This window comes from Acinonyx jubatus, chromosome D2 (assembly GCF_027475565.1).
Source record: "Acinonyx jubatus isolate Ajub_Pintada_27869175 chromosome D2, VMU_Ajub_asm_v1.0, whole genome shotgun sequence".
In the NCBI taxonomy this organism is placed as follows: domain Eukaryota; kingdom Metazoa; phylum Chordata; class Mammalia; order Carnivora; family Felidae; genus Acinonyx; species Acinonyx jubatus.
The window spans coordinates 17,665,109-17,737,197 of NC_069393.1; the positions used below are offsets into that span (position 1 = coordinate 17,665,109).

The window sequence follows — 72,089 nt, forward strand, 5'->3', positions numbered from 1 at the left end:
ATCCTGTTTGGAAATTATTTACCTATGTTAAGGTCAAGGAACTTTTTAGATTTTTCACATATTTAGAGCTAGGGATGCCTGGGTGGTTCAGTCGATGGAGCATCTGACTCTTGATTTCAGCTCAGGTCATGATCTCACAGTTCCTGAGATCAAGCCGCTTAGCAGGCTCTGTGCTGACAGCGGGAGCTGCTTGAGATACTCTCGCTCTCTCTCTCTCTCTCTCTGCCTCTCTCCTGCTCACTCATGTTCTCTTCCTCTCTCTCAGAACAAATAAATAAACTCAATGAAATGTAGGTGTAAAAACTACATAGAATTGATTTTGTTTATCAAATGAGTAAGGGGCCAATGTTTAATATTTTATACAGGCTGTTGATGGAACTGTCCTCTTCTGTGTTCTTCAGAATCACCATCATAACAAATTACACGTCCACCTGTGTACGTCATTATTTCTGAACTCTATTATGCTCTATTGGTCTATGTTTCTATCCTTGTGTTTCTGTCTACAGCACTTTTATAACCATAGGTTTATAATAAAACTTCATATGGGAATTTTAAGTGCTACAAATTTTTTTCTTCTTCAAAATTACCTTAACCATTATTTCTATATTTTATATAAATGTAAGAATTAGCCTTTCAACTTTCTTGGGCAAACGGCCCCCTCCCCCAAGATTTTGCTGGCGATTCCATCTAGGTAACAGGTCAACTCCAGGGAAAGCAAACATGTTTTGGTGATACTAAATCTCCCACTCTCGTAACATTATATTTCCCACAATTTATTTACCTTTCTCTGATAAGTGTTTCGTAACAGTGGCCTGACCCCTCTTTTCGTGAAATTATTCCTGACACTTAATGGGGATTTCTATGATCCCCTGCAAGGGCTGAATTGTTGCTGAGGCAGAAAGCAGGAGAGTCAGTGAGTTGGGGGGAGCCATGGGTGGTGAGAACGAGTCTGGGGTACCATGGGAGGTAGGGAGGGGTCTGGGGGACAATGGGTGGTGGGAAGGGGTCTGGGGGTACAGACTTCAGCCACTGGTGGGGCTTGAAGGGATGTGAGGCAAATTCAGAAACCGGAAGTGTTTTAGCGTGACTCAAAAGTGCTTCAGTGTGATGTACTAACTTACGTTATTTGGGTGTAATTATTCAGATTTTCATGATGATTGCTTAACATGAAACTGTTACAGTAGAGAGCAGACTAAGAATCTCTGTATTCTTCTCAATGTTCAAGTTCTTCTGTGAAGATATTTGTTGCTAAGGGATACATTTAGGCATTTTCTCCTTTTCTAAAAAAAGAATGCATTGCCATTTTGCTGAGTTAAATAGAAACGTCATGAGCCCTGATATACTTAATGTACTTTTCTAAATATTTAATTCGCTAAGAGTGACATTTTGGGCCTCATGATTACAGACTCTCTAGCTTCATATCATGTCATTTGTATCTACATAGCGTTGGCAAAAATAAAATACGTATAAAGAAAAGCTGCATTATTTGACACAAAGTTTTACGTCTTCGTAGCCATAGATCATAAAATATCATCGGGAATATATTTAAAAATACACAGAACATACTAAGAAGTTTGAATTGGGATGAGGAATTGGATGAATTGTAATGATGAGGAAAATGCTAACTCGCTCTGAGTGAAGCTCTGCCCTCCTGTCGCGTAACTGCTCGCGTCTTCGTTCCTTTGAAGGCGAACAAACGATGGTTTCCTGCAGGATGAGAGCTGCCGCTGAAGAAAGTAGACGTGGGTCCAGTAGGATGAGGGTGATGCTCCGAGGGATTGGACTTCCTGGTAAGTTAACAGCAAACCACACCAAGCTGAACCCTGCCTGTGGCCTCGGTGTGCGCCCAGACCGTTGCAGGAACTGAAATCACATCAAGAAGAAGGGGGGTAGAGAGCAGGCCCGGGTCCTTCGTGGTGATGGACGATAACAAGGGATGCGAGGTGGAGAGTCTGGGGAGACATTTTGGGTTAAAAACAGCTTTCAAAAGGTGACAAGCCGTAAAAAATGCTTTGCCGTATGTGTTCAGAACGGAATAGAGGATGTCCTGGCGATGTTGATGGCATGCGGGCTGCTGCTATTAGAAAGGCAACCCGCCGTCTTGGCTAAGCGTTCGGTATGGTGACAGCAGGGTTCCAGGATGCCTGGCACAGGGTGCAGGTTTGGATCCGCACAGGCCGACAGTCCTCGAAAGGCATTCTGGCTGCTCCAGAACTTGTGAATTGCCGTAGCAGCTGATATTCTGTTTGCATCCAAGACCCTAAGCAGGTGGCGGTATTGTTCGATGGACAAAACGGACTTGGGGTCAGGAGATAGTTCCAGGGCCAGCCCTGCCCCAGATCGGCCGTTTGGCCTCAGGCAAGCCACGTGGATTGTCTGGACCTTTCTTAACCGTGAAACGAGGGACTTTCTAGTCCATATTTAAGTGCATAACTAAAACGCTGGATTGCAAATTGCATTTATTCGTCCCAGTAAGGCAAGTGCAAAGTGGCAGGGCCAAGACTTAGTTACAGCCTCAGGCTACCCTCTTCACAGCGTGTCTTCAGGCCCTTTCTCCAGTGAGGGGGTCGTGGAGGGAGGAACAATGAGAAAACCGCACATTCTGGAACAAGTCTCCTCGCTGAGAACGATTTAATTGTTGCCTGTGCTACCTGGCAGATCCTAGTGGGAGATTGATGAGGCCCTTCTGGTTTCAAAATCCTGTCTCCTCATCAGAAAGCTGGTGTTTTCAGTCACTTGAGCCCAGCTCGCATTTATAATTCAAAGACGCTGCAGACGGATGGTCCATGCAGGACCCCTTTCTCTGTGCACAGGAGGCATGCACATGGGGTATAGACAAGACTCCAGCCCCTGGAGCCTGAAGCCCTTCCCAGGAGACGAAGTGCGGCCATCGTCAGTCTGCCCGCCTATCTTCCACTGCAGACACCTGCCGATTGATGGTTATCCCCATTTCACGTGTAATCCTTCCCCACCCTGCTGGTTGGATTTCCCAGTCAAACCGACTTCCCTGTCTGGAAAGTGGTATTAATATATGTTTTTTTACGTTTATTTATTTTTGAGAGACAGAGAGAGAAGAGCACAAGCCGGGGAGGGGCAGAGAGAGGAGGAGACACAGAATCCAAAGCAGGCTCCAGGCTCTGAGCTGTCAGCACAGAGCCCAATGCAGGGCTCAAAATCATGTACCACCAGATCATGGCCTGAGTTGAACTTGGATGCCCAGCACAGAGCCCGACGCGGGGCTCGAACTCATGAACCGTGATCATGACCCGAGCCGAACTCGGATGCCCAACCGAGCCACCCAGGCACCCCTGGAAAGTGTTATTAAAGACCAACTACAAAAATGAGGTCATCCAGGGTGCCTGGGGGGCTCAGTGGGTTAAGTATCCAGCACTTGGTTTCTGCTCAGGTCATGATCTCACAGTTCCTGAATTTGAGCCCCACATGGGGCTCTGTACTGACAGCCTGGAACCTGCTTGGGATTCTCTCTCTCTCCCTCTCTCTCTGCCCTTCCCTCTCCTTCTTTCTCAAAATAAATAAATAAACTTTAAACTAAACTAAGCTAAAATAAAATAAAATAAAACGAGGTCTTCCAGAGTGACTTCCGTCCGTGGGCCGGGACGTGCGAACTAGTATAGAGCAGGCGACTTCCCTTACCATCAAGTCACCTATTCAACAGTGATTTCCTAGTCAGATCTGCACTGAAACGGTTTGGAAACATCTTCAGAAATCAAAGGAAATAAAAATAGTATTTACATGAATGAAGGAAAAGTCGTGAAAAGATACCTCACATCATTCCCAGTCTGGTAGACAGCTGGTCGTGATCGCTTACGTCAGAAGTGGGAAATTCAACGTTGTCTACTAGACATTGAGAAATTGTTTGCATTTCTATACAAAAGCTCTGTATCGATTATTTTCAATTCAAATACACCTGAAACTAGCATTGGCCAACCGTCAGCCATTGTCAACCAAGCATTCAACGGATTTCTGAAAATGCCTGCAGGTGCGCAAACAGCCAGGAGGGGAAGGCAGCAGGCAGGAATGCGGGTTACCGGCTCTCCTTACGCAGCCCTAACATTCCTCCTCACTAAGCCCAGCCTTGCTGAGGTCGTGTCTCTTCGGTCTGCTCCTCTCCAGAGGACAGGTCCAGGATGCTACTAGATGTGCTTGAATAACTCCCTGCACAGCCTGCCCCTTCCTGCTGACCTTCCACGTTGTCAGGGCAGAGCCACACGTGCGATGGTGTTGCCAGCGGGGCACAAAGCTTCTCTGCTGCCGTGTAATTCTTGAACCATCTACTCCAGGAAATGAGGAAAGAAGTGTACTAACGCCGAGGGGCAGAAGTATTTATCACAGTCCTTCTCATAACTATAAAAAGTTTAAATGACGGGATAAATAGTACTCATCACACAAATCCTACATTATGGAAAAAATGCCACCATTGCATTCTATTTTTAAAGAATTTTTAAGGGTACTAGAAAATGTTATTATAGCTGAAAGTAATAGCATAATATATGAGCTTATTTTCATAATACCGCATAGAATACAGTAAAACCTTGGTTTGCGAGCATAATTTGTTCTGGAAACATGCTTGTAATCCAAAGCACTTGTATATCAAAGCGAATTTCAAGAACCATTAGCTCAGAACCAGTTCCAGAACCATTGGGCAACCCATACTACTCGCATTGCAAGACATTGCTCACTTATCAAGTTAAAATTTATTAGAAATGTTTGCTTGGCTTGTGGAACATTCACAGAACAAGTTACTCACCATCCCAGGTTTGACTGTATATTCTTTATTAATAGGGCATGTATTAGAAATAAGAAAACATCAATAAAAATGTTGATAGTAGTTATGTTATACTTTGATGTTATAGATGATTTGGGATTTTTTTCTTATATTTTCCAAGTTTTCTACATTTCTATAATTTTATGTATTAATTTTAGAATTATATATGTATATCTATTCTAAAAAGGGTCTCTGAGGCATAGGATAGATCATTCATTTCAGGCCTTTGCCAAGTTCATTGGGTTTTTTTTTTTTAATCTGTGTTGGCTTCTGGCGAGGTTTAAAAAAAAATTCAGATCCCAAGGTTCCACTACAGACCCATTTTTTGTAATGGGTCCCGGCAACTAATACTTTAGCACACACATCGTAGAGATTCTGGGGGTACGCCAGACCTGGAGCTGAGTCTAGGCGACCAAGGCAGATGCCTAGGCCCCCAGCCCCTGCACAGCATTGCTGGCAGGGCTCAGACGTGATCGCTCAGAGATGCCTTATTTTGTAAGAGGGGCTGATGCCCATGAACGGCAGCCTGGCAGCCCGACTCTGGTCCCCCACCTCTCTGCTGCCAGACCAGAAGACCTCAGTGCTCACGGCCTCTCACAGATCCTGTAACATTTGGCTTCTTTTCTTGCCAAAGTCCGCATCTGCTCCCTGGCAGGGGAGGGATAAAGTCATCAACTCAGGGCGTTTTAAGCAGCCACCAGCCATCAGACAATGACGGCTCTTAGACGGCTCTGCCTGCTTGAGTCACATCCATTCACCCAGAAGTGCAAAGACTCTGGAGCCTTTTTCTTTGAGTTAAAGACCTGTGTTATTCACAGGCGTTGAGACCCTGTTTAAAGTAGAATGTAAAACGATGGAAAATTCACTTGAGTTTGGTGTGTTATTTATGCACGAGAATGCATACTTCGAGAGGTGAATTGAAAGCCTGAGTAATTAAATATGCAAGTCTCTGTTGAATTTTTGAAGTAAGGCTTTCCACCTGTAGGCACTCTTACACAGGGCAGCACGAATACGACGCATCGACTGGCTGCAGCACGGACAACAGTTTTTAAGGAGGCTACGCCTACAATGGCTTTTCATCTAAATTTCTTTTAACAAACCCAATTTCTGTTTTGTAGCTTCAGTTTGAACTTTGACTGGTCGTGACAGCAAGGCATGCCCTGTGTTCTGTGCATAAGCAGGGGGCTCTGATTGGATGTGCCTTTTCCTTAGGCTGGGGTCGGGGGCCCCGTTACGCACGGTCTGCTCCAGTTCTCTGGCTTTAGGCAAACACATATTTTACTCGTTTTGCACACGAGAACACTGGAATTTAGAAAAGGTAGGCAATCTCTCAAGTAAATTAAAGAGTGCATTGAAGGGACCTTCCTTCCTGGCTCCCCCCACATTATGACGGTAGATACAGCTTTAAAAACCAAAAACAAAGCCAGAAAAGTAGAGGCTGACAGCACTGGGTACGTTTTGCCAGGAAATGGAATACAGACATAAAATCCTAAATGATTCAAACCCCCTTCTCCCAACACCACACCTTTGTACAGGCGGTGCATTGCACATTGCTGCCCTAGGCTCCAACGTGACGGGGGGCCCTGTGGGCCCTTTCCCGCACGGAGATAACAGGTGAGGACTTCAGGGCAAAACACGAGAGGGGCAGTCAGCAAGTGCAAGACTTACACCACCATAAGTACTGGAGAATACACGCGAATCTCTGTGCCACGGTGTCGATGAAGGCTGTTTTACTGGTTCTAACATTAGGCAAACTTCCTGCTCCAGGACTCCCCTCCCTGACGAGGGTTTTCCCACGCTAGGCGCTGAGGGCTTGAGGCAAAGGGGTCATGGCTGACCGGAAATTGGCCATGTGTCATCACAGGAGTGACATTTTTAAATTTCTAATACATTAAAAAGATACCAGGCCCATACAAAAAAGGGGAGGAAGCATGCTACCAGAGATATTAAACATGAATATATGTGTGTATGTGCATTTGCACAACATATCTCTTCATGATCCATTTATGGAATATTTATCGAATATTCTACGTATTCCATTTACGATACCCTACACCGAGTAACCATGAAAAACAAAACAGTCAAAATCCTTCTGTTCACGGAAATTACAGTGTCGTAGCAATGACAGATACACAGCCAAGAACTCACAGTAATGGTGAAATACAATTAGCGCAACAAAAGCAAAGCACATTGTGAGAACGTTCATAAGGAGATGAAATTTAGGTTAAGAGTTGAAGACATTGCCCAATGATGGGTGGGGGTTGTTTTTAAAAAATCCTGTGGGAGTGTGTGTGTGTGTGTGTGTGTGTGAGTGTCAGTGTGTGTGGGTGCATGAGAGTGTGTGTGTGTGCATATGTGAGTTTGAGAGTGTGCGAGTATGTGTTTGCGTGAGTATGAGAGTGTGTGAGTGTGTGTATGTGTGTGTGTTGGGGGTGTGTTAGGGAGGATAAATCAGAGCATTTCAGCCAGAGAAAACCGTATTGTCAGAAAACCCTGATGTGACAGTTTGACCACTTGGAGGGTCCCAATGCAGACACAATAAACAAAACAACAAAGTTGTAGCATAGTCAGCAAGGGATCAGAAAAAAAAGAATGACATTATAGGCAGTTGGTATATTCTGTACAATCTTACCGGTTATTAAATATGCTATTCTGAATGTGATAAGAAGTCACTGACAGTTTTTACACACGGATAATTTAATTTATATTTTAGTTGCTTAAACTGGCACATAGACAGAACTCATTAAGTAAGAAATTATTTAATGACTCATGCAGACCAATGAAAATTTAATAAACTGTACAACTACCTGGGAAACACCACTCTTCCCAGTGAGAGCATTGACCGTAATCCGGGGAGCAAAGTTTCAGCAATAGTTATGGTCGTTGGTCCCATCTCGGTCTGGAAGGCTTCTTGGCTTTGACTTAACCAACCACGTCTGTAAATTGCATTCTTGTTGTGCTCTCTATCACTGACCGCTTGCCCTGGGAGGTTTCTGCAGAAACACATGCTGTTAGTAGACATTCTACCAATCCAGCCTTTTCGTAAAGCCTTTTTATAATAACTATTCATCAGGAAAGCCGGCTGGGTTATCGTTTCCTCCAATCCCCACCCCACCCATGGAGGGGGACCGTGACGTCATGTCTCTCAGAAAGTCCTGGGAAGACTCCTGACCACGTCAGGAACACGCTGAAGAGCTCTGCAGAGAGCAAGGTAGATGACTGTCCCAGCCACTGGTTCTTCCAGTGACTTTTCTCAGTGGAAAAAAACTTATTCCACATTTTTTAAGCCTTGGCAAAGTAAGAGTTCTGAATAGCTGTCCCCCGGGTCACCCAAGGAGCACAGGGAGAACAGTTGTAAAACACGGTTTGTACCCGTTTGTGGCTGAATACCTGCTTTGCTCCAATGGCAGCTTGAGGGTCGAACGGGTCCCGCCATTTTGTGCTCTGTCATTTATTTTCGGGTTAATGTGGCAGTTGCTCTGCTAAAACAGTTCTCTCAAGAACTTTGGGGGTCTGCACTGGATTTCAGCTTTCCCTCTCTTGTACAAAGGCCACAACCACACTTTTTGTGTCTTCATGATAATCCTTTCTCCATCCTTGGGTCCTTTCGAGATGACCCAGGGGCAACACCCTCAAGATCCCCAGACACCATGCAGCTTGAGGGAGAGGCCTTGAAAGGGCCTCAGAATGACCCTTCACCCTTCCCGAGGTTTTGTTAAGGGGTCTCACTGGCACATCCCTTTTCTCAATGTCACATTTTCAGAAGCCATTTCTTGATTTTTAACAGTTTTTTTCCATATGAAGAAACAGAATTTTCTAAACCATCAAGCCCTGTTTTTATTTGTTTGTCTAATGGGTTTTCCCTCAATTAATCTCTCTCCTTTCATGTTTTGTTACAAACAGCAGGAAATCAGGGTGGAACTCTCCCACTTTGCTTCCACATCTCCTACGCCGGGAAGAGACCGTTTTACAGGCTTAGCTGTCGCTGTACAAGAAGGGCCTCCCTTCCTCCGGTTTCCAACACGGTGTTCCCTCCTCCTGAGCCCTCGTGGGCAGCGACTTCCAAGTCCGTATTTGCACTGACAGTTGTTCAAGGTAATTTGGGCTTCGTCCATCACATGCCTCAGAACTAATTCAGCCTCTGCCTACTTCCAGATTCCAAAGCTGCACTCATACTTTTCAGTATTTGCAGGCATCAGCCTCTGTATTAGTTTTGTATTTTTGCAGAAAAATGACCACAAACTTAACAGCTTAAAACAGAAATACGTGTATTGCAGTGTCTGTGGGTTTGGAGTCTGAGAACAGCCCGACGGCTCTCCTGCTTCAGGCCCTCACCAGGCGGCCATCGAGGTGTCAGAAGACAAGGTTTCATTCAAGGCTGCACGCACATTCTTGTCCCGGCTTATGTGGCTGTTGGCTGAACTATGGTCCTTGTAGTTGTAAGACCGAGGGTCTCGGCTTCCAGGGCCGGCCCTCAGTTCTTTGTCAGGCGGCCCTCCCCTAATGTGGCTGCCTCCTGCATCAGGCCAGCCAGGAAGGCCAGGCTCTGAGGCGACTGAGGCCCTGAGGTCTGTCCACACCGATGGGTGACGGCTCCAGGCAGGTGCAGCCTTGGACAACATCTTTTATTTTTTAATTTTTTTAACGTTTATTTAGTTTTGAAAGACAGAGAGAGAATGAGTAGAGGAGGGGCAGAGAGAGAGGGAGACACAGAATCTGAAGCAGGCTCCAGGCTCTGAGCTGTCAGCACAGAGGGGCTCCAACGTGGAGCTCCAGCCCACGGACTGTGAGATCATGACCTGAGCCCAAGTCGGACATTTAACCGACTGAGCCACCCAGTCGCCCCTCAGACGACATCTTGCTTTCAACTTTGTGAGAGGCCGGGCACAAGGGGAACAGCTGAGCCGGGATTCCTGGTCCAATGGTGCTAAAATACACGCTCGTGGCTTTAATCCCCTAAGTTTTTGTTTTGGTTATGGTTTTTAATCCACTAAGTTTTGAGGTGATTTTTTTTTCACATCACAATGGAAGACTCCCGCAGATATCACGATGTGGACTGTTTGGGCAGATCGACTTGAGACTGGCTCTCACCTGATACAGATACGGTGGAGTGATGTCTCCTTCACCTGTGGGTGTAGACCTCAATGGAAAATTCAAGAGGATTCTAAATAAAGGAGGGAACAAACATTGGCAGTGAGGTTACATGCCACATCCAAACTGGAATTTGTTAGCTGAGAGCCAAACCACAGTGTAAAAGAAGGCTATTCCCCCCATAATTTGTAAATAGAATAAACTATATTAATAGTTCAATGATGAATTAGCTTTTGTTTTTTAAAGTTTGTTTATTTATTTATTTATTTATTTATTTATTTATTTATTTATTTTGACAGAGAGAGAGAGAGAGAGAGAGAGAGAGAGAGAGAGAATCCCAAGCAGGTTCTGTGCTGACAGCAGAGAGCCTGACGTGGGGCTTGATCTCATGAACCGTGAGATCATGACCTGAGCCGAAATTGGACGCTTAACCTACTACACTTTCCTTTCCTCAGATCAAGACTATTTTGTTTTTGTCTACCTTTGAATAATCTGTCAAAATAAACTGGCAAAAAAAAAATCCCCAAAACAATAACAGCACAATTTATTAAAAATAATAATAAATCATTAAAAAAGAGACGTAGTCTCCCTATTTTTAAACAGTCATTTTTAATAAAAAAATTATTAGTACAATTTTAAATTTACATGCAGTTATAAAAATGATACAGGGAGAGTCTGTATGTTTTTTACTTAGTTTCCTGTAAATGTACCATCTTACAAAACCATAGTATAATATTACAGCCAAGATGATGCCATGAATTCAGACTATGGATCTTATCAAGATTTGCCCAGTTTTACTTGTATTCAGTATGTGCGTGTGTGTTTAGCTCTACATACTCTCGTCATGTGTCTACACGGGTTAGCGTATGAAGCACGGTATAGTCAAGCCCAGGACCCTTCCTTCATGACAAGGGGCTACAAGTCCCAGATCAAGGAGTTGGCAGGTATGAATCTTCTGGAAGCCTCTGTTGGCTCACTCTGACCTCGTGTGAACTCTGAGGGTCTCCTTGTGTGTCCACATTTCCCATAAGGACCCACATCTGATTAGGGCCTGACCCAGTGGCCTCATGTTAACTCACCTCTTTTAAAAAAATTTCTTTTAATGTTTACTTACTTTTGAGAGCGAGACAGAGCGTGAGCAGGGGAGGGGCAGAGAGAGAGGGAGACACAGAATCTGAAGGAGGCTCCAGGCTCTGAGCTGTCAGCATAGAGCCCGACGCAGGGCTTGAACTCATGAACAATAAGATCATGACCTGAAGTCAGACGCTTAACTGACTGAGCCACCCAGGTGCCCTTACGTCATCTCTTTAAAGGTCTTGTCTCCAAATACAGTCACGTCCTGGAGGCACTCAGGGTTAGGGCTTCAGCATAGGAATTTGGGGGTGAGGCAATTCAGCCCAAAACAGAATCGTCACAACAATGTCATATAAACAGAATCACGTATGAGGTAACTTTTGGGATTGTGTCTTTCTTTTTCTGTTTTATTTTTTTTTCCATTTAGCATAATTTTCAGGAGTTTCAGCCAGGTTTTCGTGTGTGTCAATAATTAGTTTCTTTTCATTGCTGAGAAGTATTTCAAGGGATGGGTGGGCCACAGGTTATTTAAACATCTTCCTTTGTGGGTTGTTTTCATGTTTCAGGTTATTATGAATAAAGCTGCTATTGACATTTGCGCACAGGGTTTTATGTGATCACATGGTTTTATTTCTCTGAGGTGAACGCCCAGGAGGGCCACTGTTGGACCATGTGGTGGATTCACATTTTGGGTTATAAGGAACCACCTAACCATCTTCCTGAGTGACGCACTGTTAGGTTCCCACCAGCAGCGTGGGAGTGATTCAGTTCGTCTGCATCCTCACCTGAATTCTATGCTGTCACAATCGCTTAGAATAGTCATTGTGGTGAGTATGCAGTGATAGAGCCTTGTGACTTCAATCTGCACTGCCCTGGCAGCTAATTACGCTTTCAATCCTTTCCCGGGCTCATTTTCCATCTATATACGCTTCTACGTGAAAGACTCATTCATGCCCATTGCTCATTTTCTGACAGAGATTGGTGTCTGGTGTTTTTACTACTGAGTTTGGAAAGTTCTTTATATATTCTAGATACTAGTCCTATGTTGGATATGTGGTTCCAAATATTCGTCCAAGTCTGAAGTTTATCTTTTCATACTCTTCACATGGTCCTTCCTGGTGTGATCAGAAGGACACCTTGGAGTTGTTATCGGGATTCTGAACCAGATTGGAACCTTTGAAGTGCTATTTGGGTTCAGAAGTATGACCAATGATCAAGGTCTACAAAGACCCAGTCAAATAGTACAAGGCAACAGGTGCACAGTGGATTTATACGTTACAGATTTTAAAAATAATCTTTCTATTTTCTGAACACGTTCATAGAAAAGCATAACCTGTTCTTTTGTAATAATGGCAGTTAATATTTATAGTGAATATAGCAGGTTCTAAGTAGTGTCCTGAGCACAGCTCTACGTTCATTTATTCATATTATCCTCCTAACCATATTATGTAGTTGTTCATCATCCTTTTTGCTGCTGTTGGACCTAAAAGTTCATTTTTAACTGACAAGATGAAAATTCAGTGTCTGACAAATTGGAATTTTAAAAGTTAATGAGGGGCCCCTGGGTGGCTCAGTGGGTTAAGCATTTGACTTCAGCTCAGGTCATGATCTCGTGGTCCGTGAGTTCGAGCTCCACTTTGGGCTCTGTGCTGACTGCTCAGAGCCTGGAGCCTGCTTCAGATTCTGTGTCTCCCTCTCTCTCTGCCCCTCCCTTGCTCATGCTCTGGTCTCTTTCTCTCTGTCAAAAATAAATGAACATTAAACATTTTTTTAAATTAATGAGACACTTAGCAGATGCTGGGTTATTTTACTTGTTCACATGGATTACCTTTGTCATGTAACTAAACTATTTTCTTGGTTTTCTTTCTCATGTCACATATGTTTTCAGAAGGATTCTCTCTGCATTCATTCTTCCTCTACGTCATTGGCTACCTAACTGTCAGAATGGCCCTTAAACATTCGTTGATGACAGACACCTTTAAAAATGTGCATAGATATATGGACGCTTTTGATGTAACTCACGTGTAAACCCAATCCCAATCTTGCATGTGCTATTAAAATTTCAGATGGTCTGCTGGTTCCCTCACGCTACCTCCAGGTTTAATAACTCCACTTTCTTTTCTAGCGGCTAATTTGTATCGACAAACTGAGGAAGCTGATGCCACCAAAGTTGTACATTCCCGGCTAAACACCTAAGGATGATCCCTCCGCGTCTAATTTGTTATCTCTCTGATGGTGGATGAAGCGATGAAAATTCCTAATTCCTTCTTTGGTCATCTTAGCTGCTAATCTACAATGACTTCAGTAGTTAAGGGTTGAGAGTCATCGTTTCATTAAAAGATAATATTATTCTCTTTATTTTGTAGACTTTCATACTTGTATCTTCTGCAATATTGACATGAACGCCTGTGTGATAATATTTATGAGCAAACCCTTTCAGTGCTGTCTTCAGACAAAAAGTGAGTTTTTCTACCAAAAAGGTTCTGAAACAAGACTTTCATGGCCGCAGTGTGAAGAATGCTGATGAGGGCAGAGGAGATCCCGGCCGGGGGAGACCAGAGAGAACAGACATGGCTCAAGGTCCGGGAACTAAAGCTTCTTGCAGACATCCTGAGATCCGTAGGGAAGCAGGCTGCCAGTGTGTTGGAAAGTCCGTAGAAGGAAGAAAACTCTTGCTTGGAAATCAATTTCAAAAGACACTGTCCTAAACCTCTCATATTTTCCTTCTGAAGTATGACAAATCATCAGTGTCTGTGAATACCCAGCCAAATTCTGCAGTGCAACAGTCACATCCTGCCTCCAAGCACAGCCCAGAAAAGACAATCAGATGCCCAGGATGGTATAGAATACAACAAGGGAGGGTACCAAGAGGAGGACGATGATACCAGATCAGATCGGGACTGTTTCCTCAGTCAACAGGTTGAGGGTCATCACGACATTCTTGGACAGGAGGGATGGGACACTGATGCCAAAATTTGCTCCATATCCTTTGTGGGTCAGTGTAAACCAGGTTATGATTTTTTTTATTGTTGTTTATTTATTTATTTTTGAGAGACAGAGAGAGCACGAGTGGGGAAGGGGCAGAGAGAGAGAGAGGGTGAGAGAGAATCCCAAACGGGTTCCACGCTGTCAGCACAGACCCCAACTTGGGGCTCCAGCTCACAAAGTGGGCAATCATGACCTGAGCGGAAACCAAGTGTGGGATGCTTAACCGACCGAGCCACCCCGGTGCCCTGACTAGGTTATGCTCTTAATGATATATTATCGTCAGCACAATCTCCAGAAATTATTTTCACGTATTCTCAAAATCCCAAATTGAGGAATCATTTCAAGAACTGTCATGCGTAGATGACAGCACCATGTCACCATGTCATCATGAAGGCTAGTGTCCAAATACAGCAAAATTAGGTAAGCAAGCCTCTCCGTGAGTCGTTCAACAAGATTTGAGTCTCCTTGCTCTGCTGTATCTGAAAGCCTGTCTGGGCTGAGTGTTCAGTGTTATCCTATATGGGGATACTTGCCTTTGTTCGTGCTACGCTTATACCACACAAAGTTGCTGGGTATTAAGACGTACAAAAACATTTTTAATTTTTCTATGAGTGTACGTGATGTAGAAACACACACACAAACACGAATGCAATTGTCATGTGTTTGACGGTCCTTGATTTACAAAGACGTACACTAATTTTCTCCTGACAATTAAAAGTATCCTATTATTTACTATAATTATGACAACTGGCCTTCAAACATACCACTAAACCAATTTTTTGGAATGTAAACCCTCCATCCAAACCCTTGGATGGAAAAACAACAACAAAAATGAAGAATTAACAAGGACAAAAACAAAGCAGGTGAGATATTCCACGTAACGAATGGATGTCTCTAAAGGATCTAGACAGAAATGTTTTCATTTTTAAGAGAAATACATTTTATATAAAGTCAAGGTGATTTTAATGGTCTTATATTTAAAGTAACGTCCCTCAGGGACGCCTGGGTGGCTCAGTCGGTTAAGCATCTGACTCCTGGTTTCGGCTCAGGTCACCATCTCATGATTCGTGGTTTTGAGCCCCACATTGGGCTTTGCATTGACGGCATGGAGCCTGCTTGGGATTCTCTCTCTCCCTCTCGCTGCCTCTCCCCTACCTGCTCTCCCTCTTTCTCAAAATAAATAAACTTTGAAGTAAAATAAAATGGAAAATAAAATAAGATAGTGTCCCTCAGAATTTATCTCTATCTTTAAAAAATTACTCCCCCCCATCTCAGAAAAAAATCCCTTCTATTTGTATTATGGCATATTATAGCTGGGTTAATGTGTTTCGTAGCCGTAGGATCTCAGCTCTCTCCATCAAGAAGGGCCCACCAGTGAAAATCCAATCAAGCTCCAGTGAGGTTATCATGCTTTCCTGCTGTCGTGGTTTTAGTACATTCCCAGGTGCACTGTTATTCGCACTGACTTAATAGGCTGAAGAAATCCTCACATTTTGTAGCAGTGCATTGGCGGATAATCAAAAGCGGAGGCATCATTTTGTACGTCCCTTAAAATTCAAGTTATAGTTATTTCCTGGTTAAGCTTCTTACTATTGAAGATGACACAATACCTTCAGTTAGCGAAAGTCACTTCTCCTATTTTTGCAATGTTTATTCTTTCAAATTTAAAATAAAAAAGGTGCCCTGGTGTACAACGGCTGACCAATGCACTCTGTTACGTACTTTACCACAAGATGGGTTAAATAGTCCAACCAGCTCCCTTCTGAGGTTAAACATCTGCTTATTCTGTTTCCATCTAAATGGGCTCTTTGCATATTGAATTTTAACAACAGCCTAACAATAATGAGAATGATAATAATTACAGTTACAACAACATATAGAATGCTTAATACATATTCATACTTATTACATGCTGGGCGCTATTCTAAGCACTGCACCAATCCAGTTCATTACTAATTTAATTCTCAAAACAATTCTGTAACATAATTATAGCAGTATCATTTTACAGATGAAAAAGTTGAGACACGAACGGAAAAATAATTTGCCCAACAGAAAACAGCTCATGAAAAGCAGAAGCATGAATTAAATTAGGCATTCGAATCCTACATTGGAATAAGATGTATATGTTCAGGTCCTTCGTCCAATTGGAATTAGTTCCATATTACTCTGGGAAAACAATGCTACCTACTAGAATTTGAGATATTACGTCCATAAGAAATTTTCAAGAAGAAATAATCAGAGAAATAAGCTAGCAAATCTCCTTTGACATCAACTGTATTTGAGAGATTTTTAAGTATTTTTAAAACGGCGACTGGAAAGGCAGGGTTGTTTTTATGCGTCATGCCCCTGAGTAGGAAAAGGTGACAGAAAGCGTGTTCTGCTTGCTATTTGAGGAAGACTGAGCTTCTTTGCGCGTACTGTAGAGGGCAGTTTCGAGGCCGGAGGAGGAAGAGAACACTGAAAGAAGGAAGCTGTCCATCAGCAGGGGCTCTCTGTTCTGGGTTGGGCTACTGGGGCAGACGGAGCTGGACAGCAGGACAGGACATCACACCGTACATTTCAGCTCAGAAACACGCACTGGAGCGCTAACGCCATCTGGGGCTGTGTGGTGACAAATGGAAAGCTGCAATAAAGGCAAAGCCCTTGGATATACTCTTAGTACAAGCACATGAAGTATTTGGTTTCTGTATTTTATTTTAGTGTCTGTAAGATCTTCTCTTAAAAATAAAATGAAGCCAATATTTTTCTGCAAATCCTGTCGGCTTTGTAGTATACCACCCTTGAGAACAAAGTTTGTGCTGAGGAATCCTCCTTTCTAGATCTAAGCCTACTGCAAAGGCACATTCTTCGTTTGGACAACTCGTACTCAGAATATGTGCCGTGCACATTGGTGGATTTGCTACCCTCGGCATCTTATTTTCTCCTTCTGTTAGGAGCCACTCCAGCATCAACCCTTCGTCAGTATGTGTGCGCATGTGCATGCGTGCAAACACACGCGCTCACACACACACACACACACACACACACACACACACACTTCAGGGGAACCATGTCTCCTTAATCCATTCCACATCATTCTTGCAGAGCTTCGAATCATGGCGTCACGCTGACGAGCCATGGTGGATGGTCCCAAGGATTGGGCTTCTGACACAAGCTTGGACGAGCAGAGCCCTGTTCTCTGTTTCCATACACCTACTTGGGAAAGAAGATTTTCTCTTCCTGAGACTGGGACACTGGGACAATGCAAACTTCAAGTTGACTGTAGCCATTTTTCCCCTCCTTCCCTTCATATACAGTTCAGGAGATGGGGAGAAACAGCACATTATTTGTTTTCCCTAATCCTGGTTGTTCTGAGTTACATGTGTTAATAAATTCCCCTTTTGTCTCAACTGGGTTTCTTCCACTTTTAAATAAAAAAGAGAAAAAGGAGAAGGAGGAGGTCTGAATTCCAATTACAGGTGTTTCTGACTCCCCTGGACAATGGTGGCATTTTAATGACTCTGCACAATGGTTTCCTGCCTACAAATAACCATAACAGTAATAATGTTTGGGAAATATATTAGATCCAAATTTAGAACCACAACAACAGCAAACTCCATGAATTAACTCTCAACATAACAAAATAGAAGAGCTAATTACCACTCATTTATCTGCACCATTTTGGGTATTTCATCCCCACAAAGCCAATATTCCATAAATCCCGAGGAATCTCGGAAAGCCGCTACCAGTCTGCAAAGAGTGGGAATGAAAGAGGGTGAAATTCTTAGTGTTGCACCTTCACCTCTGTCTGCATCGCGCCTTCAAGGAGTATGTGTTTGAGTGGAGGACCCACTGCTTACTCACTATGTGGAGTTGGAAAGGGCCCGATGGATCTTGGAGCTGCTCTGGCTGGAGCACCTTTGAAAAAATATCCAGACTTAATGAGGCACGTCTTCCAAAAGTCACTACAAAGAAAGCTAGAAAGCTGAACTACTCAAGACTCACTCCAGACCTCCTCCGTTTGGGGGCACCACATCCGGGCATGTGCGTTTTTATAAAGCTCCCCGTACAACTGTGATATTCACCCCTGATTAAGAACATCTGCCGTTGTGAATTCATTTTCTCTGATTATCATCTGAGACTAGGGACCCTTTGCAATTAGCTATAGAAAATATGGGTCTGGCATAAGGGAGACACTCAATAAATTGTTGTATCATAAATAAATCAAGCTGGTTTGAACTCCTTAATAATTTCTCCAGCAGAAAAAAAAATCTGCATGCCCGATGGCATGATTTTCTGTAAAATGAAGCACTGTTCCCAAGAAAATGCATCTTCTTTTCAATCTCTTCTTAAGAGAGCATACTAAGATCTAAGAATAGATCTGCACTGTTCACCAGTCTTGTGATGCTGCCTAGATGCCTACGGGAGGTGCAGGGTGAGACCAAGACGAGAAGTGCTGGTGTTTAGTAAACCTGAAACCTTGAATTGCCATCATTCCTGGTGTCCTACAGAAGCAGACACATGAACCTGGTCAAGACGTACCTCAGAAGGCAAAGTGGAAAGGAGTGTCTCTTAAGCACAGCCTCAGTGCTTGGAGGCAGAGAGTGCTGGGGGAATCATGTCCAAACATAGAATGTCAAGTGTGTCCAAGCTGGAGAGACACGTGCCAGGTATTTAGGACAGGTAGGACAGAAATATTAGAGCCCTAAGTCTGGAAAAACATGGAAATACCCATTTTTCTCCCTAAAATATAACTGACTATGATGGGTGCTAGCTTGTTTCATTGTGGAAAAATAACACTCTTTCGATTACACAAACTCCACCCCACTTCCCACATGCATATTTTTTAACTTGAGCAAAGAAGCAGATCATGCGTGACCAGGGTTTAATTTTCCACCACCCGCCCCCCTTCACCATTCGTATTTCTTTTTTTTTTTTTAATTTTTAAATGTTTATTTATTATTGAGAGACAGAGAGACACAGAGCATGAGCAGGGGAGGGGTAGAGAGACGGGGAGACACAGAATCCGAAGCAGGCTCCAGGCTCTGAGCCGTCAGCACAGTGCCCGACGTGGGGCTCGAACTCACAAGCAGTGAGATCATAAGCTGAGCTGAAGTCGGTTGCTCAACCAACTGAGCCACCCAGGCTCCCCCACCATTCGTATTTCTTCAGGGAAGCACCGTTCTCCCACCCTCCACGTCGTCAGGTTCGAAATAATGTCAGTTTATAGATCCAAGGCTGAGCACATGATGATAAGCCTAGCAAATTAGAATGTTCTCTACTCCTGACCCCAAAGTTTGGTTCAGAAATGAGTATGGGACCCAAATCATCCCCGTAAGAATCGGCCCCAGAGCATTTACTGGTACTATTGGTAAAGAGAGGCATAATTTGTGCAAAGTAAGCCTGGAGTTGCCTGTGACCTGTTGGTCACTACACTAAATGAGACTGCTTGAGACTAATAATGAAGGCCATACAGAAAAAAGAGCAGGAAAATAATGGAGAGAGAGAAGGAGAGAGAGAGAGAGAGAGAGAGAGGGAAAACGAACTAATGACCTTGTTGGAAGCTCCGGTTTCTAAGTGGCCCCACCAGACCACTTCCTTTGAGCTTCTCAGTCATGTGATGTTAAATTCCTCTGTTGGTTTAAGTGAGTCCAGTTTTGTGATTTACAAACATACAAATTCTACCTGAAACATATGGGCCGGGTGCTTGAAGACTGAGATCAAGCATAATGGAGAGGGTTTGGGGCTTAGGTGGTGTCTAGGAGGGCTTGGGGTGTCTCCATCACTCTTCGGGTTGTGAGGCCATGGAAACACTCACCAACTCTCGAGGAAGGAAAATGCGTGTGTGCCCACATACACAGTGACGTCTGAATTTCCTCTACAGAAAGAAAATGTTCCATCCAATCAGAGAAGCGTCAGACCAACACCTGGTGGGCACCAGGATGGGAGATAATGGCTTAGGCTTGGTTTTCCAGAGGCACCGAGGAAGGCTAACTTTATCCTTATGAGACGTGTTGAGAGTCAAAGAGCCCATTCATCACAACGATTCCAGGACAATAAACTTCAATCAGGGCTCTCCCAGGAGAATCCAGTCACATTTATTTTACATAAAAGGAGCGAATTTGGAAACTGAAAACAACAATTTTTTTTTAGATCAAAAATATCCCGTTCAAATCTTCTCTCTGTCTTTGTATGATATTTAGCAAGTTATTTTCACACTCTCACGTTTTAGCTTAAAAATGGGTTAAATTGTTTTTATTACAAATGGTTGTTTTGAAATTCAGGTGATATAATGGATATATATATCTATCTGTACACACACACACACACACACACACACACACACACACATACATACCATGGTATTTAAAAACTACTCAGTTTTCTTTTTGTTTCATTGAAATCCAATTTTCATAGAAGAAAAGGACCAGAAAGGCCTTATAAAGCTGAAGGGAGACAGGAAAGTCAAAAGGGTGAGAGGTGGCCAGGAATGGGTGTGCCCACCTCCCATTGAATCTCCATTTATTGGCTGGCGTCAGCTGAGGGCTTTTTGGAAAGCTGAGGGCACCACCTGGAGGTAACAAGGGTGCATTAGCACATACTGGCACAGTTTCTGAGAGACTGCAATAAAAGCAATTTTGTAAACATTTCCATCAAGAGAATTGATCATCAAGGATCTGGCTGCCTGCCCAGCTTATTATCCAGAGTAAACTCTGGCCCTACTCTGATCCATTTAAACATTATGTCACCTTCCAAAAAATTCTTGCAAGTAAACCATCAAGGCTCCTCACTTCTACATTACTCGTTAGAAACAGCCTGGTGTGGGCAGGGATTCAGGAGGCTTAGGCACCGGTCTTGGGTCAATGGCCCCAGAACTGTGTGATCATGGGTAAATCAACTTATGCCTGGAATGTGTCTCCCTGAACGAGGGACCAGGATGGTGTAGAGGGTGGTTAAGGGCAAGTACTCTGTAGCCAGATATGAGTTCAAAATGTGCATCCCCCATATACCTATGAAAAATTATCTATCTTAGGAAATATTTTCTAATCTGAAAAATGGAGAAGACGTTAGTGAGCTATCTCATCATAAAGTTTGGGAAGATAGTATAAGATGCTGCACTTCAGATATGTATCACATCAGCTGATGTTTGCTAATAGATCGGTAACTTTAGAAAAAATTTCCACAAACCCTTTAACCAGAACACTGCCGTGTTCTGTAAAAATAAGCTACTTGAAGCTGACGCGAATGGGCGTGACCAAAGATTATTGCACCAATATACACCCCATACTCAATGTTCTTGAAACATGACATTAACATTCCTCGCCTCAGAGTGGGAGGGCTAAGGTGTCTCTCCTCGGGCAAATCCTCATGACCATGGGGACCAGGGCAGCACAGCAGGACTAATGTCACCTGACTTTCACAGCTATGTTTCCAAAAGCAATATGGCGTCCATGTGGCTCTCTCAGACAAGGTTGGTGGGATCGCCGAGCCACCAGGTCAGAATGCTAGCTCTCTGAAGCTTCCGTGCCGGAGAGACCACATGGAGACCACGCAGGGATGGCGCCATCCAAGAAGCCCCAGCTTTCCCCCGGCCCACCTCTCTCGGCTGTCCCAGCATCAACTGTCAAGAGATGCAGTGAGGAAGTGCTCAGATGACTGTGTCCTCTGCTTGTGAGCCACTCCACCAGGCTCTCTGCAGAGAATATCCAAATGGGCATGTATCTTCAGTTTCACCCTACGTCACACTGTAGGCAAATGTTATTTAATTAAAGTTCTTATTTAAACTTATTTGTTTTTAAATGCAGCTATTGTTCATGTTTGCTGAAGTAAATGAAATTTTCCTGGTATGGTAAGACAAATTCATCCCGGCTGTCATCTCTAATACACACATGTCATAGATACTATTTGGATTAATATAAGTCTTTTATGAACACTGGAAACTATTTGAATCCGGGGCATAACTTATAAACCCGGGTTGAGGAGTGAAAATCCAGATTCAAGAACTGGGAACGTTTGTTGGTGTGGTTCCCACCCACCAGCATCCCCGGGTACACTGATTGTGAACATGTCACACGCACAGTCCTCGAGCTGTGCGATCACGACCCACTATCATATTGGCCTCCTTTCAGAGGGGAGAACACATAACATATATCAATACAAAACATGCATTTTTTTTCTTTGCTGTCAAACTCTCTCACTGAGTACATCTAGCGATCACAATTTAATAAATTATTTGAAGAATCGAACTTTAAAGTTGGAAGGAAAAATGCTAGTGCTTTGCAACAACTTAAAAAAAAATCGACGTAGAACGAGCCGCTTGGAAGAGAAGAGGAGAGGCCACACCAGTCTTCCATTCTATTCCCTCCCAACCCCTTCCCAGAAGTCGTGTTTTAAGGAAGTAGAGAGACAAGTTCTGGGAGGTTGAAATCTGTGTAATATCAGGAAAGCTTCCCCACTTCCCCACCCTTAGTTTGGTTCTTCTTACATTTTCAATTAGTTTTTACTATTTCTTCTAAAAAATATTTCTAAATGCATGATGCAAATTGCCGAAAGTGGACTTCATTTGCCTCTGTCCGCGTGTGTGTTCTTGGATGCCTAGCCCAATCGCTCATGGACCCAGGACAACGGAGCTATGGTCCTCAGAGCAGCCGTGGACAAAAGGGACAAATACTGGAGAACAGTTTCCTTCCAAGGCTGTGAAGCCATATCCGTATCCATGTAAGTGCAATCCTGTTGGCCGCGTGGCCCCATGAGGACGGAGGAGTCAGCAAGGTAATGCTGGGACTTACTGTTGACGGCTTTCTGCAGACTTACATCTCAAAGGGGCAGAGAAAGAAGAGACAAAAACGAGGTTTCTAAAGTAAAGGCTGTAAGGAAAGGGAGGTCAGAGAACAAAGAAGCCAGATCCCAATCGAGCTGAGGGATGTTATGGATTCCGCATCATTGTCAGGCCCAGAGATGCGCCCCTCCCCTTCCACCTGTCGGCCCTTCCATCGAGGGTCCCGGCTGCCCTGGGGGGGGGGGGAGGGGGGGCATTGGAAGGTCCCTGTCCAGCTTATACTGCACAGACAGTGAAGAACACTCAGAGTATTTTGTTTGCACAGAAGCTGCTATGATATTTATATTCTGGCACTTAGAGTCGGTTTTATTTTTGTCTAACACCTCACGTTAGACTCTTCTTCAGATATTTATGTGAGTTTTTCGCCACGGCACAGCTTTGATTATTTTCATGTTCATTTGAACTTCGTGCATTAGAGTAGCCTAACTGGTTATCATCTCAGTATGTCTGATCCTTCACAGAAGGGCATCCCTTTCCTCACATCTTGCACAGGGCACCTCTAGGTATATGTATCTTGTTCTGATCTATTCTTTCAACAAAATGCTCAGGAGGGTCCCCGGCCACCTTGGAGATCACCCTTTCCTTGCGAGCACTGCTTCTGGGGCTTCCTCACTCCCCAGCTCACCAGTTTCCCACATCGTTCACACTGTGCCAGAAGCAATCGGGAAACACGTTCTCTTGCCAGTGACCTTGGTGCAGAAGTAACCCCTTGACGGTGAATCTCTACATTAGTGACAGTTAAGAAGGTCACTGATTCCATTTCAACAATTAAAGGGACCGTGTAACAGGCCACATTTTCTCCCAGATGTGCTGAGACATTCAGCAAGAGAAAAAGCATAAAATATGAAGGGGGTAAATGAAGAGTTCTTCACTGTCCTGCTCCTCAGATTGTTTTCTGTTAAATGTTTATTTTTTAAATTTATTTATTTTGAGAGAGAGAGAGACAGAGAGAGAGAGAAAGAGAGAGAGAGAGAGAGAGAGAGAGAGAGAGAGAGAGAGAATATTCTAAGCAGGCTCTGCACTGTCAGCACGGAGCCCGATGTGGAGCTGGATCCCAGGAACCATGGGAATATGACCTGAGCTGAAACCAAAAGTCTGTCACTCAACCAACCGAGCCCCCAGGCCCGAGGCACCCCCTTCATGTGGTTTGGCTGTCACTTCCAAGCAAAGGAAGAGGGTCTCCTTGTTGGATTTCTAGCTCTCACAGTACGGTGTATAGAACCTTCTGGAAGCGGTGGGGCCCTGAAACAAGGCTGGACAGGGACAAGCAGGTGGAAGTGATGGGGATGGGCTCCTGGAGTGAAAACTCTATGAGGAGGAAGGGACGGGCTGGGGCAGAAAGAGGTACTGGATGTGGGGACGGTCTACACTGGACTGGCCTTCTCACATGTCCTGGTGGAGCTGGGTGCTGGGCTTCGTGCCCCACCCTGAGCAACGCTCACGGTCACGGGCAAGGGGTCACTTTGATGGGGCGGCTCCTATTTTCACACGAGGGCCACGGTGTGACGGGGTGGCCTACAGGTCCCTCTGCAGTGAGGACGGCCCCGCAGCACCGCAGGCATCCGTGACCCTGCACAGCAGACCGTTTGTGTAGCTTTGGTGGACACGCTTCATGGAACACATTCGCCCAAACGGGGACGAGTTTGCTGAGACTGCTCCATCCTTGTCCTGGGACAACGTGTGAGGGTCCCCTCACCCTCAGGCGGCCATGCTCCTTGCGTACCGCTTGCCCCACGGTCCCCAGTGGGTCTAGACTCCCCCTCCCAGACCTGCTGTGTATCTTCCCCAGCAGCCAGCGGCCAGCCAAAGGCACCCCAGACGACCGGAGTGCCACATGTCCTCATCGCCCCATCTCCGCTGCCTGTGCCCGAGCTCATGCCCTCCTCATGTGCTCCTGGGTGTGGAGTCCACTGTGGGTCGGGGCACCAGCTCTGTCCCGGGTCTGATGATTTTCCTTCTGGAGCTGGGGCCCCGGACAAAGTCGTGAGTAAGAGAGGGGCCGTGGTGCCAAGTGCAGAGCTAAGAGAGGTGACAGACCTTCCCCTTCGTCACGGGACTCAGGTATTCTGTCTGCTCAAAGCAGCACCAGTGCCGTCATCCTCAGGGGGCCTATGTGCTGGGGGTGGCAATTCATCCTCGTAGGTTATCATTTCGAATCTGGGGCTCCAATAAATAAATAAATATGTTTATTAAAAATATATTTTTTAAGTTTATTTTGAGAGAAACAGAGATAGCACAAGTGGGGGGAAGGACAGAGAGAGGGAGAGAGAGAATCCCAAGCAGGATCCATGCTGTCAGTGAAGAGCTTGAGGTAGGGCTTGAACTCACCAGCCCTGAGATCATGACCTGAGCCGACATCAAGAGTCAGAAGAGACGCTTAACTGACTGAGCCCCCCAGGTGCCCCTCCAGGGGGGCATTTAAACAGTGGCTCTGTCTGTCAGGGTGACAGCTCCTGGGTCATGCAGTCTGTCACAGGACAGGTGGCCTCTGCAATTGTGAGCCTTCATTTCTACCTATTTTGCTGGAAAATGGAAACCTTGGTCTGATACAACATTCTATAGAATTTAGGGTTTTTGCAGCAAATGCTCTACAGATGCCCAGATAGGAGTATTTACAGACGGTCTGCAACAGGCAAATCTCTACTCAGAGCAGGTCAATGTCGGTCAAGGTGGGCTTCCTGCACCTTCTACCCGATGCGTAATTGGTCCCCACAAGAGATAGTGTCATGTCATGGTGTCGTGTCGTAGTCTGGGTGACAGTCACTGGCAAAGCACTAACCGGATAAGCCTTGGTGAGTGGGAGCCCATGCTGTTGCCTTCATACGCAGCTTCCTCCCTGACACCGTGATCGTTCCACTCAAGACCCCCTTGTTCCAGGCCTGGGTGTGGGCAGGCATCACCTGACTGTTCGTGCCTCTTCCATGTTGGAGCTCACTGAACACGAACAAGCAGAACACTGATTTGCACCCTTTTTGCAGGTCCATCCACCTGCCCTTTCCCCAGCCTTCTTTATCCCCGATTTTCCAACTTCTAATTTACTTTGAACATCTGTTGGTGGCTGCAGAAGAGCAGACGAGAACAGTTTTATCTTCCAATCCTGCAAGTGTGACTTCTTTACATGTTCGCCAAGTTTTGCTTACAAAGTGAATCATTTTCTTCTTCCTGTATATTAGCAATGTATATTGCTGTATATTAGCAATTAGCAATTAGTAAGTGGAAACAAAACAAACAAAAACCTATATTATTTCTATAACCTAAGATTTCTATGGAAATATTAGATCCATCATTTCTTAGGCACATTTGCAAATGATCAAGTTACTCGCCAGGATCTTGCCATTTGCTTAGCCATACATGAGCACGGGTCCCTTTTCTCCAGCGTCATATAACTGGTACCTCACGGCTTTTGGCCTCCAACAGTACCAATAATAGGCTTTTTCTTATCGTCCTTCTAATCTCCACCCGCTGCCCTGTCCCAAAGCCAATGCCACGTGTGTTAGTACTATTGGTAGACGTTGATATGTTTTCTATAGCTTTTTAGCAAGTGATCCCCAAACTTAGCATAAGTGCCAATGAGACGTTACTTCCCTTGATTCTACTGGCAGTCGGGTACTTCGTCCGCTGCTCTCGTCTGGGTGAGCTCTTGTGGCGACTTTCAGCTGGCAGGGAGGTCTCTCCGTGACATCTTTCGTCCCGGCTTCTTTACAACGCACTCTTAGTGTGGTGCCCCAAGCGGTGTGGCAGAAGTCACAAGGCATGTGTGTTCTAGAGGTGCCAGAACACCACTTCAGCCGTGTTCTTCACAAAGCCCGTCACGAGGTCACGTGTCCAGTGGGACATAAAGAGATGCCAGCTCTTGGCGATGAGGGGGTAGCGAAGCCATATGGTGAGGGAACAGCCTCCTTTCAGAGGACATGTCACACTCACCCATCCAGATGACTCATATGGACGTGAAGTGAGGACCTCAGTGCCTCAGAACCCGGTGTTGGACATCAGCAGCTCACGGTGGGACACAACCTCGGCAGAAGGGATTTCTGCAGGGACACTCAGATTTGAGTCCTCGGAAGCCAGAGGTCCTGGGAGCTGAGGACGAAGCGTGTCAGTGCTGAGTGGAGATCTGGGAACCCCCGGATCACCACACAGAAAACATGACACACCTGTTTTGTCCACTGCACACGGACTGTCCACGCTCATGTGTAGTTGCCACGCTGGTGACAGCAGGGCTGAACTCCACTGTTCCAGGGCACAACGCTTCACCGCCTCACCTGTCTTGACATCTCTCCACTCACGCCTTCAATGTGATGCCCGGCTCGTCTGTGAGCAGACCTCCAGGTCCAGTGCAGGCATTGCCTTCCCTGAAAGCCCATCAGGACCTCCACGTTCCCTCGTGTTTCCAGCCAGAAAGGAGCCACTCCTTCACGTCCCTTCCATCACGGTGTCAGTTCCCCTCGTGCACTAGAGGGCATGCTTACTTGTGTCTCCAGCTTTTAGATTATATACTCTTGGGGGGGACGAGTGCATCATCTTACTCATATTTCCTAATCGTAGGGGTTAGCACAGTGCTTGTTACAGAGCTGGTGTGGTGGAAATACCCTAAAGAGGCCCCTGTGATTTCTCCCTCGGTTCTCACCTCTCTTTCCCTGGAGTGTGGGCCACACACGCAATCTGTATCTAGCAAATAAAATATGGCAAGATTGGCATGATATATGATAAAACCCCCAGGACTGTGTCCTGGTATATGGCAAAGGGGAAGAGATTTTGCACCTGCAATTCAGGCTGATTCGTAATCAACTGACTGAGTTACTCAAAAGAGAATTTCTTGGGTGGGCCTGATGCAATCAGGTGTGCCCATAAAGGAGGCCCCGGGCCTTCTGTCAAGGCAGAGATTTGAAGAAGCAGAGACTTTGCCCCTCCACTGTGGGCTCTGAGGGAAGCAGGCTGTCCTGAATTCTACAGCCACAAGGAGACACATTTGCCAGCAACTTGAGGAGCTCAGAAACAGACCCTTCCCTAGTTGGGTGTCCAGACAAGAACACAGCCCAGCAAATACCTTGATTTCAGCCTCGTGAGACCTTGAGCAGAGAGCCCAACTGAGTGGGGCCCAGACTCCCGATTGTGAGGTCATAGATGTGTGTTGTGTTATGCCACGAAGGTTCTAGCGATTTGCTAAGCAGCGGCTGGGAACAAACATGGCTGCCATCAGCACACGTGGGATGAGTGCCTGTGATACCCACAGTCAACAAATTCATCGTGGTGGACAGTGCCTTGTTCAATATGAATGTTACTTTAAGATGCTGATAGATTGAGGAAACTTGAAAGATGGTGCAATTTGTTTAGTTCAACCCCTTTCCCCCCCACATAAAGCAATTGTGTCAAGAAAATCCAGGTGGACTGTCTGTGGACAAATGATTGATGCAGTTAGGATTTGAACCCCGACCCATTCATGATGACTTTAGCTCTGCCTGTAACACCGTGTTCCCTCTCTCTGTGAGAATATATGTGAATTATCTTTAAAATGGTAAAACCACAGAAATTATCGTGTGATGAGCGCTGAGAACAAGGCATGGCATGAACTCCATGAAGTAAAAGGAGATGTGGAAGTCCTTCTTCAGGAAAGGTAATTTAACCCTTGCTGGGTAAGAATTCTGCCTTGTGACTTGTTTCCTGTTGTCTCTTTCTCGCCACCACTAAATGGATTGTGAAGAACAATTTGGGCATCTCTTGTGCTGAGGGAACAGGCCCTGAGCGCCCGGGGCCGCTCTCCTAAGTGCGAAAGGGCCTTTATCATCCCTCGGAGGCTGATTGCTGCCGGCAGGAGAGGACTTTCCTGGTTTGAGCAAATAGAAATACTTGACAGAGAACACTTTTTATCGTCTGAGTTTTTCCCTATCTTTTTAAAATTTTCTTGCCCTGTTAAGTGTCTCCCTCTCCCTACATTTTTTCTTACCGCATTAAGGGGTACACTTATCTTTCTAAATAAATATCATTAAAGTCACTGAGGCATTATCCTCTAATTTTGCAAGTTTAGTATAAAATACTTATAAGATCATATTTCTGATGGCCTGCGATGTGTTTAACTTACGTGCATATTTTTTCCTATAATGTTCTTGCCTTTGTTTTGGTTATATTAGCTAAAGTAATCAGATAATGTTATTATCATGGCCTTTTTAAAAGAAACTTAAGTTTTACTCATGCCACTAAAATATCCCAAAGGTATAAGGCTTGATTTGCGTAATTAACAGGCACAAGGACAGAAAGAGACACAAGATGGTGACTCATGAAAACAGGGTAGAGAGACAGACTTATCCAATCAACTCGGTGAAGTGAGCGAGGCTGATGTGAAGTTTCTTCTATCTCAGAGGGAAATACAGGTCTCCTTACAACAGAGAAGAAAATTCTAAACCGCTTCTGATGAAATTACAAACATGAATTGCATACCTACCAGGCCTCACCCTTAAATATATATATTACATATAAATATATATATAAAATGAACTAAATTGCCCCTTATTAGAAAAATGAAGGCTTATGAAATACAGTCCCTGCTTTTAGAGAAACTATGTTTAATTAGAGCCAGATTTAATATCCTTTCATCCTGCATCATTAAAAGGTATTTAAAATATCACCTTCCAGATTATATTCTCGAATACTAGACAGAGCTAAAGGAATACGACTGGGAATTACCAGTGTAATTAGTTCCAAATGAGTCCTGGTTGAGGAACTCACGCCCGTAATTCATTTCAACGGTGACACGGGTCTAATGGCATCAGCAGGCGTAGGTTTTGAGTGGCACAGAAGTATCGGTTATCAGCCTCATCAGAGTGGGGGAAACGGGGGAAGGGCCAGGACAAAGCAGGGGGGAAATGGGAAGAGGAAATAAAGATGTGTGAGGCTCCAGCCAGCGCTGTTTTTTCAGGAAACCTCCAGTCCACCCAGCCGACCCGAAGCGACTGTGAGGGCAACAGCACAGTCGCCCGGAGACCATGAGTCACACCGTGGGTGACACCGTGGGTGGGGACTGCTCCCGAGGCAGGCCATGGGAAGGGGTGCCTCACCCCCGCAGATGTCCCCTCAGGCAGGAGGGACCGCCTCAAGGTGGGGAAAACTGGGAGCCCACCTGAATGAGGCCAGTAAGTAAAACAACAGAATTACAAGAAACTATTTTATTGTCTGCTTGTTACCATGGAAACACAACAATCAGAGTGGATATTGCTTTATCTTTTTGTGTGAAACCACTCTCAAGGCGAAACATGATATGAAATTAATAAACAAGATAAGATATTTTTCTGATCTTGGAGTTGTTTGTAACATATGAAGATTGTACCTTTTATCTTTTTTTAAAAAACTTAACAACATCAGATTGGGGAAAATTGTCTTCATAAAAATAGTTGAATAAGATATTTCTATTACGTTATCTAGGATAACACTGCAAATGTAAAATTATAGTAATTTTTTTGTACTTGACGTAATTGGTTTTCATTCCATTAAACAGTAATATTTGTCAAGTTGGGTTGAATTCTGTCCTAAAGCCTGGAGTTTTCAAGTATATTCTTCAAACTATTTCAACCAAAGATAGAAGCAGCAAGATTCTCTGTAATACATGGCAATTAATGCCCCAAAATATACTTCTCTGAATCTGTTCTCTTGTCTATAATAGTTACATTAGGAATCAGTCATTTTTGCCATAAAATTGTATGAGTCTATGTAAGTTATAATGCTTCGCTTTAATATTGATCAAAATTATAAATTTCACCAAGAGCTATAATCCTCAGGAATTTGGGTGGCCTTTTATTTTTTTGTTAATTGAAATATATTTGATATAAAACATTGTGTAAATTTAAGGTATACATGTTGACATATTTCTGTAGTGCCATAGGATTGCCATTATAGTGCTAATTAGCACCTCTATCACACTATATAATTACAGTTTCTTTTTAGTGGTTGGAATAATTAAGATCTAGTCTCTTAGCAAGTTTAATGATTATAATACAATACTGTCTGTATTCACTGTACTTTGCATGAGATCTCTAGGAATTACTCACTATTCCTTGCAATCTTTCCCCTTAAACAACAACATCTGGTGGGTCTTAAAAAAATAGAGTGAAGGGCCTGCTTCTTGAAAGTAGGTGTTACCAACAAAGTGATTCAAAATTAAATCGTGCTAATCCTGTACAGAAAACATACTCTGAAGTTGCCAATAGGAGGCTGCGATGTTCTCCAAAGCAATTGAAGGAACTTCCTAAATGTTTTCCGAACAGGTTTGTTGTACACAACAACACAGGACTGTCAACGTCTCATGTGTTGAAACATCTCTTGATGAATAATTACTGGCAAAAGTTAATTTAAAAAAAATCTCAAAAAGTGTAAGATCTCAAAAGTTTTCTTTTCCCATACGTGGAACAAGTCTTCACTCAGTGAGTGTTTTCAGTCTTTCGGGGGATAATTTGCTCCCCGTGTGAAATGTGTTATGTTGCGAGCGGAGCCCAAGGGGCGAATGTGCAGGCTAAGACCGCGCAGTCCCTGGTGTCCCTCACATCCGAGAAAATGTCCACGTATATACACCAATGCAACTTCTTCATTAAGCACTTGGAAACCAGCGGTGTTTACAGTGGAAAGAGAAAATTCCCTTCCATCCGTGGCCATCATCCCTGGGAACCAAAGAGGAAGGAGAAATACGCCTCCCAGCTGCAGAGCATGAGCTGTGCCCGGCTCCTGGTCTGCTCCCCATCACATGACCCTCCCGCACCTCACGGGCCTTGAGTTTTGTTGTCCCTCCACTCCCCAAGTCTCCCCCAATCCCACAGTATGAAGTGTCACCGTGTGAACATCTCCCCTTGTCAGCTGCAATTTTATCTTAGCTTTCTGAGGACAGAATCATCTTTTCAAAACCATATTAGCTTGCCTAGTGACCAGAACTTAAAGAGTGATACGTCAGTTCATTGAGAAAACAGTGAATTCTTTCCATGGTGCGTGACTCAGCGATCAAAAGGAATGAAATGTTGCCATTTGCAGCAACGTAGATGGAACTAGAGTGTATTATGCGCTAAGCGAAATAATTCATGCAGAGCAAGACGGGTATCACATAATTTCACTCATATGTGGCATTTAAGACCCTCAACAGACGAGCATAGGGGAAGGGAAGCTAAAGTAAGATGAAAACAGAGAGAGAGGCAAACCAGAGGAGAGTCTTAAACACAGAGAACAAACTGAGGGTTGATGGAAGGAAGGGCGTGGGGGATGGGCTAGATGGGTGATGGGCACTGAGGAGGGCACTTGTTGGGATGAGCCCTGGGCATTGTATACAAGTGATGAGTCAATGGGTTCTACTCCTGGAACCAATACTACACTGTATGTTAACTAACTTGAATTTAAATAAATACATTTAAAAAAATAAATAAATGGTGCATTTTACTTGCTGTCATAGCCTTACAGTAAGTGCATGACGATATTGCCAATGGAATAGCAGGAAATGCGACACGTGTTGACCTAAATATAAAAACATTTCCACTAGATATCTCAGGGCAGAGTCATACCAAACTATTCTCATTGGTATTGTCACTGTATTTCAGCACATATTTGCACATTGCTGATGCAAAATCATTAACTATTTTTTGGTAGATACTAACATGAATCACATGGTAAAGTTTTCTTAGGATAGGGTTTCATAAATTTATTATATTATGTTAATTAACGTATTATAGTTTCAAAACTTTCTACCTTTTTAATAGAAATACCTGTGAGACTACAATGTGATATTTTCATAGTGTAATTTGTTTCATAAATTGTTTACAACATTCTATACATTTCTTTGTAGTTTTGAGTTTTTATTTAAATTCCAGTTGGTTAGCATACAGTGTAATATTAGTTTCAGGAGTACAATTTAGTGGTTCATCACTTACATACAACACCCAGTGCTCACCCCAAGTGCCCTCCTTATAAAAATGTTAAGTGACACAAACATACTGATGTCAGATTGACTTCCTTTTGCAAGTTTATTTTTATCTTTTTGCTGACCATCTATTTTTTTATATTTATTTATTTATTTATTTATTTAATGTATTCATTTATTAAATATTTTTTTGTTTACTTATTTTGAGAGAGAGAGAGAGAGAGAGAGAGAGAGACCACGAGCAGGGGAGGGGCAGAGAGAGAGGGAGAGAGAGAATCCCAAGCAGGCTCCACACTTTCAGCACAGAACCCGAAGCGGGTCTTGAACTCACAGACTGTGAGATCATGACTTGAGCCGCAAACAAGCGTCAGACGTGTTACCGACTGAGCCACTGGGCCAGCTCCAGCTGACTATCTATTTTTTATATTTAAGAACTATACAAGGGATCCCTTTTCACATGAGTAAAGGATTTTGCCCAATGAATATTTTCCAGGAATAGTCTGACAGCTTGGTATAAGTAAATAAGGAAACTCGTTTGTATTTTTCTCAAACTTCTATTAGCATCCGTCTTTATATCATATTAAGGACAAACCACAATATATCAACTCTGTCACAAGAAACAAATACATTCAACAAAAAATGTTTGCCTGTGTGACCGCACTTTAAAGCAGCTCCGGAGAATCTACGGACTGTGGCAGGACTGTGGCCTTGTAACAAACTGAAAATAAGGGCAGTTCCGCTGAATAATTGCCAGACTGACAGCAATAAAAGCAAGAAAAGAACACATTCTTTAGGAAGTCTTCCTGATTTGCCAATATTCATACACTATCGAAGCTGTACAGACAACAGGTCCATCACCCCCTGTTTTATAGTGGGGCTACAGTCCTTTCCTAAACGTGCACACGACGCGAAAACAGTAGTGTCTTAGTAACGTATTAGCGATTACAGAGATAAAAAGTGTATTTCGTGTATGTGTGTGTGTGCATTTCTGTCCACCTATCTCTATTCCAAGCAATGGGTCTAGCCAATAATATTTTCTGAAACACCCCACCAAATTCATTTTAGATATTGCCTACAGGAATCAAACAGTCATTCGTACAAGGTATGCAGGAATAAATATTGATGCACTCTTTAATGCCACTTTCAAATGTTTACTTATGTATTTCCCTAACAAATGTATTTCCTTAACAAATAATGAGTTACATTGCGGGTTAGGAGTAGGGAGCAAGCTGAAGATTTGGAATTCCGTGTTTGTGAGGCTGTAGGAAATAAACCGGGTCAAAAACTAATCTGGATTTGTACAAATGCCTAATAACCCACAGATTGCTTTACATTTGATTTCTTTCGTCAAAGTTCAGCGCGAAACTCACCGAAAACAAAGAGGCATTTTTGCTAAGCCTCTTTTCTAGGGTGGGGAGCAGGGCTATAAGAATTTAATACTGTGTTACAATTTTCTTTAACAGCCACCCCATTTAGGTTGTAAATTAAGAAGGCTTTCAAGTGCATGACTGCCCAGGAATTTTCCTAAACACATTCTGTTTAATTGTAGTTGTGTTCACTAGCACAGGCTACATGGAGAACCGGGACCTTCCTACTAAACAGGATTCTGTGGTTTAGACCCCGTATGTGTGTGTGGATGGGAGTGTATGATGTGTACTGTGATAGTAGGTAGTGAAACGAGGAGACTGCCGGAGAGCTCACTGCTACTGAGCCCCGACTGCCTGTCGCTGTGAGACAGGAGAACCTAGCTTTCCTGCAGTTTTCATTTCTAACTCTGAATGCAGCTCCTGACTCTCTAACCCCTTCTCCCTCTCTTTCCCTTTTTTATCCCTTTGACCTTGGTTTTCCATTGAACATTAACTCTGACGTATGACCCAGAACCTCAATGTAAAGATGTCCTGAAGGGGCTTTGGATGATCAATATCAACCAAGTGAGCAAATTTGGTTCCTAATACACCAAATCTTGGGAATGTGTCCTTCTTGAGTGATTAAAAACATTTTTTTAATGTTTATTTATTTTTGAGAGAGAGGAGAGAGAGAGGAGAGAGAGAGAGAGAGAGAGAGAGAGAGACAGAGCATGAGTGGGGGAGGGACAGAGAGGGAGACACAGAATCAAAAGCAGGCTCCAGGCTCCCAGCTGTCAGCACAGAGCCCGACGCGGGGCTTGAACCCATTAACCATGAGATGGTGACCTGAGCCAGAGTCGGACGCTTAACCATCGGAGCCACCCAGGTGCCCTGAATGTGTCCTTCTTGAAATGCATAAAACAACTAGACAGACAACAATAAAACAACAACCTTTTCCCCACAGAAATGCCCAAACCAATGAATGTGTGTGGAATATTTGAGGGAATGAAGTATTTCAAATAGGAATCGATACGATGCCGTGACAAACAAGGTGCAGACTTGGGGAGTCGGAGATGTTTTCGGGTTCTCCTTGCTAGTTCGACACCAGCCCACACCTGACCTCTCAAAGCTCCATCCTTATAAAATGGAAATCTGCTCCCTCTTTCAGTAAACAATTGTGAATATTAAACAGACCAAGTATGGTGGTGTATTGACCAGTGAATTATATACTCATGTGTAATATACAATATTGATACAAGTACAATGTGTATGACACATATGAATTCTATATCATAAGTATATATACAATGTAAATAGAAGTATAATATATACTTTCAGACAAATAACTGGTAAGTACATTAACCAAGCTCCCCTCCCCCTGGGATCCCAGCACGGCCAACAACCTGCCCAGGAGCCAGGCTTCACCTGTGGGCTCATCTCCATCAACTGCTCACAACCCTGCCCCATCCGTCCTTCTCGTCTCTTTGAAAATCTGGGTAGACCAGTAGTGCGCGTGCCGATAAGTGCAACATTTAAGCCATGCAAGTGTACCTATTACCCGTTGCCGCGATAATGGTGCATAACAAATAACTCAAACATCAGGGGCATAAAAGAAGAGATCTTAATTGGTTTACAGGTCTGTGGGTTTAGCTGCCCGTGTGGGTGGGCTTTCTCGCTCAGTCACCTGTTTGTAGCCAGTTACGGGCTGGCGCCTACCGGTTGGCTGACTGGCAGCTGGTCTAAAAAAGCCACAGGTGATGTAACTTGGGCAACTCAGCCTCGCTCCACGTATCTTACTCTTTAAGTGCTGGTACATTTTGACAATTCACGTGGTGCTTGGCTGATAAACAAAATAAGAACCAGTATCTTTTACTTCATCATTTTGCTTTTTATCATTTTTAAGCTCTGAGAAACCAAAATAAGATGCCATTTCGTACACATGGACTTTTGAAATGCGGAGTAATGTGAAATAACACTAAAGGAAAAGCGGGGCTGTTATTCCTCCTCCAGGAGGTAAGACTTACCCAGCACTCGTCCAGGAGCTTCAGTGTAGCACTACCGAGCATCTCCCGTATGAGAGGCATGTCACGGCCATCTGACCGTCCTGGCTTCTGACATCAGACTTGCAGGAAGTGCCCCCCCACCCCCAGACGTCAGTCAGTACTTTGTGTGCAGCCCACACACTGGGCTACGTGGCTACGGCCTCTCTCCAGGACCCAGAGAACGCCTCCCCTGGAGCCTGGCTCTCCCACCTGAGGACTCGTTTGCTCTGACGCACAAGCCGAGGCAAAGGAGAGTAACCCGTTCATCGCCATCACGGAATTGGCCGCATATGGGATCTGACCCAGAGCTGAAAGGAAGGACAGAGTCCCCCTGTTCTCAAGCAGTGACAATACGGTGAGGGATCTCCTCGAGGAGAAGACGGAACGTTTCTGATTGATGGTCAACTGTCACCACACTCAGTGCGACTTACTGGCCCCTAAGGTCCCAGGATTGAGACATGTTAGGGAAGGCAGATATGGTGTGAGCCCCCTCTAGGCCAGAGAATAAGCTTCTCTACTGGACCTCCAGGCATCCAGAGAAGGTGAATTCACATAATTTAATGGCTTGTTTTGGTTCGTTAGTAAAACAATTGTTTTCCAACTAACAAAGCCAATGCAGAAATGGAGAACTCATTTATGGTAATTCTCTATTCAGCAATTTAAGCATGCCCTTTCAAAAATTACTTACTAGGGGATTTTCAGAGGGAAGGCATCAACGTAGCTAAGAGCTCTATCCTCCAGGCCTTGCACAATCCTTGGCTCATTGCTGGCCCTCGCTGGAGTTTTCCTGGAAGAAATCACAGGAGGGGTGACTGCGTGTGGCAGGCGCAGGCTGGATTTGGGACAGCCGAGGCCTCCCGGTCCTGGCTGTGGAGAAGAGCCTTGCAGAGAGCGCTCGCCCCGCACACAGCTTGCTGGCCATCCAGCGGTGGGGGGCATGGTCGGGATCCTTCAACAGCTCCGATTCGGTAACTTGACCAGCGGAATGTCTGGTGGACTTTGTTTTCTGTCTCGTGGACGCTGGAGCTAACAGGCAGCTGAGATAGACGAGTAAGGTGACCGTGTAACTCTTCCCCACGCTGGATACAGGTGAGGTTGAGGGTGGTGCTCTGGTAAGTGCTCTGGGAGAACGGTATGCTCCCGGCAAAGCTGTGGATGGTGGGAAAGCAGGCCTCCCGGCCTGTGCAAATGGCATCTGCCGGGCTTGGTCGGGCTCCCTGCCTCCTCTGGAGCTGGTAAGGGGCAGGTGAGGAAGGGCCCCCTGACCCCGTTGACATGGCCCAGTGCTGCGTGTCTCTGGGAGAGACACTGCATCGATTCAGGGGTGTCTGGCCATTTCGTTAGTAAGGACGGGGTCCTTCTGACATCTGGATGGTGTGCTGGTGGGTCTGCAGCCGGACAGCCAGCCGTCCCCTCGTGGCACCTGAAGCATCCCTGTTCCATGGTCCGAGCCATGTCTCTGGGATGTTCTTTTTACGTAGTAGTCCATTCCTGCTTCGTGATGCTTCGTTCCCCTAGTGATGTTACCGCAGCATGCTCTCAGTTTCTTCTCTTTCCTCCACATTGGTCTTTTGTTTAGTCTCTGATTTGATATAGAGGTTTAATTAAGGGCATGGTGATCTTTATCCACCTGCTCTTCCATATGAGAGGGCCAGTGAAAAGCTGATTGGAAGTTTTGTGTCCATAGGTGGGTTTGTTGACTGCAGGGTTCCCTGGGATTGTGTCTTCACGGAGGGAATATTAGTACATTTGAGTGTTTTTCCTTTCGGATGGTGATGTCCCGTCTGCACCTGCAATCCGCAATACAACATTCTCTTACCTGGGTGCCGCCGTCATGCTGGGAGCTGAGGAGGAGAAGAGGGTGGGAACCCAGTATTCACAACATAAATTTCAGTCAACGCCTGTTTTAATGGCACTGCTTTCCTTCAACAGTGCCTTCTGGTCTCCATTCTGCATTATGTTTTCTAGAAAAACACACCCCTAATAATCTGTCACATCAGAGAGGAGTAACCATCCAGATTCTCAAAGGAAGGAAGCCATAGGGGGGTTTAGCGTCTAAAAAAAAAGCAACTTAAGGCAAGCATTCTGGTTTATCCCCAGTTTGCCCAGAGGTCTATCCTAGGTGCTACTAATCTCTGGGTCTTGTGGGGATGAGGTAGAGTGACCTCTCCAGCTTTATCCACTGCTAATTAGGATTCAGGACTGCTGGGTAAATCACCACAAGTCCTCTGTTTTTCAGTCTCCAAAACGTTTTGGTCTCTTCTCTTTTTTCTCGAGATAATCTGTCCTTTGAAAGGTCACTTCCTATCCCTGGTGGGACTCAGTGCAGGTGGAGGCAGACGTGTCTATCCAACCCACCATATTTATGTAGAAATCTGACTCTGACAAGACCAAGTCATGTGACGCTGAAGCAGAATTTCAGGGGCTTCCACTCTTGATGCTGTAACAGTGTGTCTCAGAAAGTCCTGAGGGTTGCACCCAGGCATTTACCACAGTGCTAAGTCACAAAGAGAAATGAGAAAATGTGGTCACTTCAAGACGTGTGCCTTCCATGGAAACCCTCTGAACAGGATCTGTTAATCTGTAGGTTCCCCAGAATTCCGAGGGAAAGCAAATAGAACGTAGGGCTTTTCATCCCCAAACGAGTAAGTTCCATAGAGGGAAACACTTCAGTTACACGAGTGGTGATTAAATCCCACACCATTTGTACCCTGACTTGAAAATGGAGCTAAGGAGGCAGAGCTATTGGCTTCAGTCTTTTTCCTAATAAATGGAAGAGTGCACATTAATATCCCTGCTGTATAAAATGCTCCCCAAAGTAGAGCGGAACCATCATTGAATAAATTTACATGAGTTTTGGTTGTTTTTTATGCAGCATATTCAGACACTTTCTGTGAATTATATTTGACACAATTAATAACTTGATGTCTTGGTCAATATAAATGTTTTGAAGGTATGCATTTTAGATTCTAAAATATTGTACAGCTAAGTTTTCTTGCCACAGGAAGGAAAATGTGACCGGCTTTTAGTTGTTTGGCATTTAAACAAAAACTAATTTTTTTAAAAAATTCATTGCTCTGATTTTAAGGCACAATAAATCACTTGTCGAATCCCTAGACCATACCACAGATATTTCAAATTACACTTTTCTCTCCTGTCTGTCATGCTGACCAACAACACTCCAGGTAAAACCAGGAATGCATTAGGGGTGTGCTGCTGTTCTCGCTCTTACTTTGTGGTAAATTCTACACGGATATGCTGACAATTCATGAAATTAAACAATAGAAATACAAATGTTGCTAAGCAACCAGCTCTCCCCTGCTTTAGTAAGTTAGACACAGTTGCAAAAGTGGGAAATCTCCATAAACTGAAAGCCTGAAGCTTGCCATTGGTGTTAACAACTCTGACATTAATTCTATGTCACCCTCCGTGTGAGTGTAGATGCTAATAATGAAATCATTTCCGTAGGACCCTTCTTTCTTTTCCTTGGAACGCAAAGGTAACATAAATACATTTTATTTCACTTAGCAAGTAAATGGATCAAATATTAATAACTTATGTGATCTATAAAGGTAATATGTGCTCTTTAAAAGTTATGTAATCTATCACAACTACAAAGTGAGCAGACTTTTAATAATTTTAGAATATCAATTCAGCTGAACATATGCTTAAGATGAGAACTATTGTGTGTTTTATTTTGATGGTTTCTTACTTTGCTATCTCCAAGTATTAAGTATTATTCCTAGTGTGTCCCATCTAAGTACGTATCTCAATATAGCACCTGTCCCTTAGCAGATTGCATGTGACATACCCAGTTTCTAGCAGCATCACATTATCATTTTTAATAATAAAAAAACAAAAAGTATACTCTTGGAGGAATACCAGATCACAAAGAGTATGTGCAAAAAATGATAATATTGCTATAAAGAGCTTCAGAAAATTCTAGCAGCTGATTTGCTGTAATAATTTGGAGTCAGTTCTTTCCTTTCACATAAGTATAATGGTGACATAATTTTTCCTTATTTTTCTTTATCACATTTAAATTTTCTCTGACTTTACTATACTATGCTATTTTATGAAACTATATCCCCTCTTTAACTGATTAAGATTTGAGGGATTATTCTTGCTCTGTGTTACATCAGTTCACTTCATTTATCTTTTTCAAAAATTTCCATGTCAAAAAACAGGTTTTCTAAGCTTCATAAAACTGAATTTACATTTAAATGCAATCCATTCTGCTGAAAAAAATTCTTGAATAAAGAGTGGCTTTATCCCAGCTATAAATGTGAAGCTACAGGATTATGTCAACCACGTAAATTGAAGCACTTAAATTAAATGCAAAGTAATTTTGCATGATACTATCCATGTGCTTATTAGAGAGAGATCACCTTTAATATACGATTTACAAAGTAAGCCCAATTAGTGTTCTAAAATATCTCCGCGCCAACAATCTGGGGAAAAATGGAGAGAATATAGTCTTTCAGAATAGATTATATTTCACACATGTCCAGAAGATGCTGAGATGTGGCTTTTATAAAGAATGATACATCATGTGCTATTACTAATGCAAATTTACGTCTGTCAATTTTGATTCTGTGTTTAAGTAAATAAGTTAAAACATTATATTGCCCTGACGTAAACTTAATTGACTAAATTGTGCTTCCTTAAAACACATTGCATGAAGTAATATTGATGACATTTATTTAATTTGTCAAGGAAATTGAAACACAATGAACCCTGAACAAGGATCAGTCAGTGTTATGCATCATACATTTATGATGTTAATTCTATCATGATAATAAAAACATTTGCCAACACCTGACAATACAGAGAAGCAGCAAAATTCAAGACTAATAAACTGATTTTTGGCATGAAAAGATTTTTGGCAAAGCTTTCCCATTTTGCCCTAAATACCACTTGTCCTGTAAAAACTAAGTCACCTTGGTTGAAGAGAAAGGATAATCATAAAATACCTCTATGTGTATGTGCAATGAGGATTCTTTGAGACATAGCTAGGCAGGAAAGCATCCAGCCACATCCACAGGGGAAACAATAGAATGTCCCCACTTGGACAGAATCCCTGATAACTCTGTTTAGAACTCTGGCTCCATCCTGTTGGAGGAGAACTTCTCTATTCCTCACCAGTCTTCTCAGCCAGGACTGCGGCGACTCAGTTACTTTCTGTCTCTGATGTGCACACAGGTTCGGGGTGAAGGTTCATCAGAAATAACGAGGGGCGCCTGGATGGCTCAGTCAGTTGGGTCTCTGACTTCGGCTCAGGTCATGATCTCGCAGAGCGTGAGTTCAGGCCCCGCGTTGGGCTCTGTGCTGACAGCTCGGAGCCTGGAACCTGCTTCGATGCTGTGTCTCCCTCTCTCCACTCTCCACCCCTCCCCTGCTTGTACTCTGTCTCTCTTTCTCTCAAAAATAAATAAACATTAAAAAAAATTTAAAAAAGAAGAAATAATGAGGATTTCTCATTTCGCACTCTCATGGAGTCCTTTAAAGCTGCTGTATTGGGAGTCCATGGAATGCCATCCCCAACTCTGTCAGGTACTGACTCCCCCAGCTTCGGAGGGTGTTGGGAACCAACCGTGCTTGGCTGAGTTCCTCTCTGGAACCTTCTGTCAGCCAGAAAGACCCATTGTCCTCTTATCCCATATCCCAGTATTGGTCTGGGCTGGCTCTCTTCCTCAGAGCAGGGAGGTTGTCAAGGGCCATCCCAAGTCCAAGGCTGCCTGCGAGATTGATTAGGACCGTCTGCCATATCGCCCCAACAGCCTGGCACCTCCCAATGATACTTCCTTCCCGTAGGCGTCGATCCAGCACATGTCTCCATCTTACAGACTCCACCGTAAGACCGCGGGTACCAGAAGCGTGCTCAGGAGGCGGACTCTAAAGTGAGACACTGGCGTGGATCCCACATCAGTGACATGTGAAAGTGAAGATCTATCGTAGCTGGTAGACGGAGCAATGGCAGCCCTTGTAATGCTGGAGGTGCACGTTTGTTAGGGGTTACTAGTGTTGAACGAAGGGGAGATAGTTGAGGCGGGGAATGTACTGGCAAGTGCAATGTCCTAATTCACAAATATGAATGATAAGTACTAAGGAACTGAATGACACTGTGGGGGTAATTGATAGATCAGTGACAGACGATGGAAAGCTGAAGGTCATTAATCACAGATTTAAGGTGAAGTGGGAGTCACACGGGCCGTATCATGAAGAGCTACAAGGCGGTAAAAGCTAGGATAGTCTGTATGGAAACTGGTATGGGGAGTGCCAAACCAGTACGCGATGGAGCATGAAATTGGGACTACATCATAGACTCAATTATACAGTAATTAACTCTTAAGTCTGATAAATGTGCTCTTTTCCGTCCTTATGGAGGTGGATGGACCAGATGCATTTCACGATCTCATGGAACAGAAAACAGTGCATGTGTATGATGTTATTCAGAGCTAGATAACTCTCCTGCCCTCTCTCAAAATACAATCTGGATGCATCTGGAAGATCTATACAATCCGCCGAACAATACATTAGTCATCCTGTCAATGGCATGTCGTTGGTTGAAGTAGATGACTAAGAATTGGCAAATACATTGCAGGTGTTGGTAAGATACCTGCACTCTAGACCATGGAAATGGAAAAAAAGGGTTGAAAACCTTCACATATCAGTGATTTTTTTAGTGATCTAGGTGTCCAAGGGATACTGGGACATGATCTCCAAAGTAAAGGAAAAGTCTCTGCCTTGTGTTGTCATCTTACTCAGAAAGAAGCACAATACCTGGTAATCTTCTGGTTCTGGAGACAGCATGTTCCAAACTTGTCAACAAAGCTGTGTCACATTTACCGCTTTGACCAAGTGACATCGCTATAGACAGAATTGTGTCTCCTTCTCCCCAGCTTCATGTATTGAAGTCCTGCCCCCCAGGGTGATGGTATTTGGAAAGAGGGCCTTTGAGAGGTAGTTGGGTTTAGACGAGACCATGAGAGTAGGGCCCTCATGATGGGATTAGTGTTCTGGGAAGACCAAGAAGGAGACACCAGAGCTCTCTTGCATGCTCACGAGGAAGCAGTCATGTGAGCACAGAGCAATATGGTGGCCGTCTGCAAGCTAGAAACCGCATTGGCCGATACCTTGATCTTGGACTTCCGGCCTCCAGAACTGTGAGAAATAAATGTCTGCCGTTTGAGCCGCCCAGGCTATGGAATTTTGTTACAGAGGCAGCCTGAGCAGATGAAGACAGACATGGAAAACCATCCGTTTTGCGTGGGATTCAGAATACAAAAGGGCTCTGTGGTCCAGGTGGCAACTTAAGTGGCCCTGTCATTTGAATAATATAACTCAATGGACACGAGAGATCTCTATGGAGTTGGAAAATTCCCTGTGTAGAGCTCCTGGCATCCCCAGTATGAAAATAATAGCTAAGAGCTCTAGGCTAATGGACCCAGTTTTGGACACTGGCAGCACATAATTGTACACTATCCAAAAATATTTCTCAAGAGCTATGAACCTGGTAGTAATAGAGATCCTGACATATCAAATGACCATGTGATCAGAACTGGTTCACAATCGTTTCTGTGAGAGCCCACAAGTCAAAGGTAAGGTTAGTGCAGCAGACATTTAGTGAGGAGGAAATGGTATGTTCAAGATCGGGCACAAACTAGCATGAAAGGACACAGATAAGCTCTGTGAGCAGGCAGCCTCCCTGGTGTCCACTACTGTCCCTCTGTGGCTTCTTCTTCAGCTCAAACTTACGTCCACTCTGGTTTGCCTTATGATTGGCTGATGGAGGAGGAAAAAGGCAAAGCTTGCTTAACAGTTGCATTGCTCAGGATAGGACGCATAAAGGGTGAGGGCTGTGCTGAACCCAAAATCAGGAGTGGTCTTAAAGAACAGCAGGTAGGAAAGAATCCTCCCAGTGGATGCTATTTCACCCATTTTCTGTAGAGAGAATAGCCAAGGTAGGAATATAGTCTGACTCACGGGAGCCGTGACTAGCTTGGCCGGCTGGTCCATGGATGAAGAAGGTTTAGAACATCGGAGACAAGGAAACCAGAGAGGAAGCAAGCTGATGGGCTTGGGGAAGTGGCCCTGGATGTGAAGATCTTTGCTCTCACTCTAACACGCACTAAACAGCATTCACCTAGAAATTCTCTATGTGAGGCCTCCAGAGTATTTGACCTACTGGCATAGGGGCGTGAGTAATAGTGCACTGAACAGAGAAACACACTACAGTGGAGATTAGCCGGAGCTCTGGATACATCATGGAATCCACTGGGTGAGTATCCGGGAAAGAACAGGGCCCTCCTGCCCGAGGGGAGTGGGGCCGTGGCTCAGCACCAGGACCCACACAGCCGGGCTGAAGGGCCTGTGTCACCACGGCCTCTCCTCAGAGCCGCCAGATGCAAGGTCCTTGGGACGAAGTCCATCAGTGCAGTCCGTAAATTGTTGCTTTTTCTGTTACACGGAACCGTTATCATTTGATCTAGCTAATGTGTTTTTTTCTTCTATACGGATAAGTTGCTTCGCATAAAGGTTACGTACATAGATCCCTGCGGCCTCCTCTGCACATGCGTTGACTTATCTGAAGACTGGCTGTGAGCATCTCCCTGAGCTGTGCCAAAGCATGCGCAAGTCTGGTGGATGTTTGATTTAACGAAATGTTGACTTACAGTAGATGCTGGTAGTTATAAAACTTAGGATATTTAATTTTCAATTAGACAAAACACTGTGTGTGTGTGTGTACATGCGTTCATTCAATGAACCACCAGTAAGTATAATATTCCAATACTTTCCATCTCAATCTTCTATTTCTTGAGTTCAAATTGAAACAACAACCCTTCTAGATCCCAGTTAGAGATTAAAAAGACTGTGCTTCTTTTCAAAAGCTGCTTCCCTCCCTTGAGGGGAGCACTCTGAACATAAATCACTTAAGACACCATTACATCCCATCTGGGCAAAGCCAGATAAGCTGTTTACTAGACCCCTCCCCCACCAAGTTTGTATTGTAGAACAAAAGCTAAAGTGTCTGATGGAAGACTGAAAATTGAATCTTCATCATCCGATGTCACTAACGCTGTTCCAATTTCCTATCAGTAGAAAGACCTTAGGAAAATAATATAAATGTGACAGACACACTGAGGAAATTAAGGTGAAAGTATTACTCATCTCTCTGGTTCTGAGATTGCACGGAGAACCCAAGGCAGGGTTCTCAATCACTTAAGACCCTACTTCATCTTGACAAAAGTCTCTCTCCCTCTTTTAGTATTATTTAAATCCAAAATTAATCCTGTATTATCACACAAAACTTGAAGTGATGAAAGAAGGCTGTTATTTTATTCTTGAACTAAATACGCTCTTCATACTCATCATTCTGATATGATTCTCTTTAGCTAAAATGAGCACATTCTGAGCTGTGGTAGCCTTTTTATGCATGACCGTAAGAGGAGGGAGGGAGGGAGAGATTGAGGGGGAAGGGAGAAAATTTTCAGGAGGGCAATCTATACATGGGAACAAGGTTTGGAGTAGAGAAAATGATAAATAAATGCTCTTTCAGGAAGAGCAAACAAGATACAGACAATCCGAATGAGAGGATCGGCCAAAGCATACTGTTTTGTAGACACAAGAGAGACAGTACTGAGGACACACTAGGATGTGCACATTTTTAAGGGTAAATAAAAGCGCACTGTGACATCCCAGGGGGAGTCCTGACAGCATTGTGGTGATATGGTGATGACAGCCGTTAACACATACCCTTTCTGCTTCTAGGAAACAGTAACAGGTGCACTAGAGGAATGAGGACTTCTTCCCCCCACCAAATCACGCATGTCCACCTAACCCTTCCCAGCTGTAGCAGAAACGGTCCTTCACCCGCTAAATCAAATAAATATGGTGAAATATTCTGGAAAGCATGAAGTATAGCCAAAGAGAGAAAACATGGTCACCTGGATAAGACATGGGCACTGTTAATGAAGGAAGTTGTAAGCCATTACAGTAAATGACAGATTTGACAGATTTGGTAAAGGGAATCATGATACGGTGAGTCAATTCTTGGACACAGTGGGAGAGGATTTTTAGCCTCTGACAGAGGTCGGTTCCAATCTCGGCTCTCCCACTTCCTGTTTGATCTTAGACACGTTCCTTAATCCTTCTGAGATGCCGTGTCCTTATATTCACCCCAAATCATACCTACCTGCTAGGGGCGCTGTAATGTCCAAAGAGGCGAGCCATTTTTAAAGCTCCCATCCTCATTGCAATCATCATCATCGTTAATTTTTATTTTCTGTGCCAATATCCTACCTTCAGGACCAGAGACGATCAAAGGTGATCTCGAACTAAGGAGTACCGGTGGATGCTCATCCTAGCCTGTGGGAGCACGGAGGGAGGGACTCCCGTGCGGACGCTCAGGGTGCACACGGGTTTCCTGGCCTTTCCGGCAGGAAATGAGAGAAACACACCGGGAGCACGGAAACGAAGCTGAGACCAGCTCGAGGACAAGCTGACGGAGCTCATCCTTCAAATGCACGCAAGCAGTCACTCTTCAGGCCGCATCACAAAATGCGCGTCCACTCGGACGGTCGTTGGGGCCCCTCTGATCCGGCCCCTGGATGTGACGATGCCTCCAGAGGAAACCCACCTGACAGCGTGCAACACAAAGCGTCATTATTAGGCTGTTTCTCACGGCTCATGGCCGGTTAACTGCAAACACGGGGTCAGAAACAGTTTTTACACGCTCCTGCTAGATGGAAAGTGAAAATTAAACATGTTGGTATCATTCTCTACCTGTTGTCTGCTGGCCACAGTTAACCGAGTCGCTCTTTCACCTTCAGACCCTATTCCAGCCTGCCATCGACCATGTGACCGTGTTACAGAAGCTGCTTGTCTTAAGAGTCTCGCATACATGAGACAAATAGGCAATTCCTGTTTGGACCTTGGGTCCTGCTACGTTCCCGAGGGGAACGTGTGTGGTGGTGTTCTGAGTTGTGTAAACATTGCGTGTGTCCCACGTGTTTGTCAGTGATAGGATGTCCGTTTTCCTCATAGGACTTGTTCTTCCCCAGGCATGCTTCAGTTACTTTTTTCTAATCCAGAGCCCTCTATTCAAGTATTTCCCCAGTCTTGATCCCATAACGTCAGCCAGCCAGACCTGCTCCCATAGACTGTGGGGCAGGAGGCTACAACGCAGAGAAACGCCCCTGGAAATTTCTCCATTTGCACACGACCGAATCTCACGTTCAAACGTCTTCTTTACTCCTCGTCTGTATTTTTATTGTTCTTGGAGACAGGCGCGACGTTTTCGTCTTCTGCGATTCTCACACTTGTCAACTGATCTTGCGTGTCCCAGGCTGACCTGCAGCATTCTGGAAAATATTTTCCCCCTCGCTGTTCCTGCCTCCCCCTGGTACATTTCCCTCCTCCGGGTTTAAAAGTGTTGGAACATGAGCCACAGGACAGCCGCTGCTGCTCAGCACCCTGTCCCACGACTGGGCGGAAGAGGAAGAATATAAACAACCCTTCTCTTGGCCTGGAAGGCCCCTCCTCCTACGTGTCTGTACACACCTGTCAAGTTCGTCAAGTGCTGGCCCGTCCCAGCCTCAGCCCCGCTGCGATCCTAGCAGAACATGAACCAGTCGACACTCTGCCCTGCCTCAAATTTTCCCTGGAGGCTGTGGGCCAAGTTCAAACTCTTTAACATGGTCTACCAACCGTTGGTGGTCTACCTTCTGTTTGCTTTACCAGGTGACTGTGAATTCTTGGGGTTAAAACACTATATGCTTCGTGCAGTTACCTGAACTATTATGTTCATTCATATTTTTATGCGTTTGCAGATAATTCAAAGGTATAATGAAGCGTTAGCCCTATGGATTGTTAATTGTGTGTTCTGTGCTTGGGGAACTGTGCCGGGCACAAGGGAGAAATACATCACTAGAACAAAAATCTTCCTCCAGAGGAAGATTCTACAGTTATGTTACAAATGGGTAGTATCTGAACCAAATCATAAAAAGAATTGTAAGAATTTAAGTGGACAAGAGAGACAAGGTCATTCCTAGGAACGTAAAACAAAACAAAACAAAACAAAACAAAACAATCTGAGCCCCGTCTCCAGATTTTCTGATTAAATTGTTCTGTGTTGACAATTCGCATTTGTAACAAGTTCCCAGGTGATGTTGATATTGCCAGTCAGAGAGAACCATGGGTTTTAAGGAGAAAACAGAGTCCCTGTGTTGAATTGGAAGGAGTCTAACAGTGAATAGGTAATATTCTTTAAAAAAAAAAGAGACAGACCATGAAGAATCCAAGAAATGGAAAATAGAACTGAAAGGAAAGAAGGCACACCTTCTCAGCCCAACGAGTTGGATTAAATATTGGCTAAAATTGTCTTAAATATATGATTTGCTCCATCACTGGTTGAGGAGGACTCGTGCTATGTGGGATTTTTGTAAGAAGCATGTGTTTGGTTTATAGTTTTTGAAAGGGAAATATGAATTCAGGGGAGTATTAGTATTTTAAATTTTAAATGATTTTATTTTGCTTTATTAAAATACTGAGTTTATTTCACATGCACATTTTCGTCTCCCCACCATTTCTATTTGTCTGACCACCACCACATCCTAACAGTCCGTATGTACCAGAACCCAAGCAAAGGGTAGAGTTCCATGTTTAAAAATGAACAGGAAGTTTGAACAACACATTCTTGGTAATGGAACCTGGACAACATTGATCAGACATCACAGGAAAAGTCCTCACTCTGCAGTATAAAAAGGACAGCCCGATATCAGCTGTTACAGAAATGAAATAAGACTGAAAACAATTTTTTTAAATGTTTATTTGTGGGACAGAGAGAGAGCTTGACTGGGGGAGGGTCAGAGAGAGAGGGAGACACAGAATCCGAAGCAGGCTCCACGGTCTGAGCTGTCAGCACAGAGCCCAATGCAGGGCTCGAACTCACAGACCGTGAGATCATGACCTGAGCCAAAGTCAAGAAGCTAACCGATTGAGCCACCCAGGTGCCCCAAGACTGAAAATTTTAACAAACTGCTTAAACTGTTTTCTTAAAGAGACTTCCTGCACTGCCAGATGCCTTGAATAGCCTCTTGGTCAGTCATCTGGAGACAATTCTTCACATAATTGATGAATTTGGCCTCCACTTTTGAGAAGAGGGCCACCTTTGTCTATGCTTGTTTGCCATTTTTTGCTTTAATATCTTCTATGGAACTAGGCCCTTTCAGTGTTTTGGGAATGTTTTCCTATTTTTTGAAGGATCTTGACCTTTTGATCTTGGTGTTGATGATTTTGAGTCTCTTCCACTCTGGTTTGATATTTGTGCATTTTTAGCTGGAGTGTCTTGTATAGATTTCTTCACTAGAGCCTTGTCTTCAGTTTCCTCCTCGTCACCATCACCACCATCACCATCATCTTCACATCTTCATCAGCAACAAGTTTTACTTTTCTCTGTGGAAACTTGCTGCCACTTTCAGGAGCAGAACACTTTCCAGATATACCAAGGAGTTTCATATCCCCTTCCCTCTTCCTCTTCTGACTCTGCATCGTCCTCCACAGCTATAAAGTTCTGTCCACTAGTGTGCACAGGCCTTGAATCACATTTCAACTGTAAGACCACAGGTGGTATTATTTCCAAGCCCCCTAGGGAAACCGTCGGCTGGACAGACATTTTCAAAGTTGCCAGTGTGATTTTAATTGGATTGCCATAGTAATTCATTGCCTCTGATTCAACAACGTTCAATTCTTCCTTTGTACCAGCCCCTGCACAGGCCATTCTTAAATATGACTGGTGCTCGTTTCCAACCTTATCCACATTAAAGTGATAATCATTGTCAGCCTTCAGTTCACAACCAAAAAGGTAGTTCTGGGACTCATGTCCATTTCCTTCAAAGCTTCCATGGTATGGTGGCATGCATTTAGGTGGGAGAGAGGGCGGATGGGGATAAACGACTTCTGTTCCAGAGAACAGCTGCACAGGATGGAATCACACCAGGGAGTAAATGAAATATTTTAAAGTGGAAGGGGCAGTCTCATGAACACAATCGTTTTAAGGAGAGAAAAATAAAGGGCCATCTGCCTGTATTATCTGACCAGATCACTGAGTCACACAAAGAAATAACTTTTGAGGTGTTTTATTTGGCTTCTTGTCTGGTATACACTTGACTACAGGATGGTCTATAAACCCGTATGATCCCCGGTAATTTTACCTGACTCCACTGGGCTAATGGTGAGACTCCCATTAATCGCACACATTTTTTAATCCAACCACGTAAAATTTGAAGTTCCTATTTTTTCACCCCCTTTCTCTTCTAAATCTATTTATAAGATTAGTTATTGTATACCAACTTAAGCTAGACTGTCATTCTGATTAAGACCCTCAAATGGCTCAGACAAAGATCACAAAATAAAGGTTACAATTCAAGTAAGCTACGAGCTATTGTATCGTAACTGTAGGAAAATTGATTACTTTTTCTTTTTGTTCTTGTAAAATAAATTGGCAGAGGATGGACACACATTATTTTGTGACTTTTCAGTTCTATCATATCCATGCTTCGTTAGTATCATGAGCAAATACTTCTGAAAGTTTACACAAGTGAGATTCTTTTTATTTTATTTAATTAATTAATTAATTTATTTACTTTTAAAAAATATAATTTATTGTCAAATTGGCTAACATACAGTGTGTAAAGTGTGCTCTTGGTTTTGGGGTAGATTGCCGTGGTTCGTCTCTAACAGACAGCACTGAGTGTCATCCCAAGTGCCCTCCTCAGTGCCCATTGAGATACTTTTTAAATGTCATTCTTTCATCTATGATTTGCAAAAGGAATAACAATGTCCACTGATAAATTTTCATTTCGCTCCAAAGTATGTAGAGTTGTTCATTCCTTCAAGATGTACAGTCCGGGGACACCTGGCTAGTCAGTTAAGTGTCCAATTCTTGATTTTCGCTCAGGTCATGGTCTCATGGTTTGTGGGTTTGAGCCCTGCATCAGGCTCTGTGCTGACCGTGTGGAGCCTGCTTGGGATTTTGTCTCCCTCTTTCTCTGTTCCTTCTCTGCTCACTCTCTATCTCTCTCTCAAAATAAATAAATAAATAAACTTAAACAAAGATATACAATCAGTATAAAGTGACCTTGGAAAATGAGAGAAATTCCTTAAAAGTACTGGCAAGAATTAGTAGAGTTCTTTAGTTAGAAGTTATCCAAGATGCTATGAGACCAATAGCTGTTAGAAAGACGAATGTCTAAATTTTGCAGTGAAGTCAGTCCTGTGATGTACGTCCAATGAAATATATGAACACATTAATGGCATCATATTTAGTTTGTTATATGAACATCCAATTATTGAGACAATGGTTCTCCCATGAGTGCTGAGCGTTCCCATTTGTTCTCCCAGGTCCATTCCTCACCCTTCTTCATAACGCCCTGTGCCTGGGTGGCTGACCTTTGCGGAGCACACAGTGGGGCCCTCTGCCATCTGGCTTGGAGTAGAATAAAGAGAAGACTTTTAGGAGACAGACACCAGCTTGAGAGTGAGGGTTGGGTGTTTATTCTCCTAACTCCCTCCCTACTGATTTGCTAGCCCTCTACAAGTCTCTGCTCTGGCAGGAGGCCATTTCTGTGCCCTTGTCCTGGCTGGGCCCCGATGACCACACCAGCCTGCATCTCAAGTCCTCGCAGGTACGATGACTAGGCCTGGATCATATGTCCTCCATTTCCCTAAACAGTAAACTCTATTATGGCTGCCTAGCTGAGGTGCTGTTTCCTTCCAGAACATTGCTACTTTCAACATCCTTGATATCCCATGACAGAAGTTCATGATAATAGAAATGCTAATAGTGATAGAGGAAATGTTCAACTTTCAGTGGTGATGGGCTCTGCTCCCGGGATTCCAGGGAAGCTCACTCTGTCACACTTAACCAAGGTCAGACCGACTCAGCAAAGCCTCAAAGCCCGGGTTTTGATTCTGGCTGAGCACACGTTGTACGTCTGTGTCGTTTAAAAAAAAAAAAAAACAGCAAAAAGGAGCATTCCAAACATAAAGATAAGAAGAACAAACAAACCTCCCTGGATCCCGTAAGACTAAAGTCATACAGTCTTGCACATACTAAAAACATAACATAAAGTCTGTAACTTTCTGGAATGTGCTTCATCATAATGCTTTGTAACCCTTTATGTAAAAAACACACATAACCCTACACCAAATATCCCTTCCCGGGAGCACTTTCTTCTTTGTGAAGATTGTGTATTCTGTGCAGCTGTCCTAACTGGGGCTCGAATACAACAACTCTTTCCCTTTCTCTTTAAAATTAAAAAAAAAAAGGTTTTTTCATTTCGCATGAACAATAGTAACATTTTTACACCAACATAAATAAATTACTCAACAAGCACTTAATAATGGATATAAATCCAACACCTTGTTTAAATTACTAAAATGCCCCCTATAAATTTAAAAAAAATTTAATGTTGTTTGATATAACTTTTTAAGACACCACAAATGCATAGGTAGCACATCATTAATGATTTTTTACAGTTTAATAATTTAAAAACATTTTTGTATATAGCCACTTTAATATTAGAGTAAAATTCTATTTAATAAAATTTGCAGCTTAAAAATTATGTTGCTGAGGACATGTATCTCTACTCACTGTTAAGAACTCACAAGGTATTAAATAAACATAATATAACGTTAATATTTTTTAAAACAGAAAAACAGCAATTGAAACTACAACCAACTCCAGTCAACTTTAATAATGAAATGAAGACAGGGGCGCCTGGGCTGCTCAGTCTGTGGGGCGTCCGACTTCGGCTCAGGTCATGACCCGCGGCTTGCGGGTTCCAGCCCGGTGTCAGGCTCTTTGCTGTCCGTACGGAGCCTGCTTTGGATCCTGTCTCCCTCTCTCTTCACCCCTCCCCTGCTCACGCTTTGTCTTTCTCTCTCTCTCTGTCTCTCAAAAGTGAATAAACATTTATCTTAAAAAAATAAGGCAATGAAAACGAAGCACCAAAGCCAAAAGTGAAGAGGTTGCAAATATACAGACACAAAGTTCCAACAATATTTTATTGCAACCAGATTTCTTAGTGAACAAGCACAAGAACTCTAGTCAGAGAGAACTTGTAATTCATTCACATCATATTTTAATTATCCCCCCGAATTCACTTGCTAAGTAGTACGAAGTAGCTTTGAGACATGTTTAAACGCAGTTCTGCAGTTGTGTATGTATGGGCAGGGGCTAGAAGTATATGGCCTAACGCTGGTCATGTTCAACAATTATGCCGGGTGATTCTGATGTACTAAACTTTGAAAAACCACGGAGTTAGTGTTTAATTTCTAATTTAACACTGAAGTATTTCCTGTGGAATTTTCGAAATCATGAGCTCATGGTATGGAAAACATTAATCTCATATCTTAGTCTCACAAAGAGTTAATTTACACTAAATATAACGAGTACTGGAGTGTTTTTGGCATGCATGTAAATAATGTTTTAAAAAGTTAATCTAGTGAGATTAACTCACTATTCTCCCTCAATATTCTCAGCAATATCCACTCATTGTGAACTGGAATGGTGAAGTTGGTCTGAAGCGTTTCAGACAAAAATACATTCAACCCGTAGTGTTCAATGTGCGGTCAGAGAGCAGATTGTAAAGTCACTGTGGCGACTGCAAAGTGTTGTGTCCAGTTTTACACACACACACACACACACACACACACACACACTCTCTCTCTCTCTCTCTCTCTCTCTCTCATTCACTGGCCTTGTGTAGACCTGAGGTGAAACAATGGGAACTAAGACACGTGTGGGGTCTGGTCAGGCTGAGCTCCGGGGGGGCTCTGGAACGGCCCAGGACCTCCTGTCCCCCAGGGTCTCTCTCCACACTGGGTCTCCTGCAGGACACCCAACTACAAAAGTGGGATCTTCAAGGCCTTCTTTGTCCAGAACCGGGCAGTGTTCCTTTCCCATAGCCTAGTAGTTCGAGTCGCAGGCCCCACCCAGCTTCCAGAGGGGGAGACACATGGGCCGTGAATGCCAAGGCTTGGGAGCATCAGTGTAACAGATTGCCAACCTGTCTAGTGAGTTAGATACCCAGCTCCACACATGGGCCCCAGACCTGAAGGGACTTTGTTTAACACACCCTGGAGGTCACAAGGACATGGTGTTCTTATGCAAACATACATCTATTCAATGCCATGGTCCATTAATAAACTTGAGCGGGAATCAGAAGAAAGGTAGAGACATTAACTTTTCTGCCCAAGTTCATTTCCAATTCTATTTTAGAATGAGACTTCCATGTGACTATTAATATTTAATAACACTCCAATCATAACTGCATGGGCCTGAATTGACATACCTGTTAAATACAGAAGTACCTAGATTTACCATCATGACCACCAAGTAATGAGATTTATGTTCTTAGAATATACTTGGTAATTAGAATAATTACCATACAGTAACTAACACAGATATCCACAAAACAAAATAAATAAACACAGTGTAGGCAAGGAGTCGTTTAATTTGCTTACCTGAGGTGACAAGATGTGGCATCTTGTTAGAAATCAAATGCCAAAATCTTATTTTCTTTTTCCCTTGTAAAAGAAGAAATTCACACAGGGACAACTGATATTCCTTTCCTTAAAGGGAAATTGTAATTTTCTCTTTCAACTGTTGATATCAACTTGCTTTTTAATATGTGGTATTAAATTGGAATACTTGAAACCGTAGTCCAGTCATGTGCACTCGTGAATTTCCCAAGAAAAAAATCATCTGGACTATAAAGCTTCAAGCTTCCATGACAGACCTAGTGAGGTCTACCTCTGAGAATAGAGACCTACTGGATGGGCCAGTGAGATACCTCCTGACCACATACTAAGCGGAAGAGGAACATTACCCTTAGAGGACTTTCGCTGAAATCAGATAACAACATGGTGGCGAAAGGGGGGCAAAACAGAGGCCCCTCCGTGCTACGCGGGAGCTGGTCCTGAAATGATTCTTCCAACATCTACTGAAGACCTTCCGTTCCCTTGAAGCTCGACCTAATGTGACTGGAACCATGTAACACCTGGCCTTTATTCTTGACCAACCGTTCTACGTTTAAAAACCTGAGTTGTCCTGTGAGTCTTTACTTTGTAATATTTTTGACTCTAGTGCTTAATCTAGGCAAGAGGAAAACCACCATGTGTCCTGTGCGTCCTTGCTTCCTCCTTTCCATCAGGCATCTTGGAAACGAAATACTGCAGTCCATAGTAAGGTCAGGAAATTCCACTAGGGGGGAGCATGAAGAAAATACACTTTTATAAAGCCTCCAGGGATCAGTCTTGGTTTATACAATGACTGCTTATTGGTGTGAGACTAGCTTTCTTGCCTCTGACGAGGAGTCAGATCTCTTTACCAATCAATCAATCAATCCTGAATAATGGCAGGAGAGGTGAAAAGGGGCTGAATTGTATTTTCAGGAATTGGGTCAAAGTTTTACTTTCTGTTTATTTCTTTACCGAGCACCATGATCCCACTGCACATAAAGTGGGTTTTACTGATGGATTACATCTAAGAAAGACAAAAAAAAAAAAAATGAAGGAAAAGAACTTAAAGTCTTTTAGGCAAAGTTTTCACTCTCAAATGGATCAATAAACTCGCAGGCCTTAGGAATAACTGTCTGTAATGAACACGTGCATGTGTTTATCATCGTGTAATCAATACAGTAAGTAAACTGCTTGAGTAATTTGTTTCTGCCTGATTCCTGTCTCGCTACTCTAGCTCCAGCGAAGGTCCCAATGCGGTGGGCTCAGTTATTGATCTGCTTTCTCCCCTCCTCCATTCCCCGTGTTCTAACTCAGTCACGGAAGAGACAGAAGTCCCAGGTGGGTGTAGATATGCACCACGCACAGGGGATGCAACAGAAAGGTATCTAATTAGATAATCACATCTCCTACCAGCAGGAAAGGTGTTACTTAAAGCAGTGACACAATGACAGTTTGTGGAAGTTGTCTCTTTCCTCACTGAAATCTTGAGCAGAGGAGCTTTCTACCTTCTGTCCTTGTGCAAAGGAGGCATGAGGAGTTGTTGCTTTACTCCCGTCCCTTTGAAGGGAGAGGATGCTCTGGTTGGTCCCTGAGTGGCACCTGGGACAGGTCGCTGTGCTGTTAAGTCAGGGCTTCTTGGAGCACTTGCTCGTTCTTCCCTACTCCTCCTGTCCCCTGCAGCCTCCGGAGGCGAGGTGGGCTGCGGTCTTCAGACTCCCAGGGAGTCAGGTGCCATCTGGGAAGGGGGGGGGGGTCTCTCCCAGGAATATTCAAAGGTGCCTTCCCAAGGATTCAGAACAGGAAAGAGAGGGGAGGAATAACTTAGTGTCACAACTAAACTACGATTTCTAATTGAAACTTAAGAGTTTTCCTTGAAATATTAGACATTTGGTTGTCAACCTCAGCATTTCACTACTGTTTGGTTCCCTGGAAGGAAGAAAGAATGAATTACATTTTTAGCCCTAACAGTGATGAATTTGGTTAAATTTGGTATCTTCCATTTCAATAACATAAAGTAGCAATGGAAAAACTTAAAAAGAACCGTATGGGGATGGACATGTGGCCGATGGTCTAGGTGAGTTTCTGACAAGAATTTTCTCCCTGCCTGTTCCCAGGGGCCCCCAACTTATGCTAGTTATTCATCTGGCCCCATTCCAGACTCCAAAAGTAGGGGACACACCAAATAGATCATTCCAGTTACCTGGCCAAGTCTGTCCCTGGCTACTTCTGGGGAAGATACGAGTCTAAACTGTTCAAGTAAGAGTGAATAGTAGGGCTTTTGGTGGGCATAGTGGTGCAAAGTTTCTGTGTCCGAGAGCGTATAGCACAGCTTACAAGGCGCACGGCCGTGCGTTCACCGGCTCAGCCTTCCTCTGGCTGAAACTGACTTTGCAGACGCAGAGCAGAGGGGCCCGGAGTAACTGAGCTCACAGGAACATCGCTGAATCGTGGATCACACCAGAGGTTCCTCTGAGTTTTTCCCGTATGCTGTCTCTATTTATCTCTACCAATACCGTTCAAGCCCATTTGAGTCAAGTCTTCTGTTACTGTAACCAACACTGTATAACCGATGCAGGTGTCAGAGAAGAATGTGGGTTGTGTTTTCCAGATGAGACGAAAACAGTATTTCTGATACCGTTGGGGTGCCAGGGTGGCTCAGTCCGTTAAGCGGGGGCCTCTAGATATGGCTCAAGTCGTCATCTCATGGTCACGGGATCAAGGCCCCACATCAGGCTCGGCACTGAGCACGGAGCCTGCTTGGGATTCTCTCTCCTTCTCTCTCTCTCTCTCTCTGCTCCTCCTCCACTCTCTCAAAATAAATAAAATAAACTTAAAAAGTATTTCTGATATTGTTGACAGAGCATCTGTCCCTTCTCCGAAGCTGACCCTCCGCCTACTCACATCTGTACCTGCCCCACCGGGGGCTGCACGGGTATCTGGGCGTTCCAGGCTTGGCTGCAGATCGCTGTCCTGGGAGGGCCTTTGAGCAAGGCCAGTGCGTCCCAGGCTTTTCTGTGAGGTCTGACTCTCCAGAGCCCCTGATAACTGTGTTCCCAGCATGTAGATGCAGTGCAGTGAGCCAACAGCAAGCCGAGGGCAGACCTGCGAGCCGCAGAAGCCTGGGCGGAAGCCAGTCTGTGGTTCCTCTGTTCCCTGAGGTCTAGTGACGTCACCGCCCGCAGCCACAGGAGGAAATGACCCTCACTCGGGCGTTCGGCTTCCATCATTTGACCAATATAATTTTAAGGATTCAAAAGATAATTTTCTTCCACTGGTCTTCCTTTCCAGCCACAGAAAAGTGATTCTTTTAAATTTTAAAAGTCTTTTAAAATTTACACTAGAAACTCCTTTCCTTCCTTTTAGTACAAATATTTAAAGACTCGGATGACAACTTTTATGTATATGTACAGCATTTTAATGCTTACAGTTGGGGGGAACAGATAGATGTATATAAAGCAAATATTCCAGCGCTCTAAATTTAGCTTCAGGATTTTAAAATCAGTGTGAAAGCACTCAAAAGATGTTCTTGGTATTTATAAATTCAGCAGAAAACTTTGAAGTGAATTATAGCCTTGTAGGTACAATAAGGTCATCGGTTACTATTCTGTATATAAATATCAAGTGTTTACCGAGTAGCAGGCAATAGCTTTTTAAGAAATAAAGCTGTGCATATAAACCGATGTTTTGCTGTGAGCATGACTGACGAAAGCGTGAATAGTTTGTTTGAAATCCCAGAACACGAGGCTAACGCCCGCCAAACAGAAAAGTTGTGCGAGTGGATATTTATTTGCTTAATTCAGTTCCACCTACTCGGCCAGACTTGAGATGGAAAAACGTGGAAGTAACATCTGATCAGCACTGAAATATCAAGTGGGGCAGGTGATTCCTATTCTTTCTCCTCGCTGGCAGACAGTGGTTCATGGAAGTTGACTATTTCTCTCTCTCTTTTTAAAAGTGCATGCTTTTCGACTATTTATGCCACGATTCGCTCTTTCTTTACAGCCAGGTTTATTTGCTCACACTGCACAGACGGTTCACTAGACCGATTTTCCAATAAGTATTTCACCGTACAACTCATTTAAACATGCAATAGCAGAAGTGATTATTGTCCTAGGATTCAGTAACTAGATATAACAGTACGTGCCTCAGGAAAAATGGTTCACCTTAAGAGAATTTGTAGGAAGAAAAATCCGAACTTAAAATAAAAGCTTGCCCTTTCTAACTGTGCGACTTGAAAACTGAAGTCAACCTAATTTCCTGTCTCTGTGTTGGACGATACGTGGACAGGCCACGCTTTTCCATCTATATGTTAAATAATATTGAAAACAAGAAAAATCAGCTGAGCTACCAGACCCAGAAAATACTTGCTCCTGGAAGATAAGACTGAAACCAACTGAAGTAGCTTATTTACGAGGACTAATTGGTTGCTTACCGAGAACCGCTTCAAAACACTTGCCCACGGTGCCAGCTGATGTAGAACTATTACGAACTGCACAGCCCTACCCCATTCTCTGTCTTGAAACACCTGCCTGAAAATCACCAAGCTCTGGCTTTGCAGTTTTATAAATAGCCTTCCGGGATGTTTTCTTTCTGGGATGCCGCTGAGACCCTATCCACGTAATTTTCTCCTACTGCAGTAATGTAGCAAGATTAACACATTTGGCTTGGCTTGTTCAAAGCTTTCCCTTCCTCCTCCTCCTTCTTCGTGTTTTCAGATTTCACTGGCTGACAAACTTGAAGATCTCACTAACATCCGATACAACCGCCCGTGCCGCCATATTTGAAATTTGCCAAAGTAATAAAAAATGTGTGTTCATATAAGACCGTACCTCGATAGTTGTTTGACTCCTTGTCTTCTACAGTTTCCACAGGTGGGTGAGGGCTGTCCACTTATTTAAAGTTGTGATTCATATGAATAGTGTCCCCAAGAAGGCAGACAGGGAGGGAATTAGACTTCTTCCCGGTGATTCAGCTAAAGCAGAATACCTTTAGAGTGGTTTCACAAGAAGAAAATGTTTTGGTCTTTCAGATGGTGGGTTTTCCTCATAATTCTTATTTATTTCCTTATTCCTATTAAATCAACAACATACAGTGGATGTGATTAAACATCTCCTCCTTGAGGGGGAGGTGAACTGTACAAGTTAACTTTAGACGTTTAGCCGTAGTGTTACTGCATCGGAAGGGCTCTCCTTATCTATAAAGGGGCTGTTGCTAATTACCGGTTTATGGGCCAACTGATCCACCAGGTATATTGTATTCGCTAAAGTTTCTCTACAACTTAAATTTCCAGGTTTTTAAAAGAAACCTGATGATCTTCCCTGCCAAGTTGGCCCTCCCATTCAGGAACAGCTGGAGCCAAATGAGAATACCAGCGGCAAGCACTTGTTGAGGGTTTATGTGGCTGTACCGAGTACTTTATGTAGAATTTAATTTTTACGATTGTGCAAAATAAATGTTACAGTCCTGGCCGACAAGCTGGGAAACTGAGATGTAGAGCCTGTTAGTGACGTAAGGTCATAGCTAGAAAGGGCCAAGGTTAAAGCTGGTAAGTCTGACAGGAAGGCTCATCCTCTTAACCACCTGCTACGCTGCTTCTTTCCTTCGTGTACCGAGCTGTGCTATGCAAGGTGAGGTGGCAGCCCTTTTGTGCAAATGAGTCCCCTGTAGGCTAGCCTTAGGGGCTTCGTTTGGGATTCAGGATCACCTTTGAGTTGTGTTGTGTAAATGATGATAAATATCCACTAAAAAAGGGAAATATTTACCTCCAAAAGCATAAAATCGCTCCTTTTAATGGAGATAATTTGCAAAAAGACTTGGTTAAAGAAGTTTCTATTCCTCCAGTAGGCCTCAAAAATGCCAAGTGCTTTCCTGTTTGTGATGGAAAGTTCTAGCCAATAGCTGCCTGCGGTCTTCCAGCTTACCTAATTTGCCAGAACTAAACTGCAGAATTCTTCATGACACAGAAATTATTCTGGTTTCCTTGTTGCTTGCAAGCTGCATAAAATGTTCCTTATGTACAATTTCAAGTAAAGAAAATTTAAGTGAATTGTAAAGTATAAATTTTATTGGTTAGTAAATTTTTTTCTGTTCCAGTAGTTAGAATATAAAAGGATAGTTAATAACATGAGTTTATACTTAAACATGAGTTTATACTTATACATGAGTTTAAGTATAGCCTAGCCTCTCGTGATTACTTCTTGCGGAAGACAGTATTTTAACTATAGTCAATTCTTATTATTTGTGAAAATTAGATTATTTATAAAGTCACCACAAACACTGAATGAGTGAACGCCGAACCATTGCTTTTAGGAGAAATACAGGGTTAGGTTCCTGTTAGCCTTTGTTATGGAATTTTTGTGAACTGATCAATACATAACCATGTCTTAATGTATGTTGCTGTTTAAAGGTAACTTCTTTAATACACATTGTTGAGTCATTAACATTGAACTCATGGCCAGTGGGCTATTACTTTGGCCTGAATGAAGCTTGTCCCACACACACACTTTCTCTGTAAGCAACATCACAGCTTCCTTGCACTTGGGAACACCAGCCAGCACTTAAGCACTACACTCAGGGTGATGTTAAACAGCAGAATCACCTGTCAAAGAACAAAAATGTGAAAAATACGGCACTACACAGACCATGAGAAGGACACTTGTCTGCAGTGTGAGAGCTGAAACAAGAAGGCAGAAGGTCAACTTCTTCTGCCTCCTCTGGGAGTGTGAGTAGTGGGTGACTCAAATGTTTCCCTGTCTGCACCTGTTTGCAAACAACCAAGAAAGCACCATGAGTATAACTTTGGAGTTGCACATAAATTTTAGTGAGTAGGCCATTTTGCAAATACAGAACTTCTGAATACTAAGGATTGAATGTGTTTTTACAAAGTATCATTTTAGTTCAAACAGTGGTATCAGAGACAACACTGACTAAAGACTTTTCTTGTATACTTTGCCCACCTGAATTAATAATGATTTATTTCCTTTATAGTATATGTTGAAACAAGGCCGAGAAGAGTGCTTTCAGAATTAATCTGCGACAGCCCAACGGCATCTTTCCAGAACACCCAAAATCTTCATGAAGTCTTTTCAGATCACACTCCTTCACGCTGACCACAGCTTCCCGGACTCTGGTAGCTCAGTCCACTTGGTGCCTATTCATTGCCTTGTATTGTTCTTGATTTACTTCGTTTCACTGAATCTTATGTCTCCGCTACTAAGCCCCTGGAGATAATGTAGTGACTTTTAAAATAAATGTCTGGCTGAATTGTTCACTGATCCCTCTATGTGGTGCAGTGTTTGTCTGTATTCCTAAATTCTTCTGATTTCCTCCTGATAACCTCTGCTCCTGTTACACTGTTTCTATCCTCTGCTCAACTCATCTCAACATTCCCGAAATTACATTCATTCTTTGAGGTCCAACTGAAAGTCCAAGCGAAATGTTGTTATTGGTGTCCCCAAGACCACCCAAGACAGACGCGCAGAACTCAGAAAAGCTGTTCTGTTCATGGCCGCAGTTTTTTGAAATGAAAGAGTCCAGAGGAAACCCTGTAAAGAAAAAAGGCACATAGTGCAGGGTCCTTGTTTTCTGTCCCAGGGAAAAGACTTTCATCAGGCAGCATGTTCCAACAGCTTAGAGACTATCTCCCAGAAGGTGGTGGAGGGCCAGACGTCTGCTGGAGTGTGCAGGGTCCCACCCCCCCGTGCAGGGTCCCACCCCCCATGCCTGCTGAGTGAGCCCTTCACTGCACACCACACAAGTGCAGTTTACTTTGTGAACCTACCCTCTGCCATCCCCAGCTAGAGAAATCACTCCACCTCTGAGGTCTCAGGGCACATGATTGCTTCCCTGGCACATCGCTGTTTGCCTTCCTGTGGGTATATGCCTTCCTGGGCCCAGCTTGTGGAGCAAGGAAAATAGCAGGTTATTTGCAGAGATTTTGACTTGCAAAGCAGGTCTGCCATCTGAGAACAAAACGTGACTCGCTCTGGTCCAGACTGGGGGAAGGAGGCTTCAGAAAGAATTGTTCTTGAGAGAAAGGAACAGAGATAAAGACTTAGCATGCAAGTCAGAGGAGAACCTCGGAGAGGACAAACAGCTACTCGGGAGATTTAAGTTGTCTCGCGTCCAATGTAAGTTTTAACAAAATTCGCATAAATTGCAATTCCTTGGAGAGGTAGGCAGAGGAGAAAGAGAAAGATAGGGCTTGGGCAAAAATCCAAGACTGCCCTTCATGCTGATGCCACCTATGATGTTCAGGTAAGCTTATTTTTCTTAAGCTCTTAATACTCAAGAGACATCATGTTTGAAGAAACTCCGGGCCGTCACATACCTATCATGTTTTCCAGTATATAGCTTCATAATTCACTTTTATTTTGCGATTAGCATGTGTTAGAAACTATTCGAAATGATTGATACGCATTATCTTATTTAACCCTGTGGTGCAGGGTTACAGTTCTTACATCGTAAGAAACTGAGGCAGTTGAAGTCCAGCTACTCAAGGTCCAAAGTTAGTAAATGGCAGAGCACGTGTTTAGCTCCAGATCCCAGAATCTAACCACAGAATAATACCAAGCCCCACAGGAGACTATCAGGTGCTGAATTTGTGCTTACCAAAAATCTGCTGGAAGGTTGATAGTTGAATTCATTCCTGACCAGTTCTGGTAAAATCAAGGGACACTGAGGCCTTCACTCCCAAATTTTTCCATGTTAAGGAACAACTATCTAGTTAGAAGAGTGGCAGGTTTGTCTCAAAGTAAGAGTATGTACTGCCTTCATTTGAGTTTGAATTTCAGCTTCAACAAATGGAACATGCTCACCTTCATAGTGTCATCAACAAGAGGACAAAATGAGCAGTGAAAACAGATTTGTGAGTTACTCTTCAGCCCAAACAAGAGACCTGCAGGAAAACCACCATTTTCCTAAATACTGTCAATCCTAACACGGGAGTCGAAGTGAATAATTTTACTGTCAGATGCAGTGGGAGAAGAGTGGGTGGTAAACTCCGAAAGAAAGGAAATAGGTATAAATTCTCTTCTTCCTTTTACACTTGTCACCTGCTTGACTATTTCTGAGAAATAAAAGACCAAAGCAGAATGTACCCAAGACAAAAGAAATCAATTCAAGAACGTAATGAAGCAAATAGAAGGAAAGCAAAGCAACCGGTAAGAAACAGAGCGGATTTGTTTAGGGTCTGCAGGACCAAAGTCATCAAAAAGAAAATAGCTCAGCTGAAAACAAAGGCATGTTGTTTTCCCCGATTGAATTATCTGGTCAATACTGGAGATAGACACAGAAAGGGAGACCGACATCTTATTTGGTCCCACTTTGGGAAGGTGTGCATACATATGAAAAATATAGCCTACTAAAGAGATATGAGAATATAAATAGAAAAATTAAGTCCTAAATCCCGAAATCTAAGAATACTGGGCTCAAAGTAAAATAAGAACTCATTGGGTCCATGCCCTTTGGTGGCTCTCAGTCTTCTGATCGAATGTTTCCTCATAATTCTACTCTCATGAATGGCTCTAACCAAAGAATAGTTTGGTTTTGTGGTCTAAGGTCAAGGTGGTAACAATTTCTATACACTATTTTTCACAAAATGGGCTCACATGTTCAGAGAAGAGACTAATTTTAGAGAATTATAATCTGGGTCACATAAAGAAAGAGCTTATGGGAGATATTATTAGTTATTGAACGGGTGGCGTATTATTGGTTCTACTTCCCCAAAATGACAGAAACTCCCGCCAACCATCGGCCTGTTTGAAGGATGCTGCACTCCTGAGGGGCATTTGTAGAAGCTGGAGATTTGGAGACAATGCCAAAAAATCTGCCGGAACTTTGAGGGTCTGCAGAGAGATTCAGAGATCCCGGCCTCACTGAGGAGAAGAGAGCGAGCCAGTGAGGGCTTCTCCCACCACATGACGTGGCCGCTCAAAGCCAGGGTAGAAGGCAGCGGTCTGGGCTCTGGGATCGAGAGCCACTGCCGGCTCCAGTGCCATTCCACGGCTCAAATATTGTGTCCCCTCTTCAGTCTGATCCCAGGACTCTGCTGTGGTCTGTGCACCGAAACCCCGACCTCCCATGTGGACTGAACGCCCAGGTGCTTAGTCCTGGTCTGTAACTGTGACCTACTGTTATACATGGTTTCTGCCCAGTGAGAGATGGTAAACACACAACAACAAAATCCAGTTTACCATTTGGATTGAAAGACTTGCCCTTATCCAAAACTATGGTTTAAAAACTTCACCTTCCTTAAACCTAGGACTTAACCTGGTTGTGACCTAGTTTATGGGCAAATGAAACAGCTGCTTCCTTAGCTTTAGTGCTGATTGGAGAATTCAATAAATTATAGCAGTGGTCTAGAACTGAAATCTTGGAAGACAGGAGAAACCTTGAGGTACCAAGAGTAAGCACAATTATGCATAGTACTTATTAAGAATGGAGATAGGGGCACCTGAGTGGCTCAGTTGGTTGAGCGTCTGACTATTGATTTCAGCTCAGGTCACGATCCCAGGGCCGTGGCATTGAACCCTAAGTTGGGCTCTGTGCCGAGCGCGGAGCCTGCATGGGATTCTCTCTCTCTCTCTCTCTCTCTCTCTGCCCCAGTCCACTGCTCTCTCTCTCTCTCTTTCTCTCTCTCTCTCTGCAAAACAAAATAATTCTTTTTTCTTTTAAAATGAAGATATATGGGTTTTGGCTTGGATGCACTGAATCCAGTTGTTCATAGCCGTCTTTGAGAGTTGGCTTTGAATGCAACAGTTTATTTTAAGTCCCCACTGTAAGCAGAGCACGGCAGGTTGTGAAATGCTTTAATGGAAAAAATATTGGCTTCCATGAGTTCAGTCAATTAAATCAATGTAGGGATAATGGTGAGGGAAGAGCTACGTGCTGGAATAGTTATACCTCAATCTGTGAGATTAATTCATCTACGGAACCACTATATGCACTGGGGGCACCACAGCATGAAGCAGGGCAGCAGTGATTAGGGCTGGATGTTGAACGTGGGCCATATGGTCAAACTGGTCGCCAGAGTGTGTGACCACATGGATGGCAGAGGCATTTCTCGTGTCTCCAGGCTTCTCCGCACCTGAGCTAACATCTTTCCAGCTCTCCATTTTCTTCTGCTGTCCCTCCATTCACATCCAGTACCTTCCTGTTTGCTAACAGACGCCGTGGCAGTCTTGATCCGAGGTAGGAAGTATGAGGCCATTTTCCCCACTTACAACAACATCTTCCTCTGAAAACGTAAACCAGAATGACTACAAACTCGTACTACGCATGCATCTACGCAAGTCCATCACTGAGCGGGACTGCCCTGGGTGCGCCGGCTTCTCCGGCGACAGGATGTGGCTCGGACGCTGGTGAACGGGAAGTGCCTCCCGTGGGGTGCGTGGCGGTCAGCCGTCACGGTGTGTGACTCAGCTCATGGGGCAGGCTGGGCTGCTGACACTTGGTGTTGGGACAAGCGAGGAAAAACAAGGAAATGACATTATTGAACCTATTTTTCTCTCACTATGACAAAAATGAATTCCAAATGGATTTAGAGATTTACCTGGAAAAAAAGAAAAAAAAAAAGAAAAAGAAAACTGGACCAGGACGATAATAAAATGAGCCTGGCACAAAGTAGTAGAAAACATGAGGGAAGACGTGTATAATGTAGAAATGTGGAAACCCTTGTAAGTATGCCTAAAAATAAAAATATATTGAGAAAGAAAGACCTACCTATTTGGTTGTGAGCCCAATCTAGGTCATCCATCTTAAAACGTGGCCAGGTAGCAGGAGTTAATGTTTAGGGGGAAACCTAACAGGAAAAAAAACTTAGAAATGATGAGCTTTGAGGAAATTGAAGATATTGAAGGTAACCGAGGGTGCATAGCATTGAGGAATAAAACTGGGAGGCCTAACGAGTAATTAAAAGGGGTGGGCCCCGAAGTAGCATTGTGGAAATGCGCAGCCAACTGTAGGCCCCGTACGTATCTATCATTTAAAGAGAGGAGCAGCAGGTGAGAAAAATATGACTTTCAAAAGGCAAAGAACACGACTCTCTTAAAAATATAATATAGCCGAGTGTTAAAGATTTAGTTAAATCATTAATGAGGGGATCAGCTAGAGGAAAATGCTGGCTCAAAGGAGTGTAGGAGAAACAAAATTACTTACAGACATAGAAAGAAAGAATGCTGGAATCAGATTTGATCCCTGGGTTCAACACTGGTTAATGTCCTACTGGCAATAAAGGTGTCCCCTTGGGAAGCATGGGCAGAAATGAGTTGCATCTCAACTGGTGAAAATCCGTTTGATTCGCTATTGTGCAAAGATAATTTACACTCTTGTTACTTTTCTAAAGAAAGTTCAATATGAACCTTTAAAGAGTTGCAAAATATCGTACCCAGTGCTAAGTAGTCAGAGGGCACACTCCTGGAGAATTACATGAAATAATCTGTAAGTGGGGGCTCTCAGGCCCAGGCAGTAAAAGGGTCTGTAAAAGGGCACAAAGTCTTCCTGTTGCTTATTCCCAAATATTTGAAATTACTGTTTTCTTAACAATTGGACTCTGCCAAACATGGATAAATGACCAGTAAATGTCTAACTACCACCTGATTTAAGTATGCCTTTCCTAAACTGCAAGTTTTGGAGTCTTTTCAAGAAGCAGCTCTTGGATCTGTTAGATTTTAAAATGTTGGATAGAAACACTCTCCACATCGCACTGGGATACCGAGGCTCCTTCAGAAAAATGTCCATTTACAAGATAATTTAAAATTGTGAAAAAAGGTTAAGTCATTTAAAAGAGACATTTACATCTTTTTAGCATTTATTACCTTCAATTTTCTACCAAGAATCTGTGCTTTTTTTTTTATAATTTTTTTTAACGTTTATTTTTGAGACAGAGAGAGACAGCATGAACAGGGAGGGTCAGGGAGAGAGGGAGAGACAGAATTCGAAGCAGGCTCCAGGCTCTGAGCTGTCAGCACAGAGCCCAACTCGGGGCTCAAAGTCATGGACCGCGAGATCATGACCTGAGCCGAAGTCGTATGTTTAACCGACTGAGCCATCCAGGTGCCCCAAATATGTGCTGTTTTAAATGTCTTCTTCATAAGATCGTAAAAACTGTAATAGCATTTTGATAAAAATGCCAAGCACACAGAAGTCACAGTGCCAGATTTCCTGTCTTTGGTGAAAGGACTCACTACGCTAAAAGAATAATATCATCAGTGACTTAGGAACACCACACCACAATCCTTTATACTCACAGGAATGTCTAAATGCTTGAAGCTCAGGAAAGAGACTCCAAATTGCAATGGCTCTCCTAAGAGTCACATTTACAATGAGGGAAAAGTGCTCTGGTTGAATATATGCTATTATTTAGAGTTTTCAACTTTCAGTTAAGGACATAATAGTAAAGAAAAAATGGTGACTTTTAAGCAAGTTTGTTGAAATAAGCCCACCCACATGTTCTGCACGCCTGGTGAGCCAAGAAGAGAGAGAATATGCAAATTCACTTGTGAACATCTTAACTGCTCATGAGTTGAAATCCCATATAAAAGAATGGATACATACTAGTGTAGTGTTAAAATTTCTTTGCCAAGCAATTGTTAAAACAACAAAGATGACCAAGTCCAAGATAGAGCTATTTAATTTTTCCTATTTGCTGTAGATGAACATCCGGTGGAGGCCCGAGGGTCTTACCCACCAATCCCTGAAGAGTCCAGTATGAGTCCAAGCCGTCAAAGCGTGTCTGTGACCAGAGGGGAATGGAAATAGCCGGGACCAAGTTATTTCCTTTAGTTTTTTAAATTTCTCATTTTGTAAGGTATCTCCTTTTTGTCTGGAGAGCTGGCTTTCCGAGTGCCTTGAACACAACATCTCACAGAATTGTAATAAAATTCTCTGCAGTCCCAGATCAGAGAATGAATGTATGGAGACAGGAATACTGCTTTTGTTCTAAAACTTCGGTGAGAAAGGCAGAGGGTTCCTGTGCCTTCATGACACCCTCTCAGACCACCAAGACTAGGGTTTCCACACAGAGACTTAGAGTCCCATCCTTAGGGAGAATATGCAATTTCAACGTTGTAAGTGTGCAACAAGAAGGAAACGATTCACTTCCTCCTTAACAAGGTTACTATTAGCTAAAAATTACATGCACACACACACACACACACAGTTTAGGAAAACGGACAAATGGGTTTTTGTGGGAGGTTTTTCCATATTTTTTCAAACTATAACTGAGTTCATATTGGGCTGAGGGTTTAATGGCAGGATCTGTATTCTATTCATCTCCTTCCCCAGCCTTTCAGCTATTGACATGGATTACCAGTCATTTCCCTTTCTTGTGTCCCAGTCTGGATACATCTGCAGCTGGTGTGCACATTTTAGTGTGTGTAGCTAGGAGTATGTGATCAGATGTGTAGGCGTGTAGGTGTCTGTGTGTTCGGTTGTGTGAGGGCTCAGTGGGGGATACTTGGGAGTGTGTGCAGGGTGTGGGAAGTCCTACATATATCCCACTGCAGGTTGATCCCTAACTCAGAATGCTCCCTTGGTTTCTCTCTCCCAGAAACACGTAACAGTTAGACAATCCAAAATGCGGAGATTGGGATACCCACTGAAATCCTTTCTACTTGCACATTGCTGCTTTGTGCTGGAATCTATGCATATCAACAACTTCAATTGTGGTCCCAGTAATTAGACCTTATTTCATTGTTCCTGTCCTGCGCAGTCTTTATAAAATCTACCTCCAGCCCTCGGCATCTCTACTTTCTCTAGAATCACTTCCACTTTTATCTACCCTCCACTTTTCTGGGTGAAGGTGGTAGTAAGGTTAGGCGTTTCCCAGTGAACCCGCAGAGTAAACAGGGAGTTACATGTGTAGGATTGGAGGTTGGTCTCTCTGCGGGGATGGGATTTGAGGATGTTCTAAAACTCAGCCAAAATCACATTCACTGTCTGGACCAATGCAGCTGAACAGATCCAGGAATGGGCAGCCCATTGTCCCTTCCACATGAGCCAAAGGGGGAGAGAGTGGGAGTGGGGCCACTGACGTGGACTCTAGGTCCAGTGGCCTGACTTGAAAGCACTTTGGGGCTTATGTCCTAAAGGTCTGGAGAAATTAAGAGTGCCAGCTTGGCAAAAATATCAAATGGAAATTGGCAAAGGAGAGTTAGTCTCTTTTCCTGCATTTCCCCCACCCCCTTTCTGGGTGACTTTACTCTGTCAAGACTTTACCTTTTTATCTCTTTTGTTTTATCGAGTCAGTCCATACAGTAACCCTCACCAAGATGTTAGGTGCCCTCAACACCAAACATAAAATTAACAGTGAAATTTCCGTGCCTACACTTATGTTATTTTTGACCTGAATGTCATATTTGCCATTAATGATATTGCCCATGCAGAAGGTTTACTTTTTAAAATTAAAATAGCATCTGTATCCCTGGTGGCAAAAGACAATAAAATGATTTTAATTTATTTTTCCGGTGAAGGTTTGGGTCTGTTTCATACAATTTTCCCATGGTTTGCACGCCTGCTGCACAAGCGTGAACTGTGCATCCAGTCTGGCTGGGTTGAGTCTGGCTCCTTCACCCACCGCCTCTGTGACATTGGACACAAAGTTACTTACCAACAGGTGATGTAAACTGTCTGCTCTTTAGTTTCCCTAAAAGAAAAAAATGAGGGTGATAATAAGTCCTCTAATATAGAGTTATAATAAGAATTGAGTGAGGCAACCTCTGCAAAAGGCTTGAAATAATGCCGGACATATACTAAAAGACACAGAAGGGATTGAGTGAAATGTTCAAATGATTGGCTTGTGGCTGCTTAATAAAATCGTCTAAAACTTTCACTAAATTTTGGTGGTAAAAATATTAACATCTCCTCATAAAACCTAAGGAAATTGTCTCAATAATTGCATTTAAGCAGTGGTCTTCCTATCGAACTACTAACATTACAATAAAAGAGTGTCTAGAATGCTGGTAGTTTTCAAAAGGGCCCTTGAAACTGGCTCCCAGAGGTGGTGGCTAGTCAGGCTCGGCAGGTGTTGTCTGTGCCGAGATCAGTCGACCATTGGAGCTGCCTTGTCTAGAAGGAGCAACTCTTTTGTTTGTTTGTTTTTTTTATAGAAACACTCCTATAACATTGAACTATATATAAACTATGGAAAATTAATTTATCTTTTGCATTAATTAAATACAACTCTAGAAATCGCCTCATCCACACCAGTCTCTGCCACCTCGAATTAGAAGGAAAATAAAACCCAGAGAGAGAAAAGAGTTTGCCCATACTTCCTGTATCCCCATTCGCTCCGCCCACCCCATCACACCCCACCATGTGAGTGAAGCGTTTCCCCCACGGCAAGCCTCCATCTGAGGGTCCCTGGCCCACCAGCTCACCCAAGGACACAGGAATGCAAGCTCATCATACAAGACTTGGCCTCTGGAAGTCTCTCCTCTCCTAACACCCAACCAAGGAGGAGAATTTTTGCAATAGTTGAGTGAAGAGGTCTGTTTGTTTCTTTCTTCTATGTCCTATCTCTGCTGAAATTCTCACTTCGTTCACGCACTGTCCTCCTGACCTTGCTGAGTATGTTGAGGACAGCTATTTTCAACTCTTTGTCAGATAAATCACCATGTCATGAATGTCTGTTTCTAGGGTTTTATCTTGTCTCTTGTTTGGAACGTTCTCCTCTGTTTATCTCCATTTACTCATTCTCCTTGACTCTCTGCTGGTTTCTGTGCATTAGATGAAACAGCCTCCCTGCCAGTCTCCATGGAGTGGTGGTCTAGGAGATGAGCCTTGTCGGTCAGCCAGCCTGGCTCTTGGTGGCTGTCCAGACGTCCTTCTTTGTTCCCAGTGGCGCGAGGGTGTGCCAGAGCCATCAGTGGCTCTAAGGGGAGCGCTGCAGTTAGCACCTGGATGCAGGCTGAGTGGAAGGCAGGAGCCGGGAGAGTGTGCATTTAGCTGCCCCAACCCCCAGGGAGAAAATGGGAGGGTGGCCTTTGTGCCTGGTTTCCCTGCCCGGGCCTGGGGCAGAGCTGAGGGGCTGCCCTGTGTGTAACTGCGTGTTTGCCGCTGCAGTCCCTGGGGCTGGTGAAGGCAATCCCCCTTGCCTCGCACAGCCGGCCCCTTCAGGCTCTCACCCAGTGCTGTTCCAGAAGGTGTGCAAGCTCCTTCCAGGGAGATGCTGGTGACACAGTGACTGGGCCCAAGTGACAAGGTGAAGGTCGTATCTTCTGGCTTCCTGGCCTCTGGAGAGGGCTGCGGTCAGCCCCTATGTGTGTGCTAAAGGGGAAATGTCACCCTAAGCAGCAGCTTTAAAGTATCCAGTGGGCCTTTTTCAGGGAGAGACTGGGAGATGGGCTTTTGGTGGGGTCCCTGCCTTAACCCCTGGGGGGTAAGCACAGCACATCTTGTGGGGCTCAGCATCACGAGCCTCACTGGCTCTCAGAGCTCGGTGTCTGGGGAGCCTGTACCTCTTGAAAACTGAGGCCCCAGTGTCCAAACCCTGCAGTGGTCAGTGAGAAGCTGGGAGCTGGGGGTTCCCTCATGA

At 43.7% G+C, this 72,089-nt stretch overlaps 1 long non-coding RNA gene and 1 pseudogene across 1 annotated transcript; one reads left to right on the forward strand and one right to left on the reverse strand.

Moving 5' to 3' along the window:
• The first annotated feature begins 27,560 nt into the window (after positions 1–27,560).
• On the forward strand, positions 27,561–46,803 carry LOC128312632 (uncharacterized). The gene is made up of 3 exons (XR_008292157.1): positions 27,561–28,371; positions 35,893–36,573; positions 46,340–46,803. It is a non-coding gene; the product is annotated as an uncharacterized LOC128312632 (long non-coding RNA).
• A 2,212-nt stretch (positions 46,804–49,015) lies between these two features.
• On the reverse strand, positions 49,016–50,238 carry LOC106969521 (nucleophosmin-like; annotated as a pseudogene).
• Positions 50,239–72,089: the final 21,851 nt, after the last annotated feature.